Source organism: Ceratotherium simum, chromosome Y (assembly GCF_057802395.1).
Source record: "Ceratotherium simum simum isolate JZ-2026a chromosome Y, ASM5780239v1, whole genome shotgun sequence".
Taxonomy (NCBI): domain Eukaryota; kingdom Metazoa; phylum Chordata; class Mammalia; order Perissodactyla; family Rhinocerotidae; genus Ceratotherium; species Ceratotherium simum.
This window is the reverse complement of record NC_141941.1, coordinates 943,482-1,008,438: the sequence shown is the minus strand read 5'-3', so window position 1 is coordinate 1,008,438 and position 64,957 is coordinate 943,482. Positions and strand designations below refer to the sequence as shown.

The 64,957-nt window shown below is 50.2% G+C and overlaps 1 protein-coding gene across 1 annotated transcript; it reads right to left on the bottom strand.

Moving 5' to 3' along the window:
* Positions 1-10,789: 10,789 nt before the first annotated feature.
* Positions 10,790-37,524, bottom strand: LOC147911594 (granulocyte-macrophage colony-stimulating factor receptor subunit alpha-like). Its single transcript, XM_087427918.1, has 12 exons — positions 37,442-37,524; positions 29,279-29,380; positions 27,122-27,264; positions 25,697-25,820; positions 22,704-22,833; positions 22,440-22,612; positions 19,040-19,173; positions 16,385-16,414; positions 15,381-15,516; positions 13,628-13,724; positions 11,621-11,702; positions 10,790-10,987 (listed from the first exon to the last, which is right to left on the bottom strand). The coding sequence occupies exons 2-12, from the start codon at positions 29,352-29,354 to the stop codon at positions 10,892-10,894; spliced, it is 1,221 nt and encodes a 406-aa protein (XP_087284044.1). The 5' UTR covers positions 29,355-29,380; positions 37,442-37,524; the 3' UTR covers positions 10,790-10,891.
* Positions 37,525-64,957: the final 27,433 nt, after the last annotated feature.

Here is a 64,957-nt window from a genome sequence, read left to right as displayed (position 1 = left end):
GAGATTCCAGTTGTATGTTATTATTTGACAGTAACCATATAAATGTGCCCTTCACCCCTTGTGCCCACCCCAACCCCCTTCCCCTCTGGTAACTACTAATCTGTTCTCCTTATCTGTGTGTTAGTTTATCACATATCACATATGAGTGAAAGCATGTGGTGTTTCTCTTTCTCTGTCTGACTTATTTCACTTAACGTAATACCCTCCAGGTCCATCCATGTTGTTGCAAATGGGACGATTTTGTCTTTTTTATAGCTGAGTAGTATTCCACTATATATTTATATATCACATCTTCTTTATCCAATCATCAGTCGAAGGGCACGTGTGTTGCTTCCACGTCTCGGCTATAGCAAATAATGCTGCAGTGAACACAGGGGTGCGTAAATCTCGTTGAATTGTTGATTTCAGGTTCTTTGGATAAATATCTAGTAGTGGGATAGCTGGATCGTATGGTATTTCTATTTTTAATTTTTTGAGGCATCTCCACACTGTTTTCCATTGAGGCTGCACCAGTTTGCATTCCCACCAGCAGTGAATGAGGGTTCCCTTTTCTCCACATCCTCTCCAGCATTTGTTATTTTTTGTCTTGGTGATTGCAGCCATTCTAATGGGTGTAAGGTGATATCTTAGTGTGGTTTTGATTTGCATTTCCCTGATGTTCAGCATCTTTTCGTGTGTCTGTTGACCATCTGTATATCTTCCTTGGAAAAACGTCTGTTCATCTCCTCTGCCCTTTGTTTGATCGGGTTGTTTGCTTTTTGTTGCTCAGTTGTGTGGCCTCACTATTTTCCAGGTGGAGAATTTTTGGTACCTAAGTGCGTTCTACCAAATCTCACAGATGTACTGAAACGCGCTGGGGGAGGTTATGAAGAAAGTAATAGTAAGTGTTGGCGAGGATGGGGAGACACCAGAACTCCCAGGCGCTGTTTGTGGATCTAGAACAGGACAGCCACACTGTTTCGAAGGACATCCATCTGTTCAGGCTGCCTTAACAAAATACCATAGACTGGGCAGCTTAAACAAGAGATATTTATTTCTCACGGTTCTGGAGGCTGGACGTCCAAGCTCGAGGTGCCAGCAGGATGGGGTTCTTCCTGGCTGTGGACGGCCCCCTTCTCATTAGGTCCCCACATGGTGGAGACAGAGAGAGAAAGCCTATAAGGACCCTCATCCCATCATGGGGGGGTCCACCCTCGTGGTCTCATCCACCCCTAATCACCTCCAAAGGCCCCATCTCCAAACACTGTCCTATCGAGCGTCAGGGCTTCAACACACGGATTTTGAGGAAGACAGAGCAGAAAGCAGGCGGTTTCTTACAAAGTCAGATCTGCGTTTCTTCTAGGGCCCAGGAATTTCATCTTAGAAAGGATCTCCATCCACAGAAGGACTTGAACCTGAATGTTATATAGCAACTTTCTGCATCGTAGTCGAAGACTGGAAATGTCCGAAATGCCCGCCCACGGGAAGATGGACATGCAGATCGATACATCCGTGCGCCAGCATACTCCTTACCCATGAAAAGCAGCAAGCTACCCGCATACACCAGGGTGGGGACGAATCTCAAAGACACACCAGGCTAAAAAAATAAAGCGAGACTCAGAACAACTCACACCGTGTGATTCCATTTATGTGAAACTCGGAGATGGTATGTTTGATGTCCGAGCACACCCAGCCCGCGGGGATCTCCTGGATGAGGGAGGGACGGGGGTCCACGGGGAACTTTTTCCAGCAATGGAAGCATTCCATACTGTACTGTTTATGCGGGTTTGTAGATTCGCTACAACTCTCTGTGACTCGGAGTGGGTGCATTTCATTGCATGCAAAGCACATGTCAATCATAAGGCAGCTGTCACTAACTGGGGGGCTCTCCCCCATGTCAGGAGGCTCGGAGGATTTTCCAAAAGAGCTTCGAGTTGTCGACCCCAGGAGACATGGGCCTAGGAGGGATGTTGATGTCGAGGTGTGTCTCTGTTCCTGGCACTTGGCTGAAGGCTCTGTGACCCCCAGGACTGGGGACAAGGGCCTGGTCCTTGTGGTACATTTTGCAGCATCATCTGGGCCGCTCCCCACCTTTAGGGCTGCCTCGGGGGTGCACAGAGTGAGGCCCCACATGCTGTGTTACCAGCTTAGTGCACACCCCAGGGCTGGCTGGGTGTCCCGGGACCCGAGGGCTCCGTCCGTCGGTCCGCCCCGGCTGTGCCGATTCTCAGAGGTAGGAAGAGCCGAGGGTGTCCTGGATGGCGGTCCCGATGCAGGGGGCGGGGTGACACATTAGAGGAAGGAGTGGAACAAGGGCGGTTGAGACACGGGGGTGGTGAGTCACAGCGGCCACATCCTGTTTCCCTCTTTGAACCTGAGCTGACAGCCACAGAGAGACCACGGTCCCCAGCCTGGCCCCCCAAGGCTGCAGGTTCACTAGCTGTGGGGACTCCGCTCCCCGCGTTGGGGGCTCGGTGAGGGAGGGGCCCCGAGAGCCTCAGGTCAGGTCCGACAGGTCAGCCGGTGGGAGCACTTCGGGGTGGCAAACAGCAGGCCAGACTCTAGAATCCTTCTCCACATCAGGTTTATGCAAAAACCCCGGCCCCTCCCATCCCAATTGAGACACAATCAAGATAAAGTAGCAGGAATTTCTCAGTGCTCTCTGCACAACCTCTTCCCCTCCCTCAGCCCCAGGCTCCCTTCAAGGACCGTGTGGGCTCCCAGACCCTGGAATTCCCACAGCCCCCCAGAACAAGAGCTGTTTCAATCTCTTTCTATACATGAGAGGCACAGAGAGGGCGAGCACGTTACCCAAGCTCACACAGCCGTGACCGGCCGACCCCAGATCTGCAGCCGGGGACCATCCCTCCGAGTCAGAGCATTGTCAACCCAGAAAACCTCCCCGCAATGATGGGAGAGAAAGAACTCAGTTTTATTACTGGAGAAGCTTGAAACCGGAATTCGATGCGCATCACGGGCAGCCGGATAACAGATTGCAGAGACAGAAGGAAGATCAGCCTTTTCTGCAGGGAAGCAGAGACAGCCTGCTCCGTCCGTGCACGTTCTCAGGACGAACAAGGATGACCCCACAAGCCACGTTTGTCGTGCACGGTTCGCCCCAAATCCACCTGCTCCTTGGGGCCCCTCTGTGTTAGCAGGTTGCCTCAATTCAGAGAAAAAATAAACTTCTCCACTTTCATGTTACGAGTTTGCAACTGACAGTGAGGTTCCCGCAGACGCCTGTTCTAATGTTGCACCGGGGAGAATTAAACGTTATTTTTCTTCATTTTAATGTATATCTGCCCCGACACACGTCACTTGCTTGGCCTTCTTCCCAAAGGTGGGCGTACACCGGGTCCCCGGCCAAATTCCTCTTTGGTGTTTCTGGAGGGTCTGCGAGATGACAATGAGATTTCACATTTTTTAAAAAATGATTTTATTGAGGTCCTATTGGTTTATAACATTGTGTAATGTCAGGTGTGCATTACTCTATATTGGTTTCTGTATAGACTGCATCGTGCTCACCACCAATAGTCCAGTTATGAAGTTTTACATTTTTCAAGGTTGTGGAAAAAACGACAGAGGAGCAGAGGGGACCGAGATCTGAGATCACGTGGGGACTTTGGAGCTGAAAACGTCTGTAAGCCGGTTTTTCCAGAAAAGAAGGTTTGCAGGGGGCAGGGCTGGGGGCTGGGGCTCTCGCAGCGGGGCAGGGACTGCTCCTTAGGGGGATGTTGGGGGTGGAATGGTGTCCCCCCAAGGGTTACGTCCACGTCCTGACCCCCCAGAACCTCAGAACGGGACCTTACTTGGAAATCGGGTCTTTGCAGATGTATTAAGTGAAGGATGGAGATGAGGGCGTCCTGGAGGAGGGTGGCCCTAAATCCAATGACAGTGTCCTCATCAGAGACAGAAGAGGAGACACAGACACGCAGCAGGAGCCTGGATCTCCATTGGTTAATTTGCATTTGAAAGATGCGCCCTCTGCTCCCTCTAGGAATCGCCTGGCCCTGGGGGATCCACCTGTCCCCCCAAGGCGCTGAGAGGGACACGGCTAGAAGAAGCAGCAGACGGGGGCTGCTCTGTGTGTGCCCCGGGGGTCCTAGTGCTAACCCAGTGTGGACAAACACCTCCCCAGACCTTTCAGTCCCCAGCCCCCCAAGACCCTGGACAAGGGGTGTCCACCCCGTTTTGCAGCTAAAAGCAGAGGATGCCCCTCTATCCGTCTGAGCACCAGGCTGCAGCTAGCCCTCCCACCTCACTGCCCCCTCCCAGGATGCAGACATGAAGATCTTCATCCTGGACCCACCTGGGGACAGAACGTCCACCCAGGTGGCCCGCTGACCCCGGAGCTCCTGGGCCCCCTTCTGGGGGGGGGCCCAGGACTAGGATGAGGCCCCTCAGAGTCATTTGCGGGACCCTGTGTGCAGTGGGGTCCTGGGGTCTCTCCGTTCCTCTGACCGATGACTCGTTGTCCTGGAGCCCCATCTCGCCCGTCCACACTTCCGGTCTCCGGGGCCGCGGCCCTCTCTCGACGCTGGCCACAGCTTCCTGCGGTTTCCTCCGTCTGCCGGCTTCCCCTGGGGGTTTGGTCAGTCTGTGTCCACTTCCCCATTGAGCCAGGGGTCATCCCTGATGACGGGCAGGACGGACGGCTGGTATGCCTGTGCGGACAGGTAACTTGTAACCCAGGAGGTCATGACACACCTGCTCATATGGCTCAAGCATCCTTGGCTTGAACAAGCTTGTGCGGTTTTGGTTAAAATGATTTCTGTGTGGACCCCCCGGAGGAGGGCAGATCTGGGCCACGCTTGCCCTAGGACCCCTTGATAATCGGGGGGCCTCAGTTTAGTGACCTGGGGACGGGGCTCCGCAGAAATCCAACCAGCATTCGGAGAGAGAATAGGAGGTGTCCGTCCCTGATCTTCCAGACGAGAACTTCAGCCGTCCGTCTTTCCTATGGGGTTACATCAGGGCCACTGAAAAATGTCCACTCAACCAAAAAACCATCTCCAGCACCTCCTCCCACTCAGTTTAAATTCCTTTAACTGGAAACAAAACCGTCAGCACTTACGCCTAAGAAGAAAACTCAACCGGGTCTGGGAGGGTGGTTGCAGATTCACACCAAAGTGTTTATAACCGATATCAGATCCGCGCGTGAGTACGGGAAGTTGATATTTAATCGAGGTTAAGGGTTGGGGGGGAGGGAGAGGCACGGGGGTAGAACAGAGAAGAAAAGGGGAACAGAAAGCGAGACCCTAAAAATAAAATGTTCCTATTTCGCAATGTCGTTTCGATGGCCCTGAACCCGCTGTTTGTCGTTGGAGAGCTATTTCCAGATCTTTTTCTTTTTTGTTTTTCCTGCTCATAAGATGTGTTTCCTCATCGGGGCCACGACAGGGCGAAGTTTCCAAGTAGAAGGAACATGCGTTGGGTACCGTCTGGTTCCTTTTTCCTTGTCACCCGGGCTAGTGTCTCCAATGCTGCCAGCCACACCCCCGCCGCATGGAGATCCTCGCCTCCCCTCTCGGCCTCCATGGGCTGACAGCTGGTCCTCAGGGCGTCATTTGGGACGAGCACAGGGGATCCACAGAGGCTGCACGACGGCCCTGCTTGAGGACAAGTCCCTGTGCCTGCCCACTCCAGACGTGTCTGGGGTTGTCAGTTCATGTGTCCACTTGGCCAGGCGAAAGCCCCCAGTTATCCAGTCCACACTCACCGGGGAGTGGCTGTGAAGGTGTTTTCTCCATGCGACTCAAGTCCACACACAGCGGACTTGAAGCAAAGAGAAGACGTGCCCTGCTGTGGGTGGGCCTCGTCCAAGCAAGTGAAGAGCTTAAGAGAAGACACTGAAGATTCCCAGAGAAGAAGGAATTCTGCCTCAAGAATGCAGCGTCGGCTCCTGCCTGAGATTCCAGCCTGCCCGCCTGCTCCGCAGATTTCAGACTCACCAGCGCACCGTCAGATGAGCCCACGGCTTGAAATCTGTCAATCTACCTACTTACCTGCATACCTACCTCCATATATGTACTCCATATATATGTATTTCTCAAAATATGTATTTCTTCATATATATCCCTCCATATGTGTATATGTATTTATATATATATAAATACTTCTCTCTCTACATATATATCTCCTTATCTCTTTTTCTAAATCTCTATATATCTCTATATATCTATGAATCTCCATTTATTTATATATCCATATCCATATCTATATTTATCTACCTATGTCTATCTTTCTCTATCTACCTGTATCGATCTATATCTATCTACCTATCGTCTATCAACCTATTATCATTATCTATCTCTACGTCATCCATCCATCCACCCATCCATCCATCCATCCATCCATTCATTTATCAATCGCTATCATCTATCTCTCTCGCATCAATCCATCTATGTATCTAAGTATCTATCTATCCATCTATCTATCCATGTATCTATGTATCTATGTATCTATCTATCTATCTGTCTATCTATCATCTATCTATGTATCTATGTATCTATCTATCTGTCTATCTATCTATCTGTCTATCCATCTGTCTATCCATCTATCTATCTATCTATCTATCTATCTATCTATCTATCTATCTATCTACCTATCTATCTATCTATGTATCTATATCTATCTATCTATCTATCTATGTATCTATATCTATCTATCTATCTATCTATCTATCTATCTATCTATATCTATCTATCTATCTATCTATCTATCTATCTATCTATCTATCTATGTATCTATCTGTCATCTATCTATGTATCTATCTATCTATGTATCTATCTCTCTATCTCTCTCTCTCTCTATCTATCTATGTATCTATGTATCTATGTATCATCTATCTATGTATCTATGTATCTATGTATCTATCTATCTATCTATCTATGTACCCATCTTTCTATCATCTATCATCTATACATCCATGCATCCATTGTCTATCTATCCATCATTTCTTTCTCTCTCTCTGTATCATCTCTCTATCTAGGTCTCTATCTATCTATTATCTATCTATCATCTATCTAGATGTTAAGCAGACAGAGATGGCATCTGTCCTGCCCTTCCTACAGAGGCTGCATTTCACAGTAGAAGCAGAGTGAAGTGATGGGGAATTTGGAGCCTGCAGCTCACCCTGCAGAGAAAAGCTAGAAGGAAAACCTCCACCTTGCACTTCCCCTCTGACCTTTTGGCCCCGGGCCACGCTCACCCATGGCAGCCAATGGAAACTCTGGGATGAAGAGCTTCGTAAAGGAGGGTTCACTGGGCAGACGCCTCCCGAGCCTGCAGAGTTATCCCGATGCTCCCAAGGGTGGAGCTTCTGGACATCCCGTGCCTCTGGGTGCTGCCAAGAAGGAAGGTTCAGCATCACTTATGACGCGCTGTTGCAGAGAAGAGACGGAGCTGAATGTGCAAGCTCGGACACGGGAAACGCAGACAGAGCACGCTGAACGCCACTGCCGTGACACAAGCACATGCCAGCCGCCAAATCCTGGACCCGTGACCCGGCGTCTTCATCAAACCGATGCATAAGAATAAAGATGGGCAGGCGGGCAGCGAGTGGAAACTGTTACAGGTCAAAGAGATTTGAGATGCACAAACCAAATGCAGCGTGTGGACCCTTTGGACGCTGATGCAAACAGACCCATTGTAAAAAGATGCACTGGGGACACACGGATAACCAAGGAGCCAGACTGAGCCCTGAGGAGTTTGCAGGAAGGCGTCACGGAGTTAGTCACACATGACGGCTGTTCCGTGAGTGACGGAGAAAGGCGTGTGGTGACGCCGACTTCTTCTTGTAGAGCCGCACGGAAAGTCTTCACGCCGAGATGAGATCATTTGCGGGACTCGCCCTAAAGTTCTCCGACAGCGCACGGCTGGCTCCTTCCCTCCCCACAGCTCTCCTTGGGGCATCCTTCTGTGTCATCCCCGTCCAAAATCACACACTCCCGTCCCGCCGTGGACTGCATCCCGCACGTCTTCGTCATCATCGTCTGATTGTCAGCTTTCTCACCAGTAGGAAGCTCCTTTGGGGCAGCGATTTTTCTCTGCCTCCCCATCTGATGCTCCGTTGGTTCCTCAAGAGGCGAGAACAGAGCCGGCTGCATAAATCGGTGCTGAGTGCATGAACCATCTATCGAGGAACCGAGTTCGGAGCAGCCGGGAGTTATGCCAGCTGCAAAGTGGCTCTGAGAAAGGGCCACGGGGACGCCAGTGCTGGGTCTCAGCCTGTCCGCGGGGAGCCAGTTGGTCTCCGCTGCTCCTCGATGAGGCCAACGGAGCACCCCAGCTGTGCCTGTCATCCTGCTGGGCAACGCTGTGCCGCGGTCACCAACGTCCTGGGACTCTGCCTCTGCAGCCGTCTCCCCGTGTGAGCACAAGGGCACCACCCTGCAAGCCAGAAAGTCACGCCAGGACGGTCCACGCCAGGGAGTGGACGACCGAGCGTGCACCTGCCCGGTCCAGCTGGTGCTGGAAAACAATGGGGCCAGAAGGGGCACTTCTGCTGGGGAGAAGGACACAGGATGCTCATTGGGGCCACAGAGGGATACGGGGGCGTTCGGTCCTGAGTGCTGGGGGCAACCGGTTAAATTCCTCATTTTTTATCGAGGTGCCGCCGACATGCAGAAAATGCTGTGTGCACGGCTTGATGCATTATTCCCATTCATGTGTGCTGTATTTGGGGCTGGTTTCCAACACCAACGTCCGATTCTCCACGTCTCCAGACCCTACTTCAGATGTCAGCGGTAAATTCCCAGCCGCCTACACTTCTGACCCACTGGCTTGTCAATCAGGGCTTCCACGACCCCCTCCTCAAGGTTGATTGTTTGTTGAGCGACTCACAGAACTCAGGAAAAGACTTTAGTTAGATTCGATGGTTTATCACAAAGGATGCACTCAGGAACGGCCAGACGCAAGAGATGCCCATGGCGAGGCCTATGGGAAGGGACGCAGAGCTTCCGTATCCGGCAAAGTCTCAGGTCCGAGGACGGCTCAGAGCTCGCTCATCACGGTGGTTAAATGAATCTCCTCAGTAGCTTTCTCCTTGTCAACAGACCCAACGCTTATGGGACCCGTGTTTTTGTAGGACCATCTCACTTGTTCCCAAGGTGTTCCATACGCACCCACCAAGTGCTGGACCCTGCTGCCTTTCCATGGGGGCATTCATTCCCTGTGACGTGCTTCTCGTCTCAATAAGAGCCACACCGAAGTCGTCCCTACTACTTCTCTTAATCTGTGAGTCAGAGGATGGCCTGAAGGTTTCCATTATTCCTTTCTCTCCAAGGTCACGGTCCAGAGTCGATTTGAGCATCTCCGTGGGAAATCCCTCCCACCCCTGCTCAGGCCCGCTGACCCAGACAAAGACTCGTGGGGGTGTGAGGAGGAGGCTGAGGTCAGCTCAAGACAGAGGACCTCCAATTAGGGACGCGCGCTCCACGGAGACGGGGGTGCGAGGGGCAGAGTCTCCCTTTCCCTCCCTTTGCTGTAATGCAGTAGGAGGGAGGTCCGTCCCACCCATTACTGAGGCCCAGTGTCCCCACCGTCCAGCGTGGAGACTCCTTGTGCACCAGGGACGTGAGGAACGGGGCTGTCATCCATAGCCTTCATGGGGACACAGGCATCCTCGGACCCAGGTCCCTACGCTCGTCCAGCCCCAGGACCTTGGCTTCTGAGCCACGCGTGGGCGTGGGGTCTCTGCTGGCTGGGAGGGCTCTGTCCAGGGGTTTGATGCCCAGGTCACGGCCGTCCCACCAGGAGGGGGACCTGCTTCCTGGGGCACTTCTTGGACAACTTCGACCCCCGTCACTTGCTGGCCTGGGCACTCTCCATCCCTCCTCTCCCTTGATGTGTCTCAGATGCTCCCCGTCCAGGAGGCTGGATGCATCTTCTCCCGAGGATTTGGGCCCCGGACATGAAGGTCCGAGGAAAAGGATCCAGAAGGCTGCTCTCTGCCCTGACCCTAAACGCCCCCAAGCCTGGAAGCACGGGACTGGCAAGTGTTTGTAGGACGGAGATGGGGAAGACCAAAGGAAACGTCTTGAACTCAGATCCCAAGATCAGACCCAACCCATCGCCTTGTCCCGGTGAGCCTTCCTTTCCCTGGAGTCCCTTAGGGCTCCTCAGCCCTATCTCTTCATGTCTTATTGCCCATCACTGTATTTGACATTTAAGCATCTGCAGAGATGGGGTATTACTGGGCGTGGGAGACAGAAAAATATCCCCCAAGACGTCCACGTCCTAATCCCCGTGTGGTAGACAAAATAATGTCCCCAAAGACGTCCACGTCCTGATCCCCGTGTGGTAGACAAAATAATGTCCCCAAAGACGTCCATGTCCTGATCCCCGTGTGGTAGACAAAATAATGTCCCCAAAGACGTCCATGTCCTGATCCCCGTGTGGTAGAATAATGCCCCCAAGGACGTCCACGTCCTAATCCCCGTGTAGTAGACAGAATAATGCCCCCAAAGACATCCACGTCCTGATCCCTGTGTGGTAGACAGAATAATGTCCCCAAAGATGTCCACGTCCTGATGTCCTAGTCCTAATCCCCACGTGGTTAATGGAATAGTGACCCCCCAGAGATGCCCACATCTTATTCCTTGGAACCAGTGACTGTGCCACCTTACATGGCCAGGGGACTCTGCTGATGTGATTAAGTCAAGGGTCTTGAGATGACAGTTGATCCCCTGTGATCCCAGTGAACCCAATGTCACCACCAGGGTCCTTGTAAGAGGAGGCACATCACGTGGTCAGGTCTGAAGGGCATGGAACAACCCCTCTGAAACAAACCTCTTTGGCAAAATCACACTTTTTTCAAAGTAAAAAAAAAATAGCTTTATGAATGCTGAAAACAATTTAAAAATGCAGAACAGCTTCCAGAACATCCCGGGGGTGGAGGCACCTGCGACCTTCACCCGCTCGCTGGGGCTTCTGCGACTTCTTCTACCATTAGGATCTCCTCGTTGTCAGCTTTTCCTGCACCCGAAGCTAATTTCTCCCACATGATCTGAGGGAACAAGGACGGGCTGTCAGGTTTTGGGGAGCCCCGTGAGCCGTGGACGGCTGGCGGTGGGGGTGATAGATACAGATCTGAGACAGATCTATGTGTGCGAGTCTGCAGCTGAAGGATGAGCAGGACCGCCTGTGGGGAGGGCTTGTGGTGCCTATCGAGCACAGGGTATGGCAGATGCAAAGGTCCTGGGGCAGGATGGAGCCTGGAAGCCAATGGAGCGGGAGACGGCTCGTCCTTTTCCCAGGGAGGGTCGGACGTGATGGATGCAGCCAAGGGGGCCTCGGAAGCAGAGGTCACCCCGTCCCTTGTCCTTCACCCTGTGTGAGTCCTTACCCCACGAGACCAGGTCTGACCCCCTTCTGTCTGCCTGTCTGTCTCTTTCCCCATCTTTCCTCTCCTCCTCCTCCTTCTATCCGTCCTCCCCCGAATTTCCCCACACATCGGTCACAGAGAGGACCCTAACCCCCGACCCCAGGAGAAGGCCACCGAGTGGGAAGCGAGATTCCAGCCACACCCCGTGATGATGCTGTGGTCCCCCTCAGGGGGACACGGGGGAGTTTAGGGGACACTCCGAGGGTCGCTGTCCCCCCCTCCATCCCAGCTCAGCCCTCCACCCCCCGTACGTACCTGGGGGTCGGTTTGATGGTTGTCATTCAATTTATCTTTGATCCCTGGAACGGGCTGGAGGAAACTGTGCCTCCAGAGGAACCTGGGGAGACGAGAAAAGCGTGAAGAAGACGCCTCGATGCCAAATTTCCTTCTTGCTCCAACGTGCACGCTGTGTCACGTCACATGAGGGGCATCTGGGCTCGTAGCTTCCAAACACCTTCCTTTAAGGGTCACAGAGGGACCAACTCAAATCTCGGATGACTGAGAAGATAGGAAACACTCTAGGAATACAGAGTGATGCCCATGAGGATCCTTCTAGAACCTTCTCTCAGTCCCTTGAGTAGACGGATGGGAGTGGAGGATGTGCTCACTCACGAGCAGCTTGGGGGAGCCCAGGGTCCCTGGTGTTAAAGAGCCGGGGGGCTCCTAAAGCGGATGTCCCTCCTACTCCCATCCAACCTTGAAGAGCGTGGTTTCCGATTTGGCGGATTTCTGTCTATGTGACTTATTTTTAGGACAATTACTTAACCAGCACATTTTGCTTCTGCAGAGCATCTGGATGCATTTTCACAGGGATGTGTATTTTCTTTCTGACCACGAGGAAAGCACCTCCAATTCTGTGACATCACCAGGAGGTGTTCATGCTGAGCTGAACGGTGACCCCAAAAGACATGTTCAAGAGCTGACGCCCGGAACATGGGAACAGGACCTTATTAGGAAATGGGGTCTTTGCAGATGTGATTGAGTGAAGGATGGAGATGAGGGCGTCCTGGAGGAGGGTGGCCCTAAATCCAATGACAGTGTCCTCATCAGAGACAGAAGAGGAGACACAGACACAGAGGAGAAGCCACGTGGAGACGGAGGCAGAGACGGGAGGGAGGCGCCCAACAGCCCAGGGATGCCTGGAGCCCCAGAAGCTGGAAGAGGCGGGAAGGACCCTCCCCTGGAGCCTCCGGAGGGAGCACGGCCCTGCGACCCCTTCGTCTCAGACTCCTGGCCTCCAGAACCGTGAGAGCATGAATTTCTGTTGTTTTTCGCCATCCGGTTTGTGGTCATTGTTCCGGCCGCCACAGGAAACTAACAGAAACGTTCTTTAAGATAACTTTCCTCCGTAAGACACACACTCTGTCCCCATTCCTGTGCCTGCTGGCGAGGCCGCCCCTGTTCCTCTTTTCTCCCAGGTCCAGGGTCCCCAGGGAACGATGGCACACACCACCATATTCAACCACAGGGAAGCATTCTCCCCTTGTCTGGACGCCGCATCCCTGCGCAATTAGCCACGAGTGTCATTCCGGAAGAAAATGAACACAGGACGCCCACCCGCCCAGGGGCATCGGGGCGGGGACCACAGGGTCCCCATGTCCTGCAGGATGGACCCCAGCTGCAAAATCTCCCCGTGCCTTGCAATGCATTTCATGCGCTATGCGTGCAACTGAGATTTAATGATTCTACGTTTGCACTCTTCATTCCAAAGCATGTGTGCTGGGCCCCGAGACCCTGCTCGTGCTGAGCTCGCAGAAGCGAAAAGACGCGGGAGGTGCCTGCAGAGGGGCCCGTGGAGAGATCGATTGTAGCAAGTAGGGGGAATGCTGGGCCGCAGGCTGGGACCCGAGTTGGGCTCCTGGGAACGGGGTGGGCTTGGTTGGACCCCAAAGGCTCAGTAAGATGTACCAGGGCAAAGTGCGGGCTGAGAGCGGGGCATTTGGGAACAGGAAGGTCTGAGAGGCCAAAGGCGTGTCCTCTGTGAGCACGGCTGAGCTCTGAGCCGTCCGGCGCCCAGACAGACGCGTGGGGTCCGGGCAGGTGCGGCCAGCACGGCCGGGAGAATGGGAAGCATCTCAGAACGTGTGTCTGAGGCTGCCCATCGGGGGCCAGGATAAGACCCCCGTGGGTCGGCGAGCTCGACCGCCTCTGGCCGATGACACATCAATGGGTCCTCTGCCGTTCCCCTCACTGCGGGTTTCCCAATCTCTCTGTCCATCCTGCCCGTCTGCAAAGCTGGGGACAACCCATTCCCGGGGTTACCTTTTAAACAGGTAGACAAGGATCAGGGCGCAGACCAGGGTCCCCAGGACCACCAGCACGTACACGTGCGCAACGCTGGCTTCCAGTTCCTCAGAGCCTGGGGAGAGAGACGGACACACCAGGGACCCTGGGTGAGTCGTCCACACCCGGCCGGCTCATCACCTCGCTAGTCCACCGCTTAGGAGAAATGTCCAGAGCGGGAGGGACGTCTAGAGCAAGGGACCCCTCCCGAAAGCTTCGAGGAAACGTGTTCCTGAGACCCAACCGCCGAAATATATCAAGTCCTCTTAGAACCTGACAAGCCAACTTAAAAATGGACCAAAAAAAAAGGATGCACATTTCCAGGCATACAAAGTCAGCTCCCACCTATTACATAGATTTCCTTTTTACTTACTATCTGGAATCGGGACTTTTTACAATTAACGTATTATTTTTATAACGGGGGACATTTTATCTGTTCCTACCAAAAAATCCAATGAAAAAACCCGAATCTATCAGGATTATCATAACCAAATTGGGTGCCCGCCGTTTCGAGGTTTTTTTCGATACGAACAGATAAAACGGGCGCTGTTACAAAAAATAATACGTTCACTGGAAAAAACGCTTATTCCAGATGATGAGGCAACCTAAATAGAGCCACACGGATGCTTAGAAGTGTATACCTGGAAATATCTGTTCCTTTTTTTTTTTAATCCACTCTTAAATCAAGGGGGCGGGCCGGTGGTGCAAGAGGTTCGATACAAGCGGTTCGAACCTGGGGTTCGCAGGTTTGGATCCCGGGCCTGCACCGACGCACCGCTTGTCAGGCCATGCTGCGGTGGCCTCTCATATAAAGTGGAGGAAGATGGGCACAGATGTTAGTCCAGGGCCAGTCTTCCTCAGCAAAAAGGAGGATTCCCATGGATGTTAGCTCAGAGGTGATCTTCCTCACCAAAAAAAAAAAAAAAAAAAAAAAGAAATCGAGTTGTCGGTGTTCTTGTTGTTGATTTCTCAGAGGACTTTATGTATTTCGGATACTTGGCCCTTATCAGATGTACAATCTGCAAATATTTCCTCCCGTTGTGTGGGTTGTCTTTTTAACTGTCTTGAGAGGGTCTGTGGGTACACAAAAGTTTTTAATTTTGATAAAGTCCAGTCTACCTGTTTTTTCTCTAGTTATTGCCACCAAATCCAAGATTGCAAATTGATTACCCATTTCATCTTATGAAATATTGCTCAATACACATTTCATATAAACCCTACACTGTTATGAAAATCATTGATCTCAGATCAGGAAAACAACGATGCATAACGATGTTTGCTAAAACCCTTTAAATGTTCGAGGGCTGGGAACCAGGAATGTCGACCTCTTAACTACGAGACCGCCTTTAGGTCCAAACCATTAAATTCTTGCTGACTCATAAAAGTTGCAGGGAGGAATCTGTGTGTAATTTAGTTCCTGGCATACCTCTCTCTCTCGATTAGGAGGAAACAGCCCCAGTTTTGATGTCAGCTGTATCCTGACCAGCGACCAAGAGTGCGACCCTCTGCTGTGACTTGAGTGACTGATGGTTTCCTGGGGGGGGGTGGGGACTTGGGACGTCGGTAGTGTCTGTCCCCTCCTTTGGGTATTGAAAAAGTGTAGCTCGTGAGCTTGGCTGAGCACCAGGGGAACAAGGTTTCAGGACCCCCTCAGTTTCCGGGCCTCCTGGAGCGGCTCAGAGATAGATCCTGGGAGACGCCCCATCCCGGGCGACGCTCTTGGGGAACGTACCGAACTCGACGGGCTGGCTCCAGGCGCTCCACTGGGGGTCCCTCGCATCCGCGGTTCGTATCTTCACGGTATGCCTGGCTCTGGGCTCCGGACTCGGAAAGTTGTATTTATTTTCTGAATCGCCCGGCACCTCGATCTTTGGAGAAAACAGAAAGTTAGCTAGCCGTCGCCTGTGTGGAGAAAAGAGGGAGTGGGGGCGTCTTTTAAATTTCACGACTGAAATGGATGAAAGATTCAAAGACACGGCACTCCCCCCATCGACCTGTGAAAGTTGTGGAATGCAAAGGGGGGTTCTGCTACCCAAGCCAAACCATTTCCTCGTGGGGCAGAATATGAACGCTGTCTAGAAATCCGTGCTCTATGAAATTAACATATGTGTTTACATCCTGAAGACTTCGGAGGGATGCTTAAGTGAAAAACTACGACAACTCATCGATCCACTCACCAAATAACCACTCCCGGGTCTCCCAGGATCGTAAATATAGACACAAAAATTATTCACCAGCTACAACTGATATGAGCAGACCCATAGATGGGTTTGCAAGGGACCTAAAGACCACTGAGGGCAAGTTCCTCATTGGACAGAAGAGGATACCGAGGTCAGAGCGGTGGTGAGACTTGGAAAATACCATCAGAAAGTAGGTTGATGATCTACCTCTAGACGTGTTTTGAAGGAAGGAATCATCTTAATACTCAAAGGAATATTTTCTTGGTCAACATGGATGGAGGAGGAATAGGGTGTGAGAGTCAATCGGATGTAATGAATGTAACTAATTCAACAAATGGGATGTGACAAGGGCTCAAGACTAGACCCCAGCAGATTGGACCACTGGGAGAGCCCCTGCCTCACTGACTGGATGCTACCCTAGGGAGCCTCCATCCTCTGATTTAAGCCCATCGCCATCCTGGCCACCACCGGGCCAAGTTTCCACTCTGGGTGTGTCCCTTTGACTAACGCATGGTTCCCCTACGGGGTGATATCTGGGGGCAGAGTTTTAACTCACCGGTTGATATTCGCTGTGTCGGGTACCGCTCTAGAAAGAAAAGAATAGAAGGTTTACTTTTCTCCATTTAGAAGGTTTTTCACAAGTTTTACCCATTCTGCCCTGGAGTGCAGTCAGGGGTGAGCACACCGTCACGGAGAGGTGAGGGCTGGGGTTCATCGGTCCACCCTGATCCGGGAGTCGACCTAATAGAGAGGGAGAGGGCTCTCTGATCGTGCCCCCTCAGGAACCGCAGCTGGTGACAGATCCTCCTGTCTACACTGGATCCAGGTGGACGTGGAGCAGAGGGTCCTTCTGTCTACACTGGGTCCTGGTGGACACGTAGCAGAGTTTCCTCCTGTCTACACTGAGTCCAGGTGGACGTGGGGCAGAGGGTCCTTCTGTCTATACTGGGTCCAGGGGGACGTGGGGCAGAGGGTCCTCCTGTCTACACTGGGTCCTGGTGGGCATGGAGCAGAGGGTCCTCCTGTCTACACTGGGTCCAGGTGGACGTGGGGCAGAGGGTCCTCCTGTCTACACTGGATCCAGGTGGACGTGGAGCAGAGTTTCCTCCTGTATACACTGGATCCATGTGGACACGGAGCAGAGGGTCCTTCTATCTACACTGGATCCATGTGGACATGAGCAGAGGGTCCTCTGTCTACACTGGATCCATGTGGACACGGAGCAGAGGGTCCTCTGTCTACACTGGATCCATGTGGACACAGAGCAGAGTTTCCTCCTGTCTACACTGGATCCATGTGGACACGGAGCAGAGTTTCCTCCTGTCTACACTGGATCCATGTGGACACGGAGCAGAGTTTCCTCCTGTCTACACTAGATCCATGTGGACACGGAGCAGAGGGTCCTTCTGTCTACACTGGGTCCTGGTGGACGTGGAGCAGAGGGTCCTCTGTCTACACTGGATCCATGTGGACACAGAGCAGAGGGTCCTTCTGTCTACACTGGGTCCATGTGGACACGGAGCAGAGTTTCCTCCTGTCTACACTGGATCCATGTAGACACGGAACAGTTTCCTCCTGTCTACACTGGATCCATGTGGACACAGAGCAGTTTCCTCCTGTCTACACTGGGTTCATGTAGACACGGAGCAGTTTCCTCCTGTCTACACTGGGTCCAGGTGGACGTGGAGCAGAGTTTCCTCCTGTCTACACTGGGTCCAGGTGGACGTGGAGGAGAGTTTCCTCCTGTCTACACTGGATCCAGGTGGACGTGGAGCAGAGTTTCCTTCTGTCTACACTGGGTCCTGGTGGGCATGGAGCAGAGGGTCCTCCTGTCTACACTGGGTCCAGGTGGACGTGGAGCAGAGTTTCCTCCTGTCTACACTGGATCCATGTGGACACGGAGCAGAGTTTCCTCCTGTCTACACTGGATCCATGTGGACACGGAGCAGAGTTTCCTCCTGTCTACACTGGGTCCAGGTGGACGTGGAGCAGAGTTTCCTTCTGTCTACACTGGGTCCTGGTGGGCATGGAGCAGAGGGTCCTCCTGTCTACACTGGGTCCATGTGGACATGGAGCAGAATTTCCTCCTGTCTACACTGAATCCAGGTGGACGTGGAGCAGAGTTTCCTCCTGTCTACACTGGATCCAGGTGGACACGGAGCAGAGTTTCCTTCTGTCTACACTGGGTCCTGGTGGGCATGGAGCAGAGTTTCCTTCTGTCTACACTGGGTCCTGGTGGGCATGGAGCAGAGGGTCCTCCTGTCTACACTGGGTCCAGGTGGACGTGGAGCAGAGTTTCCTCCTGTCTACACTGGATCCATGTGGACACAGAGCAGAGTTTCCTCCTGTCTACACTGGATCCATGTGGACACAGAGCAGAGTTTCCTCCTGTCTACACTGGGTCCATGTGGACACAGAGCAGTTTCCTCCTGTCTACACTGGGTCCAGGTGGACACGGAGCAGAGGGTCCTCCTGTCTACACTGGGTCCAGGTGGGCATGGAGCAGAGTTTCCTTCTGTCTACACTGGGTCCTGGTGGACACAGAGCAGAGTTTCCTTCTGTCTACACTGGGTCCATGTGGACATGGAGCAGAGTTTCCTCCTGTCTACACTGGGTCCTGGTGGGCATGGAGCAGAGTTTCCTCCTGTCTACACTGGATCCATGTGGACACAGAGCAGAGTTTCCTCCTGTCTACACTGGATCCATGTGGACACAGAGCAGAGTTTCCTCCTGTCTACACTGGGTCCATGTGGACACAGAGCAGAGTTTCCTCCTGTCTACACTGGATCCATGTGGACACAGAGCAGAGTTTCCTCCTGTCTACACTGGGTCCAGGTGGACGTGGAGCAGAGTTTCCTCCTGTCTACACTGGATCCATGTGGACACAGAGCAGAGTTTCCTGCTGTCTACACTGGGTCCCTCTGCACACATAACAGAGGGTGCTGTACTGTCTGCCGCTGCTTCTAAGCCTCCCTCTCCTCCCTAAGGCTTTCAAGGATCCGGGTGGGTCTGAGGCCCCCTCAGTTGGATTGGCTGTCATGCTGACCCTCAGGTCAAGCGCATCTCTCTCCACCAGCGTCCACCCTGCTTTTGGCCCACTGTGTCACCCATCCTGAGCCCGCCTCGTGGGACCTGGGCCACCCCCGTGAGCCCGGGACTTCCCACCGCCCTCCTGAGGCCTGATGCCCAGTTTGGAGCGGCGTGCGCTCACCGGCCTCTGGATGTCCAGCTGATACTGGAAATCCCTGTCGCTCGCGGGCCGTCGGCTCCTGGGTTTTCCCCAGCGGATGAGGCAGTGGGATCCGTTGCAGTGCACGGTGATGTTGCTGGGCGGGCTGTATCTCTCTGCAATGAGAAGCCGGCACCCACCCTTGATCCAGCCTGCTTCCCCCGGCCCACGGAGGCGCCACCCACCCTGCCGACCTGTCCTTGGCGGGAGCTTCCGAGGTCACCAGGAGGCATGGGTGGGTCTGAGCGTTGACGCTCGGGGAAGATGACCGACAGGCTGCTGTGCGCAGAGGAGGAGGTTTAGGGTCAGGGAGACCCAGGCAGGGAGGCAGTGATGGGTTTGAAGGGCAGAGATGGGCTCATCTGAGACATTTTAGCCTGAAGAAGCCTGGGGCGTCCTATGGGACCAGCGAGCCTGCACGGAGGAAGAGGTTGCCGGCTCAGCAGGAGACGGCGCTGTTCGGCATCTGGGACCATCCCGGAGCGGCCAGCCCCCCGGCAGAGAGCTGGAAAGAAGACAGACAGCTGGCAAAACAAGAAAAAGTGAGTTCCCACGTCCCAAGATGGGTGGAGGGGTTTGGACTCTCATGGACGACTCTGGATCCTAAGGCGAGGTGGAGGAGGAGGGGTGTGTGTAAATTCACATGTTGTGTGCACACATGACCATCTGGCAGGATGTGGGGAGAGGCCGGGGTACCCAAAATGGGGGAAGGAGGGAAAGAGGGGTCTTGGGGACGGGGTTCATAACAGGTCAGCCAAAGACATATTTGCTGATGGGGTTATTGACGCCTGTCTGAAAAGACCAAGGATGTCCAGTGTCCTTCAAAGATAACTGGGTGTCCACAGGTGACGCCCCTACTGTGGGTTCCAGCAACAAACAGGACGGGAGTTCTGCATCTGCTTCCATTTTAGCTGGCATACTTCCATTCTAAAGACTGAGACTCGATTCCGTGACTGGAACCTTCTAAGGTACGTTTGGACGACTTGGTCCTGCGCAATTTCTCTTGCGACTGTAGACACGGAATCAACACCCCCACTGGGTCTATCTGATCACGTTTAACTTGCAAGTTGAGAGGCGCCGTTCCCGGGAAGCGCACGCTGGATTCCCAAGCTCAGAACAGAGGGAAGGACAACCTGTCCTGATCATTGTTGTGATCTGGATTTAGGATGCTGTGCCGGGTTCTGAGGCGTGGGCTTTTTTTCTCCCCGCACCACCAAGCAATTACCTGACACCAGCTGGGCGTCCTGCAAGTCAGCTCACTTCTGACGCTGTCTACCTGGAGACGGCGTCAGACCCCACAGGTGAAGGGCTCAGTCCCGCAAGACTGTCCCCCACTTCAGACGCCCATCGCAAGTCCAGCGTGTCACCTGTGCTCTGGCCGATGGCCTGTAGATCGGAGGTTCCCAGGGCCTGTTTTTGGGTTCGGTTAATTTACTAGGGCAGCTCCCAGAAGTCAGGGAAACATCTTCCTTACCAGATAACTGGTTTATTTTAAAAGGACATAAGTAAGTAACAGCCGGATGGATGAGACGAAGGAGGCAAGTTGAGGGAAAAAGACACGGAGCCTCCATGCTCTCTCCAGGCCCCGCTCTCCCCGAGCTCCACATGTACACCCGCCCGGAACCTCTCTGAACCCCGCCCTTTTGGGTTTTTCTGGAGGCTCCATTACATGGGCATAATTGATGAAATCGTTGGCCACCGGCGGTGGAACTCAATCTGCATCCCTCTCCCCTCCCGGAGGTCAGCGGCCAGCCTGAAAGTTCCAACCCTCTAATCACGTGGCTGGTTCCCCTGGCGACCAGACCCCATCCTCGGGGAGTTCCAAAGTCTCCTCATTAACGTAACAAAGACAGCTTTATGGCTTCCAGCACAAGAAATTTCAAAGCTTTTAGGAGCTCTGTGCCAGGAACAGAGACTAAGACCAAACATATTTCTCCTTATAAATCACGATACCACAAGATTCTGAAGTAATATTTGGATTTCTTGGATTAAAAGAAAATGTTAGAAACATGGGGGTAAAAAGGCAAGGCTTCCTTGAGAAGGAAGGGGCGGCCAGATTAGGGTCCAGAGACAGGTTTGTCCTGCAGTGAGGAGCTTGCAGGAAACTCAGACGGGAGGAGACAGGCTCCGCCAGCACACCTGCCACCTTGCTAGGGACACACAGCAGGACCACCCCCAACAGGTGAGCCTGGAGGTGAAGGACCCATTCCCTTTGAAGGTTGACCAAAGGGTTGGCATTTACTGAATTTTCCTAGGAAACCTCCCACCCCATCTTCCCTATGAAATCTTCAACACACTAGGAAGAGCCTCTCCCCGTCTGGGAGGGGGTGGGACGGACCACGGGACTCATGAATTCTTAAAGGAACCTATGACAGGGTCACTGTGCCTATTCTGAATGCAAGTTTGCTCCTGCACCCAGAAAGGAGAAGCAAGCAACCTGGGAACCCCTGCACCCTCCTTGCAGGATCTGATCTAGAATCTGCTTGCTTGCTCTTCTGGGGTGGCTGTCTCTTTAATTTGGGGAGACATTTTACTACATCCCCCAATTAAGGCAATGGAAGGCTGTGTCTGCTACCATATGGGGGAGGCCCATGAAGGGGCGAGCCTCTCCCACCTCTTGGTCAGAAGGTCCAAACTTTTGTCCCGTGGGGGCTTCGCTGTCAGCTCTCGGCAAAACCTCTCATGTCCAGCCTGTGCTGTAGAGGGGTTGGAAGGGCCCTCACTTCCTCGGGGGGCACCAATGCAGTCATATGTCCCTACCTTCAATTCAGAATGAAAGGAGACTCTTTAGTTGGCCTTTGCCCTGGGTGTATGACCGTATCCTTTGTATGATCAGAAGACACACACAGAAAGGAAGCATCCCTAATCTCGACAAACTCTAAAATACGTAGGTTCTATTATTATGCTTGTATCGGGTTGGATGGTGTCCCCCCAAATTCACGTCCACCTAGAACCTCAAAATGAAGAACTTATTTAGAAACAGGGTCTATGCAGATGCTATTAAGTGAAGGATGGAGATGAGGTCATCCTGGAGGAGGGTGGCCCTAAATCCAATGACAATGTCCTCATCAGAGACAGAAGAGGACACACAGACACAGAGGAGAAGCCACGTGGAGACGGAGGCAGAGATGGAGGGAGGCGGCCACCAGCCCAGGGACGCCTGGAGCCCCAGAAGCTGGAAGAGGCAGGAAGGACCCTCCCCTGGAGCCTGTGGAGGGAGCGTGGCCCTGCGACCCCTTCATCTCAGACGTCTGGTCTGCACATTGTGAGAGAGTAGGTTTGTGACCATTTGTGACAGCACCCTCAGGAACCTGACGCAGATCTCATGCAAATTCCATTAGAAATATTACACAGTGGTTAAATCTCAGGTCATTGTCCTCACCTATTTTCTTTAATGACAAAATCGAATCGAAGAACTGGATTCCCGTTCCTTGACTGGTCCCGTTAACCAGGAAGTAAGTGTAGGTGCTTAATCCAGAGAGGTCTTTGAGGTGACATCCTACGTGAGTTCCTGAGTCTTTTACGTAATGCGGACATTCTCTTTCCCCTCTTCTCCTGTAAGATTCCAAAGTGTTCAGAGGACAATCAGGGCATGGTATTTTCCTCACTGTGTTTGTCATAGTTGTCTACTGAGGTCCACACTTACTTTGAATCTTGTATATACAAAAAGTATTGGACGTCATCAGGGGCCGCTTGGCCCTTTGCCCAAGTGCAATTCATGAAATTCACATTGTAGATAAAACAGGAGAAGTTCTGGGCAGCTGTGCCCTCTCCACCTGGGAAGAGGCAGAAACAAAATCATTTGCACATGAAGGTTAAAAGGGGATGGACCAGTGGCTTCCTGGTGTGAGTGTTTACCAAACCTTCAAAGAATTGACACCAATCCTTCTTAAACTCTTCCAAAACACAGAAGAAGAAGGAACGCTTCTAAACTCATTTTATGAGGCCAGTGTCATCCTGATACCAAAGCCAGACAAAGACACAAGAAAAGAACATTAGAGGCCAATATCCCTAATAAACGTAGATGCAAAAATCCTCAACAAAATACTAGCAAACCAAATCCAACAGTGCATTTAAAGGATTCCGTGCCATACCCAAGTGGAATTTATCCCTGGGATGCAAGGATGATTCCACATCTGCAAATCAATCCATGGGGTACACCGCATTAACAGAATGAAAGAGAAAAACAGTAGGATCATCTCAATAGACACAGAAAAATCATTTCACAAAATTCGACATCCATTCATGACAAAAATACTCAACAAAATAGCTATAGAAGGAAGATACCTCAACACAATAAAGGTGAAATTTGAAAAACCCACAGCTAACATCATGGAGAAAACACCATGGAGAAAAACTGAAAGCTTTTCCTCTAAAAACCTGTGCAAGGGAAAGGTGCCCACTCTCGACACTTCTATTCAACACAGTATTGGAAGTGCTAGCCACAGCAATTACACAAGAAAAAGAAAGAAAGGCATCCAAATTGGAAAGGAAGAATTAAAATTATCTCTGTTTGCAGGTGATGTGATTGCATCCATAGAAAACCCTAAAGACGAAACAAACAAACCAAAAACATCATTAGAACTAATCAACAAATTCAGTAAAGTTGCAGGATACAAAAATCAGTGACATTTCTATACACTAATAACGACCTATCCAAAAAGGAAATGGAGAAAATCCCATTCACAGTAGCAGCAAAAAGAATAAAATACACAGGAATAAACTTAACCAAAGATGTGAAAGAACTTGTAGACTGAATATTATAAAACATGGATGAATGAAATTAAAGAACACACAGATAAATGGAAAGACATCCTGTGTTCAAGGACTGCAAGAATTAATATTGTTAAGATGTCCATTTTACCCAAAGAAATCTATAGATCAATGCAATCCCCGTCAAAATCGCAATGGCATTTTTTACAGAGATAGAAAAAACAATCCTAAAATTCATACGGAACCACAAAAGATTCTAAATAGCCAAAGCAGTCTTGAGCAAAAACAACAAAAGTAAAAGCATCACAATTCCTGATCTCAAAATATATGATAAAGCTACAATAACGAAAACCGTGTGGTACTGGCATAAAAATAGACGCAGAGATAAATGAAACAGATTAGAGAGCCCAGAAATAAATCCACATATTTATGGTCAACCGACCTTCGACAAAGGTGCCAAGAACACAGGATGGATAAAGGGCTGTCTTTTCAGTAAGTGATGTTGGGAAAACTGGATCTCCACACGCAGAAGAAATTGGATCCTTATCTCACACCATATACACCAGTCAAGTCAAAACGGATTAAAGAGTTAAACATAAGCCCTGAAACTCTAAAGCTGCTAGAAGAAAACATAGGGAAAAAGCTTGACTTTGGTCTTGGCAAACATTTTTTCGGATGTGACACCGAAAGCACAGGCAACAAAAGCAAAAACAGGCAAGTGGGATGGCACCAGACTGAACAGCTTCTGCACAGCAAAAGGCACAGTCAGCAGAGTGCAAAGGCAACCTACAGAGTGGAAGAAAAGATTTGCAAACCGTGTATATCTAGTGATAGGTTACCATCCAAAATATAAACAAACAAAACACTTCCCAAAGAATGTGAAGAAAAAATGGGCAAAGGACCCAAACAGACATACAGATGGCCAACACGTACGTAAAAAGTGCTCAGCATCACTAATCATCAGGGAAATGCAGATCAAAAGCGCAATGAGCTGTCACCTCACACCCGTTAGAATGGCTCTTGCTATAAATACAAGAGATAAGTGTCAGTGGGGATGTGGAGAAAAGGAAACACTTCAGCACTGTTGGTGGGAATGTAAGATGTGCAGACAACGTGGAAAACCATACGGAGGTTCCTCAAAATAGAACTACCACATGAGCTAGCAATTCCGCTTCTGTGTATTTATCCGCAGGAAATGGAATCAGGATCTCGAAGAAATATTTGCAGTCCCATGTCTATTGCAGAGTTATTCACAGCAGCCAAGATATGGAAACAACTTGAGTGTCCATCAGTGGACAAATGGATAAAGAAGACACGGTATATATATACACAATGGAATATTATTCAGCCGTAAAAAAGAAGGAAATCCTGTCTTTGGGGACAACAGGGATGAACCCGGAGGGCATTATGCTAACGAAACAAGTCAGACAGAGAAAGACAAATACTGTATGACTTCACGTTTCCGTGGAATCTAAAATAGTCAAACTCACAGACAGGGGGTAGAATGGTGGTTGGCGGAGGCTGAGGGAGGAGGGAAATGGGGAGGAGCTGGTGAAACCACACACGTGTTCCGTTTCGCAAGATCTAATGTGGTCTTGGAGACCTACTCTCCAGCACAGTAACTATAGTTAATCGTAATGCATCTTTCACTTGAAACTCACTAACAGAGTAGGTCTCAAGGTGGGATCTGCGGGCGGGACCACAAAAAATAAAAGGAAGAAAATGGTAGCTCTGTGAGACGACGGGTGCGTCCGTAGCTTGATTGTGGTAATCTTCTCACCGTGTGTATGTGTTTCAGTACATAAGCCATGCACCTTAAACACACACAATTCCCAGGTCTCAATGATATCTCAATAACGTTGAAAAAAAGGGGCATCTACTTGGATGCTAGTGGGGCGCCAAAGCATCACCGTGATGTTTCCCTACCTGGGTTAGTGTAGACCAGTTTCTCTGAAATCTGTTTCTGGCTGGTATTTATTTTCACCGTGAGTGTGACTCCCTCGTGGAGAGGATAGTTCTGGAACGTGCAGTGACATTCTTTATTCTTGAGCTGAAAAGAGATAACCAGCAGCACATTAGGAAACAGTCTTCTTCCTTCTCATCTCCACGTCGTTTGCACCTACATCAACCCCGTGACACCATCCACCTCTTTTCGTGAAATCTCCCCCGTGTACCTTCTCTGGGGTATGCGCGCATGCGACTTGCAGGTGGAACCTCAACTCGACAGCCTATAGCAGCATGTAGAGGGTCAGAATAGAGCTCACATTTTTTTTTTTTTTTGGTGAGGAAGATTGGCCCTGAGCTAACATCTGTGCCAGTCTTCCTCTATTTTGTATGTGGGATGCCGCCACAGCATGGCTTGATGAGTGACGTGTAGGTCCGCGCCCGGGATCTGAACCCACACACCTCGGGCCACCGAAGCGGAGCGTGCGAACTTAACCACCATGCCACCGGGCCAGCCCCCAAGAGCTCACATTTTAATGTGCCTTCAGTCCTCAGGGATCTTGTTAAAATGTGGATTCTGGGGCCCGAGATTCTGCATTTCTCAGAAGCTCCCAAGTTTGAGTAGTGAGGCCCTTCATCAGTTTAAACTTTGTGGAGCTCATCACACGCTGTTCCGTGTTACTGAGTTTTCTCGTCCTATCTCATACTCACGCTCTCTCACAAACTTCACGACAACGTTGTATCCCAGTCAGTCTGTTTACTTTGTTTCCATTGCACACTCAGGGCTGACGCTATTCCTTCTCAGGATTAAGTCTACCACCTAGACAATTTTTGAAGGATCAACCTAGCAAAAGGCTGCCGTCCACGCAACCGGGTGGACGGTTCCCCTAGGCAACATCCCCCGAACGGGATCGGAGGTTTGAAAGTGACGGAACAAACCACCTGTCTTCCCCGTGATCACGGTGGCTGGACATTTCATCCCTCTGAAATTCTTCCCTGGAAATCCTGGGAGCATTCGGGTACCCGCTTGGGATATCCCCCTGCCCTGCTGGGTCCCACATCGCCAGCCAGCTCCATTTCCCCTTCCTCGGGCGGCTCAGTGTCCCCAAGGGTCCCACCTCCTCTCAGCTCCCTGCGGCCTCTCCTTGGTCCGACCTCACAGAAGCTTTGGGGCGTCTGCTATGCTTCCTTTCCTTTTAGGATAATTTTAGATATTTTCCAGAGAGCTCCTCGGTCCCCCGGGGAATCAGGACACTGGACACACCTTGGACACGAATCCCCGGTGCACCGAGAACCATGGCTCCTAGACACGTCCCAAAGTCACCCATGCGTTTTTCACGTGTCACTGTTGTCTCGTTGCTAAGTTGGTGGGAGTTGGTAAAGGATAGCAACAGCATACCATCCTACCTTTAAGCAAATCGGTCCTTCATCCTTGTGAATCAGCACACATTCGACGTAAGTAGCATTTTCTTTGCAGTCCCAACTCAATTCCATTCTCCTGGGGTCGAACTTCACATGGAGACTGGGGACCGGTTCCTCGGTCGGAAGATCTGAAACATGGCAGCCACAGGATTCAGAAATTACCCGTCTCTGCTCTCCCCAACCAGCACATCCCACGTCTTGTAAGTGAAGATCAGGGCTGGGGCTCGCTGTCCCACTTCCCCTCTCACCCAGGCAGCCCCAGGGCATTGGCACATCCTCAGAATCTACCCCATTTTCCCTCTCTCCTTCCCGCCTGGGCCTCCTTGCCCTTTCTCCGTGCGGAGATGTCTGCTGGGCAAACAAAGATCAATCAAATGAGAACAAGCGGAGGCTGGTTGTTTAGAGCACACTGTAGTCCGGAAGTCGGCCCCCGTCCCTTGCATCGGGCAGAGACGCAAGGGCGGGCAGAGGACTGGGAAAGTCAGAGTGGACGAAAAGGAAGGCTCGGCTGTGCCCTGACCGTAGCTGCAGGTCGCTGCAGTCGCGGGTCAGAGTCCTACTTTTACAGACGGTCCGACCATTGTGCATTTGCGTATTCAGTCTCTCTCCCCACGCGGCCTCTGTGCTCGGCACCTCGTGCTCACATTCTCCCTTAATCCCGAGGCCATGCCCCCTCCCAGGGACCCGCTCTCTCCAGGTCTCCAGGACCCACAAGTAGATCAGGAACCTCCGGAATTTCTTGACCCTCCCCTCTCCCCGGCCCCCGCCCTGGCCTCCTGTGGGTTTCTCTTCCTTTCAGGTCTCGCTTCTCAGATGAGCAACCATCCCGTCTCCAAGGAGTCTATGGATCTTGGTCCTTCCCTTTCAGCCTGTGGGTTCTGTAAAAGCCACTTATGCCCTCGAGTTCATACCCAACCGAGAAAGTCTTGAATGCTCAACAGAAATCTGATGACACGGATCCACCCAAACATCTCCTCGCCAGCAGGAGCCGACTCCAGCACGTCCCTGGACCCGGGACTCCAGGGTGGGGGGCAAAGACGAGGGTGTTTATTCAGTCCACGTTTTCAAAGCACAGCCACTTTCAGAAAGACGGATGTGGGCTGGAGCCCCACCTCTGCCACTCACCAGCTGTGACTTCCAGCAGGTTGCCTCACCTCTCTGTTCACCGGTCTCCAGTTTTGCCCAATAAAGCAACAACGCATCCACCCTCAAAATGTTAGTTAAATGCCACAAAAGCAAATTTTTTTTCGGCAGGTCTCGAGTGGTCTTTTTGGGACCACTACCCCCGGGGAGCGTTCCCCGAGAACGTTCCTTGGGGAAGGTTGGGGGTCAGTGGTATCCTCGTCCAGCCCCATGAGCTGGTCGCTAAAGGGCTTTCTTTACCTGCAAGTCCTGATGCCACATCAGTCCAACCTGGAGGAAGGATCCTTGCCCTAAGATCCGACCCTACACCACTGTCCTTATATCCCGCCCCACTGGACTGCCCCGATTTTTTACGATGGCCCGGAAATACCTAGCTTCCGAGTCACCCCATATCTCGGCACCCTTACCACATTCGCGCAAGAACTAAGCGTGTTTATTCAGCTTTATCCTTCCTCAAATGGCGGTGGCCCGAGAATCAATACCCAGGGGCAGGCGGTGGCATTTCTTCCCCACCAGCCAGGATTGTGGGATCAGGGTCCTGTGGCCCCGCCTCGCTTATTGTCTCCACCTGATTACTCAGGGAGTCCACTCAGTCCCTGCTGCATAGTCCCTGCTGGGCGAGACCCTCGCCACCCCGTCACCTGAAGTTAGGGCCGATGAACCACATTTTGCTTCTATGGTGGACGACCATGCCCTACGGTTAAAATAGGAAAGTGCTGTCAGAGAGGGGCCGAGAAATTCTCTTGCGTTGGGCTGACCCGGATCCTGATCCTGGGCCCACCCCTTGCTGATGGTCATTAGGTTAAATCATGGAGGTCTCTGAGCCTCAGTTGTCCCGCCTGGAGAATGGGTGGAAGGACGTTAGCATCACAAGAAGGGGTGAGCGGAATGTGATGTGCGATGCTGCCGGCCGGCTGACTGTCATGCACGAGGATACAATCAAATTGGACCCAGGTGTTGGGAACGGCAGAAAGGGGTCAAGCATGTTCGCACACTTACCTTGGCGCTCCTGGGTCAGGAGAAAAGCCTGGTCCAGCAGCATGGAGAGCAGAACAACCGTCTTCAGGGGACCCATGAGGCTGCCCGCGGGATGGGGGAGCCCTAGAGGGAGAAGAAATTGGCTTTCGTGGGGGTTCTTGGAGTGGAGACCAGAGATGTTTCCCCAGGGAGATAGTCTGGGGAAAAAACACAAGACCGTCCCCGGGGTGATGGTCAGCACAGTGACCTGGGCAGCCCGGGGTCACTGTTGGCCACAGAGGGTCTACAAGTTCCAGTCGGCCTCATAGGAGGCCCCAGAACCAAGGTCCTGTCCTGCAGCAGGGACCTGGGGTCCAGGCTTCCCTGTCACTCTCTGTATCACTTGAGTGGGTTGTCTACACAGCCTGGCTTCATTCCTGTCTATAACCAGAGGGGTTAACTCCCAGGTCAAATGCACTGAACCACCATGCACTTCAACTGAAGATGGAGTCCGTGTATGCAGTGTGTTGAGGAGACCCTAGACCATGACTCTCCAGCATGGTAGATCAGAGCCCACGAATGGGGTCCCTCCATGCAGTGTGTTGAGGAGACCCTAGACCATGACTCTCCAACATGGAAGATCTGAGCCCATGGATGGGGTCCCTCCATGCAGTGTGTTGAGGAGACCCTAGACCATGACTCTCCAGCATGGTAGATCAGAGCCCACGAATGGGGTCCCTCCATGCAGTGTGTTGAGGAGACCCTAGACCATGACTCTCCAACATGGAAGATCTGAGCCCATGGATGGGGTCCCTCCATGCAGTGTGTTGAGGAGACCCTAAACCATGGCTCTCAGACATGGTGGATCAGAGCCCACGAATGGGGTCCCTCCATGCAGTGTGTTGAGGAGACCCTAAACCATGGCTCTCAGAAATGGTGGATCAGAGCCCACGAATGGGGTCCCTCCATGCAGTGTGTAGAAGAGACCCTAGACCATGACTCTCCAACATGGTAGATCTGAGCCCATGAATGGGGTCCCTCCATGCAGTGTGTTGAGGAGACCCTAAACCATGGCTCTCAGACATGGTGGATCAGAGCCCACGGATGGGCGTCCCTCTGTGCACTATATTTAGAGAGACGCTCAATCTAACTCCACCATATCATGCACCACAGCCCATGGGGGGGAGACCCTCCATGCGGAGTTTTTTGGGGGCCACTCTTGACCCTAATTCTCAACACCTGTGCCCGTGGATTGGGGTCTCCTCATGCAGTGTGTCTGGGGAAACCCACGACTGACTCCCCACCACCCAACACCAGAACTCATGGACGTGAGGGTCTCTGTATGCAGTGTATTTGGAGAGACCCTCAACCTAACTCTCCAACACCTCAGGTACACCCCTCGCCTGTCTGGACGGGCTTACGTGAGGGGCCGCACTCGGTGACAAGGTCCGTCTTTTGCAGCCAGTTTTGTTGAGGAAGGCCTGCCTCGTGCCTGGGACGCCCTTCTCTCCTCAGTCACGGCCTCTGTGAGGAGGGGGTCTCCATCTGTCTCCCATTCCAATGGGCTTCCCACCTCTCTACCCCAAGAGACTGTGAGCCCCCCGCCACAGCCGTCCCTCCACCCCCAGCAAACGCATCCCCGACATGTGGGCGCGCAGGGCTCTGGGTACACGGTTTACGGATTGATGGACAGCCTCTGCAGGGCAGCCTGTGCTAAAAGCGGGTCCGGGCCCTGGGACAGCTGCTGGTGGGGGGATAGTTTGGGATGTAATATGTGAAGAAAATAGAAGCCATGTATATACATGCATACAAGTTATTTTGTAATTTATATATTAATTTATATTATTATTAATTATATAAATTGTAAATATATATAATTTATATTGTAGTATAAATATATAATTTATATTGTAAATTGTGAATTATAATTTGTAAATTATAATTATTGATTCTATATATTAATATATACAAATATGTATTATTATATATAAATTAATACACACAAATTATGTATTATTATATAATACGTATATAAGAATTTACATAATTAATAATTTATAATTATATAATATATCATAATATATAATGATATATATTTATTATAGATTACATTATTTATTTATTATATAATTATATATTATATATAATTGTGTAATTATAATTTATATAATTAATTATAAAATACATGTATACACAAATTGTTATATAGTTTCCTTATGTGTTATTTATAAAATATAACTCAATTTATAATATATATTTTTATATAAAATTTAAATATAATATTATCTAGAAACCATTTCTATTTATGGAAATATGAACTATTTAATAAATAGTTTATAACAACATTATCTTGATGCCGGGAGATTGCTTTTCTCTGACGCTCTTACTCAACACCCTGATCACTCGATTGCTCTCACCCAGTGAGGGGGTGTCGGTAAATGGGGAGAAAGACAGACAGAAAGTCAGACGGGTGGGGTGAGAGTGTGGGGTCTGGGCTTCCAGTGCCTGCACAGCCAGAACCGGGAAGTCTTTCCTCCTCCTGCCCCCAAAGAAAGTGTTAGTGTCCTCGCGCTGCTGTAAGGAATTCCTATAAACTTTGCGGCTTAACAAACCACGGATTTACTCTGTAATAGTCCTGGAGGGCAGAAGGCCGACCAGCGTCTCGTTGGGCTAAAATCAAGGTGTCGCAGGACTGGTTCCTGTCGGGGCTCCAGGGGAGCATCTGTTTCCTGGTCTCTTCCAGCTCCTGGAGGCGCCTCCTTCCTGGGCTCACGGCCCCTTCCTGCATCTGCAAAGTGCATCCCTCCAATCTCTGCTTCTGCCATTGTGTCGTTGTCTCTGACTCTGCTGCTTCTCCCTGACGAGGGCTCTAGTGATGAGCTCAACCAGATCATCCAGGAGCATCCGTCATCTCGATTTCCTCAACTTAATCACTTCTGCAAAGTCCCTTTGCCATATAAGGTGACATATTCACTGCAGGTTCTGGGGATTAGGATGTGGACATGTTGGGGGGCATATTATTGTGTCTAGCACACGGGGATTAGGACGTGGACAACTTTGGAGACATTATTCTGTCTACCACACGGGGATTAGGACGTGGACATCTTTGGAGACATTATTCAGCCCACCACAGGTACCAAGATCCACTCCTCGGGGCTTAGAGAGGAGTCTAGGGGTGGTACCCACTTGAGAGGGATGAACTGCACCCAAGAACAGAGGAGACAGACAGACGGGGTTGAGCCCAGGCTGCTGGGCTGTGAATCATTGTCTGGCCCACAAACGTGGCCTCAAGGACACGTCCTTCCCTCTTGGCCCGAGTTCTGGGACGGAGCACCGACTCACCACGCCCTTCCCCAGGCTAAGATTCCATTTCTCAGTGAATCTGATTCCCAATTCCTCTTCCAGAGAATGGTTTTGGCTCGCCACCTGCACCAGAGCCCATGCGACCGAGAGACCAGGAACCCACCCGCTGGCTTCTCTTTTCTCCAGAATCAAGTTCCCGAGAGAGAAACTGAAAAGGGGTCTCTCTCACATGGCGTGGCTGGGGAATTACCAGCATCCCGTGGTTTGGTCCTATAAATCAACTCGTCTGTCTCGTATCTAGCCTGACAGGCTCGTCACTCAGGTGCACCCTGAAGCCACGGCTGATGCCTCACAGTGACTTTAAGAGGCTTTGAGGACAATTGCAGCCACTTTTAAAAATTTCTTACTGCTCTGACTGTCTCTTAACAATCAGAGTGGATTTGGGGGGAATACAACAAGAAATGACGCATCAGGTTTCCATTATGGTATGAACAATTTTTTGACTTTTTTTAAACTTGAGTTTTGCAACAATTAAAAAGGGTAAGTACAAAAAAAAAAAAAAAGAAAAGACGAGAGAGAGGAAAATAAAAGGCGTTAGTACACAGAGAGACGTGGAGGAAACTTAAGTGCATGTTACAAAGTGGAAGAAGCCAATCTGAAAAGGCTACGTAATATATGATTCCAACTCTATGACATTGTGGAAAAGGCAAAACTATGGAGACAGTGAAAAGATGGGTGGTTTCCAGGGGTTGGGGGAGGGAGGGATGAACAGACAGAGCACAGAGGACTTTAGGGGAGTGAAACTACTCTGTGTGATCTCATAAGGGTGGATTCACGTCGTCATACATTTGTCCAAACCCATAGAACGCAGAACACCAAGAATGAACCCTAAATCACACTGTGGACTTTACCGAATAATAATGCATCACTGTTGGCTCGTCCATGATAGTAGACATTCCATGCCAAAGCAAGATGTTAATAATAGGGGAAACCGTGCAAAAGGAAGTAGGCATACAGAAATCCCCTGTACTTTCCATTCAGTGTTTCTGTAAACCTAAAACTGCTCTAAAAATAAAGTCAATTAAAATTTTTTTAAAAAAGCTAAGAACAAGAGCAAAGAGTTCAATTCAGATAGAGACACGCTCAACAGAGAACACCTCATCCTTAGTTTGGTTTTGGGGTGGCATCTTGGGGTCTGCCTCTCATTTTCCTTGTGTTATCTTTGGTTGTGTTGATTCTTTTGTTGTGACTTGTCGTCCTTCCTTCCTTCCTCCATCCCTCCCTCCCTCCCATCCTTCTTTCTTTCCATCCCTTTTGCCATCCCTCGCCCTCTCCTTCCTCCCTCATAGGCATCTCCCTCATCAGCTCCTTCCCCACTTAATCCTGTCTTGTATCTCCTCTTGGGAATTCTCAGCCATCACACCCACCAGGCCTGCCCCTCAGACCTCCATCTCCTCGTCCTCACAGCTCCCGCCTGTCTTCACGGACCCTCATTCTCCCTCTGCCAGACTCGGCTGAAGCTCGGCTCCAGCCTGAGGACAGAGCTTATCCCTCTCACGCGTGTGCAGTTCAGCACATTCAGGCTCCATCGCGAGCCCCCCGAAGGGGTTCCTCCACCCTCTGTCAAGGCCCCCTGCCCACCTCCAGCACCCTCCACCCTCTGATGACTCACAGACCTCTGAGCCTTGGCTCTCACTCTCCGAGAGATTCCACTCCAGGCTGAAAGCCCTTTGCCTGGGTCACCTTGGCTGACATTGGTGTCTATGGGGCACCTCCCAACTCCTCATGAGCCATCTCCGTTGGCAAAGACCCTCCCCTTCACCCCACGTCCACCTGACATGCCCAATCCCCTTAGACTGCCCCCTCTCGGAGGCCTGTTCACGATGGACCCACCAGGTCCCAGTCTGCTGAGCCTCCTCTAGCAGGAGGCTAGCCTCCGGCCCCGCCTCACCTCACACCCCAGCCATCTCTTCTCGGACCTCCCCTGCACCTTTTTTGTGAATTCTCCCCTCTCTCCCCACCCACCTGCCTCCTTTCCCTTCCACCCTGTGTAGTGGAGGGTCCACTGGCTTTTGTCTAAATTCCAAAGCCCCTTCTCCCCCTGGACCTTCAGCCCAACGGTGGAGAGTCTAACCACCTCCCACTTCAGGTGTGTGTACCTGGCCTGGAGTGCACTTGGGGAGCACTGTCCAGCCTAAGATTCCCACCTTCCGACCTCCCTGAGCCCACCCTCCACAGAGAACTTCACTTGCTATCGGAGAGAGAATAAAAACCACCCCGGACCAGAGACATCCCAGCTTCCCCGCCTCCCACCCGTCTCACATCCCCCGCGATGAGGAACCGCCTGCTTCCTCCACCTGCGAGCTGCACCCTGCCCCGCCCAGCCTCCCTCCAGGCCTTGTTGGGGCTTCTCTGCACTGGGGGGGCCCCCATGCTGCATTAGGTCTGGGGGACCCTGAGCTCTGGTTGCAGATGGAGCTCCCCAGACCATCCTAATAAGGGGAGAACCCCAGTTCTGCATGGCTGATCCCCTCTTCTGGCCATTAGGGTTTTGGGACCATCATTTTTTCTCTCGGTGCACTTCTCCCCATGCCCGTGTGTACGAATCTCCTGGGGCTGCCCTCGCAAAGCACCCCGCACTGGGGGGCTTCAAACAACAGGAATTCATCCTCTCCCAGCTCTGGAGAACAGAAGTCTGAGATCAAGGTGTCCCAGGGCCACGGTCCCCGCAGAGGCTCCAGGGGAGGGTCCTTCCTGGCTCTTGCCGGATGCACAGTTCCCCTTTGCTATTCTCCCCCCTCCTCTGTCCTGCTCTTCACACCTGCAATTTGTCAAAGAGTCTTTGCTCTTCGAGCTGAGCTGCCCTGGATGAGGAGGGGGACGGCAGGAAGGGGCCCCATTCTGAGACAGCTTAGCTGTCTGCGGCTGCTGCACCTGCCTCCCCCATCTTTCCATTTGCCCCGTAAGCTTCTTGGGTCCACTGCTCTCTTTCTTCTTAGAGCCTCCCATCGCACCTGCTTCGCAGACAGACCTGCAGGTGCCCATGGGTGCAGACCCCCTTACAGGGATCATGACACCCACAAATACTGTACAGAAATTTGCCCTCGGCCAGACAGTTCCCCATTCGGCTTCCTCTGCACTGAACTCCCACTTGCTTCTTCCTGCTCATCGTGATGGAGCAACACCATCAACTTCTGCAAACTTTACTTAAAAAAAAAAACAAAAAAAAAAAACCCAAGTTATCCAGTGCCCCAGAGTGGCTTGACATGACTGTGACATGCACTGCCATCAACACCAGGGTTGCTGTTTTAAATAAACGGTTAGTCATATCAGAGTGCTCTTGCCAAAGATTGCAAAAAACCCTCCTGGGGAGTATTGGGGAGCAGCATGAAATAATCTGGGCTGTGATATATCCAGCGCCCGGGGCTGCCAAGCCAGGCACGTTCCACACCTCAGTCATGTAGCTCTCACACACCTCCTATGGGGCAGCTCCCGGTATCCTCATGGAAGTGGCTGGAAAACTGAAGTCCAAGGAGATCTCATTATTGTATCTTATTTATTTTTGTCTCGATATTTTTTTAAATTAAGGCAAAATTCCCATGGCACAAAATTATACCCTTTTTTTTTTTTTTTGGTGAGAAAGATTAGCCCTGAGCTAACACCTGTTGCCAATCCTCCTCTTTTTTGCTGAGGAAGATTGGCCCTGGGCTAACATCCGTGCCCATCTTCCTCTACTTTATATGGGATGCCGCCAAAGCCTGGCTTGATGAGCGGTGTGCAGGTCTGTGCCTGGGATCCAAACCTGTGAACCCCAAGCCACCGAAGCAGAGCATGTGAAGGTAACCACTATGCAACCAGGCCAGCCCCCAAATTCACCCTTTTAAAGTGCAGAATTCAGCGACATTTAGCACAGTCACAATGTTGTGCAATCATCACGTCTATCTGGTTCCAGAACATTTCCATCCTCCCAAAAGGAGACCCCGAACCCATTCAGCGATGGCTCTCCTTGTGCCTCCCAGTCCCCAGAAACCCCTAATCTGCCTTCCGTCTCTGTGGAATCGTCTGTTCTGGCTGCTTCATATAAATGGAAACTCATATCACACTTTGGTCTTTTGGATGCACTGCCTACCCACTTTCTCTTCTTCTTTTGGTGTTTACCACACCGACTTTTCCTTCTCTTTTCATAGATTCAAGCTTTATATAGCTGTGGCTGGAATGAAGATGCTCGGCTCTGTCGGAACAGAATGGCTCCAATTCAACGCACACGAGAACCACCTGGGAGGCTGCTCGAATGCAGACCCCGACTCTGCGGGTCTGAGTGGGATCTGAGACCCAGCTGCTGCCGGTCTGCGGGCAACCCTTGGATGAGTCTGGGTTTCGACCTCGCTGCCGACTGGGGGTTGCAATCACTGTGCTCAGGGCGACACACAGCACGAAATGCTGTGGTCACCAATGAGAACTCTAAGCCACGCTGGCTGCCAGCTCTGCACTTGTTTGCAAGCAGCTTTGAGACAGAGCAACTGTCGGCAGAATATCTATCCGGGATCAGGGGACCACCGTTCCCCCGCCATGGACGACTATGTGCACGGGCCAATTCCTAATGCATCCAAGGCTTTGGAGTGACTCCAACCTGGCTTCCATTTCTCACACGCTCAGGCTTGCGTGGGGAACTCAGCCAGCTCGAAACGCAAGCCGGCTAATTGCTGGGGCTAATTCAGACCTTAAGCTCTGCACCCAATGGCCTCCCTCAGTTGGGCATCCTTACTTCAGTGACTCCCATCTCCCACCTGCAGGTCCTCACTGACATGGAGCATGGACCCCCTGCATCAGCCCCAGAAGCAGAAAAATACACATGGGTGACTCGACATTTCGAGGACCAGAGAATAAAGGGGACTGGCTTACCCCACCACACCGGGCTCGCCTCCGTCAGCCTGTTCTCCTTCGCTCTGTTTCCTGACGCTCTGACATCTGGCCAGTCTCTCTGACACCTTTCTCTCTTGTCAGAGTGAGCACACTGATTGCACTGCAGGGACATTTCAACCCGGAACCTTCCCTTTTCTCCTTAATTCCCTCCCCCTTCCTGTTTCCTCACTGCATAGAATTGGGAAACCCATAAGTGTTCAGTGAGTTCATTGGTTTCCAGCCTCAGCTCCCAAGAGAGTCCCACTGGATAGCTCGAGTGTGGAACACACACATCCATACACACACACACACATACACACCCACTGCGTGCTGTCCAGAAAGTCCTGGGAAAAGCAAAGCACGGAAGACGTGTGTTGAGACACAAGCCATTGGTGCCCGAGCAGAGCACAGGGCGAGATGCCCACGGAAGGGAACTTGCACTTGGAACTGTAATGGCAGTAAAGGTGGCAGGCAGGTGAGCAGGATAGGCCTCCATGGTTGCCTGTTTCTGAAGGAGCTGCTCCTCTTCAGCATCTCTGTGGAGAAGGTTGTCTTCTCTGAGAGGTCAACCAGGTGTCTCCCCAGGTCTGCTCAGAATGGGCACCAAGGTGGGTCTCATTGTCCCTCTGCTCACTTTCAGCATGGAAGTAGAGAAGGTTCTCTTCTCTGAGAGGTCACCAGGTGTCTCCCCACATCTGCTCAGAATGGGCACCAAGGTGGGTCCCACTGTCTTCTCTGCTCACTTTCAGCATGGATGTAGAGAAGTTGTCTTCTCTGAGAGGTCACCAGGTGTCTCCCCAGGTCTGCTTAGAATGGGCACCAAGGTGGTTCTCGTTGCCTCTCTGCTCACTTTCAGCATGGATGTAGAGAAGGTTCTTTTCTCTGAGAGATCAACCAGGTGTCCCCACATCTGCTCAGAATGGCCACCAACGTGGGTCTCATTGTCCCTCTTCTCACTTTCAGCATGGATGTAGAGAAGTTGTCTTCTCGGAGAGGTCACCAGGTGTCTCCCCAGGTCTGCTCAGAATGGGCACCAAGGTGGCTCTCATTGTCTCTCTGCTCACTTTCAGCATGGAAGTAGAGAAGTTTCTCTTATCTGAGAGATCAACCAGGTGTCTCCCCACATCTGCTCAGAATGGGCACCAAGGTGGGTCTCATTGTCCCTCTGATCACTTTCAGCATGGAAGTAGAGAAGGTTCTCTTCTCTGAGAGGTCACCATGTGTCTCCCCAGGTCTGCTCAGAATGGGCACCAAGGTGGCTCTCATTGTCCCTCTGATCACTTTCAGCATGGATGTAGAGAAGTTGTCTTCTCTGAGAGGTCAACCAGGTGTCTCCCCAGGCCTGCTCAGAACGGGCACCAATGTGAGTCTGATTGTCCCTCTGCTCACTTTCAGCATGGAAGTAGAGAAGGTTGTCTTCTCTGAGAGGTCACCATGTGTCTCCCCAGGTCTGCTCAGAATGGGCACCAAGGTGGCTCTCATTGTCCCTCTGCTCACTTTCAGCATGGATGTAGAGAAGGTTCTCTTCTCTGAGAGGTCACCAGGTGTCTCCCCAGGCCTGCTCAGAACGGGCACCAAGGTGGGTCTCATTGTCCCTCTGCTCACTTTCAGCATGGATGTAGAGAAGTTGTCTTCTCTGAGAGGTCAACCAGGTGTCTCCCCAGGCCTGCTCAGAATGGGCACCAAGGTGGGTCTCATTGTCCCTCTGCTCACTTTCAGCATGGAAGTAGAGAAGGTTCTCTTCTCTGAGAGGTCACCAGGTGTCTCCCCAGGCCTGCTCAGAATGGGCACCAAGGTGGGTCTCATTGTCCCTCTGCTCACTTTCAGCATGGAAGTAGAGAAGGTTCTCTTCTCTGAGAGGTCACCAGGTGTCTCCCCAGGCCTGCTCAGAATGGGCACCAAGGTGGGTCTCATTGTCCCTCTGCTCACTTTCAGCATGGATGTAGAGAAGGTTCTCTTCTCTGAGAGGTCACCAGGTGTCTCCCCAGGTCTACTAAGAATGGGCACCAAGGTGATATTCTTGTCCTCAATGGTGCACACCTCCCCGCTTACTTTCAGCATTGAGCCAGTTCTGTTCAGCTAAATTCATCAGACCGTTTACTGAGCCCCTCAGGGATTTAAAATCTACCAGAGTGGGTAGGAACTAGGTTAGCAGCTCACAGTAGGACAAGGCCGAGCTTAAGGGCCCTGGGGGCTGGGGACCCAAACTCAGCACTGGATGTCCCCAGGGAGGGGCCTTCGCATGAGGAGATGGGCAAGAGTGGGCTAGGGAGGGGGCAGGGTTCATCTGGACCGTGGAGGTTGTGCTCACTCCTGGTGGGATGAGGGGAGGGTCTGGTGTTCATGGGCGACTGAGCAACACAAGCAGTGGTGGGCGTCTTCCTGTGAGAAGAGAGTCACAAATCAGGGCTGGGTTTGAAGGTCACCTGACAGCAGCTGTGCGTTGGGATGGGCCAGCTCTGGTCAGGCACGTGATTCCTGATGTCAGTGTTAATGTTGCGGCTGGAAAACCCTCCCTCACTGGCACTCTCAGACAGCTGAGGAGCAGAAGAATGGGCAGACAGGAGGAGACTGCTGCGGGCAGCGAGGTGCAGGCAGAATGGCCAGGACAGAACTGTGACCAGATGCTGGGCATGGAGGGAGATGGAGATACCCATGCTGAGGCTCCAAGGTTGAGAAAATGCAGGAACATTGGTGCCTCATCAGAGTTGGAAAAATGGGAGGAGCTGGCTAAGGGCATAGAGTGTAGGGGAGGTTGGATGTTCAGCCTTGCCATGTTGGAGTGGCGTCCTGGAGGGACCAGGATGTGGCGGCATCCTCTAAGGAGTTGGATGTAGGGTGAGAATCAAGGGAGAGATTTGAAGGACTGAGTGATGGATGTTCCCCTGAGTTTCTTCCCTGGTGGGAGGGATGTTCCTGAGTCTTACACCATTTGAGTCTCTGCAGCATAAAAAAACCCACAACAAAACTGTGTGGCCAAGAGTTAACTCAGCAGGCCTGGGTTGTCCACACTCTGGCCATTCCAAAGAAAGGATCTTGTCCTTGACCAGCCCCTGGGAGGTCACCTTGGAGCTCTTGGAATTTCCTACCTGATAAGAGTGTCTTTGTTTGCCTGGAGCTTTGGCCACGCCAGACAGTCTACGCTACAATGTGATTGATGATGAGTCATGCCATAACCAGACCTCTGGAGGGGCTGGCGACTGAATAACTCAGGTCAGCCAGGTGGGCCCTCCATGCTACGTGACTGACCCCCATAAAAAGCCTGGACACCAAGGCTTGGTGAACCTCTCTGGTTGGCAATACCCCATGCATGTTGTCACACATTGCTGCTGGGAGAAGTAAGCGCTGTCCACAGCTCCAGGAGGAGATGACACCTGGAAGCTCATGTCTTGTGTCTTCTGGACCCTGCCCCACACATCTCCTCCATCTGCTGATTTTAATCTGTATCCTTTCACTGTATTAAACCAGAACTATGAGTATAACAGCTTTGCTCAGTTCTGTGAGTCCATCTGATGAATCATTGAACCCGAGGGTGGTCTCAGGGACCCCGACACAGTATCCATTGACCACCACACAGGCCACCATGTCTGGCAGGACACACACGCAGGAAGCTTAATACTAATGGTCTGAACAAACGACAGCCCGATGTTTCTTGGGACATTTTGGTTTCCAACTTTTCTTCAGCTAATTTTGCCTTGGCCTCTTCAGATCTGCTCAGAGTTCCCACCAGGGAGTGGCCAAGGGGAAGGAGAGTAAGGGGGACCTTGGGGGGCTTGCCAGGGTCCTGCTGGGACTGCCTGGGGAGACCAGGGAGTGTTGGGTATGGGGAATGGAGACCGGGGTCAACCACAGTGACCACCAACACACTAGGCTCCTGGCGACTGGACTTTCTGTAATTTTAACAAAATTCACTGTGTATTCCCTTTTCTACTTTCTCTCTTTGGAACTTGGATTTTTCACTGACACAATAAGCTTTAACCTTTATTAAAGGTTAAGTTCAACCTTTGTTGTGTGTCACATTCTGAGAATTTATTGTGGAAGTAGATGGCCACACCATGGTCTTCCAGGAACACACAATAAGGGAAAGGTTAAACTGTTCCCTACAGCTCCTACTCTCCTCCCCACCGTTGCTCCAGCCAGGTGGATGTGGTGGGGTGGATGTCCCTCAGGACCTGGTGGCAAGTCAACATGGCTGGACAAGCGGGATACCAGTGCCCATCACTCACTCTGAGGAGCTTGTAAGTGGCTAAACGTGCCAGCAGAGGCTCAGAGGCTGGCTTGTTCTCCACTGTGTGCCAATGCCTCATTTCTAGACCATCAACTCCACTTCACAGCCTCCTCTTCCACCTACAGGATAAAGTGTGTGGGGAGAGAAGCTTTGGAGGAAGACCCAGACATCCTAAATAGTCTCCTTCCCTTGAAAAGAAAAATAAAGACAGTCTCCCTAGCAGACTTGATAAACAATCCATCCGCCTTTCAGTGATGATGGTGATAATGATGGCGATGGTGATGGCAATGGTGATGGGTGATGATGCTGATGATGATGGTGGTGATGGTGGGGGTGATGGTGATGGTGACGGTGATGATGTTGATGACAATGATGGTGGTGATGGTGATGATGATGATAATGATGGTGATGGTGGTGATGATGATGATGGTGATGATGATGGTGACGACGATGATGATGATGATGATGGTGATGGTGATGATGGTGATGGTGGTGGTGACGATGATGATGGTGATGGTAATGATGGTGGCGATGACAATGATGATGAGGATGGTGACTGTGATGGTGATGGTGAAGACAATGATGGTGATGATGGTGATGACGGTAGCGATGCTGATGATGATGGTGGTGATGATGATGATGATGATGGTGATGGTGATGATAGTAGCGATGCTGATGATAATGGTGGTGATGATGATGGTCATGGTGATGGTGGTGGTGATGATGATGGTTATGGTGATGGTAGTGATGTTGATGATGATGGTGATGGTGATGATGGTGATGACAATGATGGTGATGATGGTGATTACGGTAGCGATGCTGATGATGATGGTGGTGACGATGATGATGATGATGGTGATGGTGATGACAATGATGATGATGATGGTAATGATGCTGATGATGATGGTGGTGACAATGATGATGATGATGACGGTGATTATGATGATGGTGATGATAATGCTGATGACAATGATGAAAATGATGGTGATGGTGATGATGGTGGTGATGATGCTGATACAGCATCATTCTAAACAAACAAAGCTCTTACCTGATGACTCCCATGTCCCACACTCTGGGCCAAATTCTAGGACCACAAGATTGGTCCAAAATCTGCATTAGTCAGGGCTCTCCAGAGAAACAGAACCAATAGGAAGTGCGTGTGTGTAGAGAGACCTTATTTTAAGGAATTGGTTCAAGTGATTGTGGAGACTGGAAAGTCCAAATTTTGCAGGCTGGAGACCCAGGGAAGTGTTGGTGTGGCAGCTCAAGTCTGAAGGCCATCCGGAGTCAGAATTCTGAGATCTGATTAGGAATGTCCAATGGTCATATCTTGCGTACGTCTATTGCCACAGCACACCGGGGCCTACTGGTGCTCTCTTTACTTCAAGAAATACAGTCATTAGTGCCCTTAAACCTCGCCAGAGTAGAGAGCCACATCCAGAAACCCCAGAACCGCTTCAGAAAGCTCATCTTTTTTTTTTTTTTTAAAGATTTTATTTATTTATTTTTTCCCCCCAAAGCCCCAGTAGATAGTTGTATGTCATAGGTGCACATCCTTCTAGTTGCTGTATGTGGGACTCGGCCTCAGGATGGATGGAGAAGTGGTGCCTCGGTGCGCACCAGGGATCCGAACCCGGGCCACCAACATCGGAGCGCACTCGCTTAACCACCAAGCCACGGGGCCGGCCCAGAAAGCTCATCTTTAAGATGCTGTTCCTCGAGAACCACTCTCCACCCCTCGGGAGCTCACAGCCCAGAGAAGAATAGACACACGCGTGTGTTCATGTAGAAACGCCTTGAGTTGCCGGGGAGTCTCTCAGCTGTATCACAGTATTGGGGTGTGGTGGGGGGTCAGCAGACGGAAGCTGAAGGGGGAAGGGTGCTCCAGGAATCCAGAACAGCGTGAGCAGGAGAGAGCGCATGGTTCCAGATGCTGTGGTTCACATACCACACAAGTGACCCATTTAAAGTGTGTGATCCAATGGTTTTAGTATATTCACAGATGTGTGAAACCATCAGCACCATCAATTATAGATTATTTTTAGCATGTCAAAAAAGAACCCCTGTACCCCTTAGGTATCACATCTCTATCTCCATCGTAACCCACTCCCCCAGACCCTGGCAACCACTAGTCTGCTTTCTGACTCTATGGATTTGCCTGTTCTGGACATTTCATATACATGGAATCACACATTGTGTGGCCTTTTGTGTCTGGCTTCTCTCACTCAACATCATGTTTTCAAGCTCCATCCAGGTTGTAGCTGTCTCAGTGCTTTGCTCCTGTTTATGGCTGAGTAATATTCCACTGTGTGGATGGACCCCATTCTGTTTATCCATTCATCTATTGACAGACATTTGGAGTGTGTCCATCTTTCGGCTATTGCAAATAGTGCTACTGTGACCATGAGTGTACAAGTTTTTGTGTTGATGTATGTTTTCCTTTTTCTTGGGTATATGCCTAAGAGTGGGATTGAGGAGTCATATGGAAACTGAAGAACAGAACAGGGGCTGAGTCAAGGAGGGCTTTAGAGTGCCATCTTGGATTGGGGAGGCTCAAATGGCATTAAACAATCTGGCAGCCAAGGCGGGTGGATTGCAGGCATGGCTTGATCAAAGTGTTGGCTCCTCGTTGGTCTGGGACTCCCCAGCTACACCGTTCTCCAGGTGTCCCCAGACTGCCTTCTGTGGGGCAGTGAGACAGTTTCCAGCCACTCTTGAGGCACACAAATTATCTATATTGTATGTGTATATACACACATATATATACATATACATATATATACACACACATACATAAAATATCTGTATTTTCTTGGAATGGAAAAAACTACTTCAAAGATTGATAAAGCTAGGACCATGATCCTGGGCACAAAGTATTATTGCATTGTCAGATACACTGCAAAAGGGCACAAATTCTCCAGGGGTGAATTTGGTAACGCCTCTTACCACTTAAATCTATCACGAGATGCACCCGAGTGTGTCCACAAGGTTCTGTGTTTAGAGATGCTCTCTGCTACTTTGCTCATCACAGTAAAGGAACCGCAACAATTTAAAAGTCCGATAGTAAAGGGAAGGCTAACAGTTTCATTGCATTCATGCAATGCACCCGATGCAACTGTTACAAAGAACGGGTTACCTCTACAGGAGTGTGCAAACATCCCTCCATGATATATATTTAAGGGGGAAAAAAGGAAGCCAGGATTAGGACAGAAAGAAGCGTGTGATCCCACGTGCATACAAAGAAATAATAGACCTGTGCTTGTATTTGCAAGTCCACAAATATTTTATAAAATCTCGTCAAAACCGATAATAGAGTAAGAAGTGATCGTTGATCGTTATGAGCAGAAAACACTTAATAAACCATTGCCGAGAAATTACTCAGAAAAATATCAGAGAAACACTGTGAATTCATCCAGTGGGAGAATCCTAAACATCCCTTTGAGTTCTCCGTTTTCTGCAAATCTCCTCCTCCCAGTGGTCCTATGGGACATCCTGTGGGTTGATCTGAGAGATTCTGTCCAGAAATGACATAATAATGAGAGAGGCTGCTGCTTCGAGCCCTCAGAATTCCCAGGAACCAGAGCCACAAGCCCGGAGAGACGTTGGTTTCCGTGTCCCTGGGGCTGAATTTCCCCCGCAGCTGTGAACCCTGGACATTCGCATCTCGCTAGTGTGGCAAACTGTCCTAAAGCTTAGTGGTGAGGACAACACTTCCTCATGAAAAAGAGAGACCGCTTTCCAAGAAAGTCAGAACTCGCCGCCCTGCTATGCTGCTTCTCCCGGCCGTGGAATTCCTGAGTGTCTCCAAGGAGAACTCCACCTCCCGTTTTTCTCCAAATCTGATGTGGCTCTCCTACCCCGATGCCCATGAGAGGGACGGCTTCTCAGCCACAAAGTCGGCCAGGATGAGGTTTCCCAGATGTGACATACAATATAAACGATTGCTCAACAGAGCCGGTCAAAATACGTGACGCCAGTTCATCTGAATTCAGACTAACAGTGAATCATTTTTTCTGGCTTAGGAAGCCCTCTGGCAACATGTGGGAATATTGACGCTAGAAATGATGCGTCGCTTCCCTGAATTTCAAGTTTAACGGAGGAGCCTATATTTCATCCTGGAGCTGCTCCCAGGACGCACCCCAGCTATACCCACAGGTGCAATGGTTCTTCTGTGAAAGCCCACAAGGGAAGATCGTACATGCGTTGTCCTCACGCTCATTAATACACAGGGGGTGAGGGCCGTAGGATCTCGGATTCCACAGAGCAGAAACAGGAGAGGACGGGCCGGGAGGCTCGTCCAGGAGCACTGCTGAACACTGAGTCCAGGCAACAGCATTTGAGGGTGAAACAGCAGGGCAAAGGCCAGGTGTGAAATGTCCTGAAGAAGCAGGATGTGGGAAGCGTGTGTGGGGAGTCTTCTGGAGAACTTGTTCCCCCTCTCTTTAAATGCCCACTTGCTCCCATCTGCCAATAGTATTAGCACAATACTGGGTGTTGAAATCCCAGCCCAGGAATCCCAAGATTTCTCTTTCTGTCTGTCTCCATTAACCCCAGGGAGATGGTGGCCTAACCCAGAAGGCACGGGGGCGGGAGGGTGGGGACATGAGAGACCAGGAGTGTAGGTGGGGGGTTTATGGATGTGGCCCCACCTGGGCCCGTCTGGTTAAGTCTTCACCCCACCATGAGGGACTCTGCGATCTCAGCAAATGAGGGGTCCACTCTGATCCTTAGTTTCTTCATTGGCAAATGGGAGGATATTTCTTCTTACTGCAAGATGTGGTGGGGGTCCATTCAAGGGAAACGGAAAAACTCCTCAGAAGTGTCTGTTTTGCTGTGTGGCAGGTTTTATGATATGTAGTGACATCAATTAACTGCACATATTAAAAGCGGCTAAGTTGGGAAATATGTGTTTACTTGTGACAGCAACTCCATCTTCTGGAAAGTCAGCATTTCTTGCACCAATAGAAGTTTCCTTGGCGTCTTTCCCATCCCCTCCTCTCCTGGACCCTTGCCCAGCCTTCATCGGGGCATCCACAGGGCTGCCTGGCTGGCTTTCCACCTCTTAGGGCCGCGGTCCTGTCTTGTATGAACTGCAATGGCTTTTTGAAATCATTGTTTTGTGTTGCACGGGGTTGAATGGTGTCCTCCCCAAATTTGCATCCAACTGGAACCTCAGCATGGAACCTTACTTGGAAACAGGGTCTTTGCAGGTGTGATTAAGTGAAGGATGGAGATGAGGGCGTCCTGGAGGAGGGTGGCCCTAAATCCAATGACAGTGTCCTCATCAGAGACAGAAGAGGAGACACAGACACAGAGGAGAAGCCACGTGGAGACGGAGGCAGAGATGGAGGGAGGCGGCCACCAGCCCAGGGACGCCTGGAGCCCCAGAAGCTGGAAGAGGCAGGAAGGACCCTCCCCTGGAGCCTGTGGAGGGAGCACGACCCTGTGACCCCTTCATCTCAGACGTCTGGTCTCCAGGACTGGGGGAGGGTGGATTCCTGTGGTTGAAACCCCCCAGTTGGAGCACTTCATTACTACAGTCCCAAGAAACTAACACGTGTATTTTTCCAGTCCTTGGTTGTTTCACACAGCGGGGGTAAAGTGGCTCCCATGACACCATCTTGGCAGGAAGTGGGGGTCTCTGGTCATATGTTCACCACCATCCTCTATAAGCAGCTCCCGCGGCCCCACAACTGAGTTGCCCCCCCTCCATCACGTCTTCCCATCACTTGCCCATCACCCTTGGATGTTGAGTATTTATTTAATCACGTCCTTCACTGCCTCTCCAGAAACAATGCCCCGTGTTTCCTGCAGTGCTAAGCCCAGAAAGGGACGCAGAGAGATTTGTTCAGAGGACTGAGCTGTAAACACGAACCCCAGCACCTGCGGGCTGCTTTTTACTTCTGGAGGTGCCCGCCCGGCCTGTGGACGTGGCCAAGGTGATATCTCTTCTTGATTTGACACATGGACCAATGAGGGTGATGGCTTGAATGGTGTGAGCTTCCCTGCCCTCCTCTGCTGGCGCTGGCCGGGAATCCCAGCTTCCTCCTTTCCCAGGAGGTGCATGGGCTAGGCAGGGGCTTCCCGCTCCCGTGACTTGAAGTTCCCTCTCAGCTGATGGCAACCGTGGTCCCCGAGGCCCCGTCTGTTCTTTTTCTTAGGGGCAGGAACAGGTGTCAGCAGGTGGACGGGAAGGGACCAGAAGGAGTAGGGCACCCTCAAGCTCGCAGTTTCCCCAAATTCTCCCATCTTGCGGGGAAGTCCATTGGGTAACATAGGTGACCATGAGATTGGGGTGAGTGAGACCACCGACAGAGAGGGTCACCGGGTGAGCCAACGGGCCACTTAAAAAGGGGATGAGGTGATAAATTAACCGCTAACTTAAGACAAGTGTCTAGAAATTAATCCTATCACTGTTTTGTAGCAAAGTGGATGTCTTATCAATGTTGGCTCAAGGGGAGTGACAATTGAAAGGGAGAATCCTTCTTAAAACAAGAGGTCTTCCTCTTCACTTGTGCAACCAGATGTTGATACTTTGGATCAACTACACATGAGGAGCATCTGGGTGGGAAACCACGGGGATGGGGGGACCCACCGTAACCCACAGGACAAGAGGGTTCTGCATGATAAGCTCTTTCCATAACTTGTAGGTGGTGCAAGGTAAGCGCATTTTATCAGTGTTCCCTGATAATTATCATTGAAGTTTCTTCTTCTGCCAAGTTCTAGGATTGATGAGGAAGGCTTTAAGACAGGCGGGGGTCATTGGCCAGCTCTCTGTACTGAAGATGAGGGCATTAGGGCTTTGTCCCCCGAGTTTCTTTCTCCTTGTTGACCTAAACTGTGAGTGGCTCTGCTCCTTGTTTTCACCTTCAAAAGCTCATGATCTACCACCCAGAGATGAAACACCCCCTTATCTTCTCCAAGGAGCAGACACCATGTTCTCCACCCAGCAGACACCAGGGTCTCCAGCCTTTCGTCCAGCTTCTTCAAGAATCAAGACCACCCTACGATAATCCAGGGTCTTTGCTCCAGCTGGGTCTCCCGTGACCAGAATCTGGCTTTAGGAATTTTGTTCTGTGCTGTTTTCTTGCATTTTCAGGTGGGAATAAGCAAAGTGGAGTTGTGGAATTTGATATTCATCAATCAATTTACGAGCCAACCGTAGGATCACTCATTGGAGATGATCCAACCAGCCACCATTTGACCTAGTAACAGATCTTGTTACTACAATTCCATTGGTGGGGTGCAGTCAGCAATCCCGTTGACTATCGGGAACCTCCTTCCTCCCACAGCTGAGGGCTCCCCGTTCATGGTAACAGACACCACTGGGGCATCCGTCGGATGGTTTTTTGGAGCCTGGGGGGTGAAGACCTGCTTCTGAGGAGATGGTGCCTGGGTTGTGTTTATCCCCAGAGAAGCAGATGAGTCCCCCATCCGCCCATCCCGTTTCTCTGGAGAACCTTGAGTAATATCCCATTCTTCTAATTTTTCTAACTCTTCAAACAATGCTTCCTTCCTACAGGGTCTGATCAGCCCACCTCTCCCGGGATAAAGGGGTGACTTTGCTTTCATTCCAGGTAGTGGATCTGCTTTTCTTAATCGATGGAGACAACACATGTTTTCTGAATGGCTAGGATGTGCCAAGTGGGATGTGATGGTGGACAGGTAGGCACAGCCCCACCCACCATTTTCCCGGTTCTGGCCAAGGGCTTGGGGTGTGGGATAGCTGGCTAAGTCAATAATTGTTGAGACGATTATGGCAGCATGTTCCAGCCAGCTCAGCAAACAACCCACGTCCACGTGGGCAAAAAACCCTCATTGACATCCTTCTCCTGAATCCCCTTTCTATATTTACAGAATGATGAAATTCTAATTCTTTAGGAGGTCGACAGCTTCAATTGTTTAAATAATCTTAATACAGGGGATTTTTTCAGAGTTCCATGGGAAACTTTTTTTTTCCTTAGAAAGCCAACAGATTAAAAGGTGAAATAAAGAAGAACAGAGACTTTTGAGAGAAAGCAATATTTTAAACAAAATCTGTTGAAAATCCATTGCAACATAAATTGTGACATTTCACAATGTCATATTGTGACATTCATATAATAGTGAAACACTGGTCACGAAGAAGCCAGGGGCACCTGTTGTCACCAATTCTATTCCTCCTTGTGCCTGAGGTCTGGGCCAGCACAAAAGAGAGAATAAATGGCAAAAGAAAGGGAGAAAATTATTGTGATTTGCAGGCAGTATGATTGTTTATGTGGAAAAATCCCAAATAATAAAATAAATCAGGCAACCTTAATTATTTATACAAGATCAGTATACAATAATTAACAGTGGCTCTCTGCCGCAGCTGTAACCGACCTGACAACATAGGAAGAATTAAAAGAGAAAAGCATCGTATTCATAATTGCGCCAAAAGGTATAGTGATGTAGGAATGCATTGAAAAAAAATACACATGGATTCCATAGTGAAAATTATAAAAATATATTGAAGAACATAAAAGAAGATGCAAATCACTGGAACGTTATACCGAGTCAGTGCATAGGAAGACGTAATATGTAAGGCTGATGGTTTCTGCGCAGTCAGTCCACGTAGTCAATATAATTTCAAAATACCAATAGGATTTTTCTCAAATCTCAACAAATTGATTATAAAAATCTCATGGAAGGGTAAAGGGCCGAGAAAAAAATTGCAGGACAATATCTTTATTGTGTAGACAATTATTTGTTTATCAAGATGCAAAAACATACAAGCCACAAAGAAAAAGACTGATACATTATTTGACCGCATTTTGATATAAGGTATTTGTTTAAACAAAGATACTATCAACCAACGAAAAATGTATCCAACAGGCACATTTTAGCAGAGTCACCCAAATGGACAATAAACACAAGAGGTGTTTATCTCAAAGGAGAAATAGAAATGTAAATAACAATGAAATGCCTTTAACCAGCTATCAGATTAAATGCTCTGGTGTATAATGATGTACACCTGAAATTTATACAATGTTATAAACCAATGTTACCGCGATAAACAAAAAATAAAAGGTAAAATGCTCTGGTATAGACACATGGTGGTGCATTATGGGGCAGTTAAAATGAATGAACCATTCATCTGGCCCACTAAAAACAAAATACACTATTTTGTATATTTTGTGTATACTATTTTGTATAAATACACTACTTAGTTAAAAAAATTGCAGAAGGATACATATGTTTTGATATAATGTATGTAAAAATTTAAAATATGCGACCAAACTATATGTTATGACAGATAAAACATTTTTACCCACATTTGTACTGAAGTACAGTTTACATACAGAAAAGTACACAAATAACAAGTTGTCACTAACTGAACACAACTGTGTGGTCAGCGCCCAGATCAAGAAGCAGGACATTGACGGCACCCCAGAATTCCTGTTCTGGCCTCCTCTCCCCTTGTCTATTGACCATTTTTTAATAACAGCCTATTGAGATATAATTCACATGTCACAGCATTCACTCTGTTAAAGCACACAATTTAGTGCATTTTACTCTAGTCAAAGAGTTGTGCAACTAACAACCACTCTCTAATTATAGAACATTCCGTCACCCCCACAAGAAATACCATTTGTAGTCATTTCCCACTCCCTCCTGCCCCCAGCCCCGAGCTATCTCAATCTATTTTCTGTCTCTATGGACTTGCCTCTTCTGGACATTTCATACACATGGGATCATACAATATTTGTCCTTTAGTGTCTGGCTTGTCTCACTGAGCATCATGTCCTCAAGCTGCCTCCAAAGATTAGATCTTTGATCCATTTTGAGTTAATTTTTGTATATGATGTGAAGTAAGGGTCCAAATTCTTTTGAATGTGGATTTCCAGCTGTCCCATTTGTTGACCAGACTATTCTTTCCCCGTTGAATTGCCTTGGACCGTTGTTGAAAACCAATTGGCCATAAGTTCTCGGGTTTATGTCTGGACTCTCACGTTCTCCTGCATCCATCTCTGCCCCTCCTCATTTCAGAACGATAAGGCAATGATCAGAAACAGTCTCTCCATTACGGCAGCTTTGCGCTAAGTTTTAAAATCGGGAAGTGTGAGTCCTCCAACTTTTTTTTTCTTTTTCAAGATTCTTTTGGCTATTCTGCATCCCTTGCATTTCTGTAGGAATTTTAGGATCTGCTTGTCAATTTCTGCAAAAAAAGGCAGCCCGGTATTTGAATCTGAAGACCAACCCCAACATCTGGGTGATGCTGCTATTTTAAGATTAAAGCTTCCAATCGAACGCAAGATGTCTTTCTGTTTATTTAAATCTTATTTAATCTCTCTCTGCAATGTTTTCAGTGTACCATCTTGCACTCCTTTTGTTAAACTTATCCCTATATATTTTATGCTTTTTGATGCTATTGCAAATAGACGTGTTTTCCTAATTTTTTGGATTGCCCGCTGCAACTGTGTTGATCTTGTGTCCTGTAACCAGGCTGAATGTGTGATTAGTTCCCATAGTTTCTGAGTGGAATCCTTAAGATTTTCTCTATATAAGTCATCTGCAAACAGACATAGTTTTACTTCTCTTTTTGGATCTGTACTTTTTTTTAATTTGAAATTTTTTCGCTATTGCGTAAAAACCTCCAGCAGGGTCTTGAACGTCAGTGGCCAGAGCAGACATCCTGGTCTCGTTCCCCATCTCAGGGGCACAGCTCGAAGTCCGTCACTACTGAGTGGGATGTGAGCCGTGGGTGTTCCATACACGCCCTTCACGGGGTTGACGACGTTCCCTCCTATTCCTGGCTTGCTGACTGCTTTTACCCTGCAGAGCCACCGTATTTGCACCTGCTGTTCCCTCTGCCTGCAAGGTCCTTGCTCAGTATCTTTCCATCTTTAGAACGAGACGAACATTCACGACCCGGGTTAATGTAGACCCCACCCCTGTCTGGAGGCCCCGCACCTGCCCATTCTCCCCCAGCACTAAAAGCCTTTATTTTCTATATAATCTGTTTTTTCAAATCTTAGTTTCATGACTGACTGTTTGGTCGCCCACGCCAGGATGGGGAATTCCAGCTGCAGACAGAACGAGAATGTGGGTGGCACACGACACCCAGCACCTCTTTGCTGAATGAATAAAGAGAGAGGGAGAGTGAATGAAGGGAATTGAGCAACTGGGTCACTTTTGCGAAATCCCAGCCGCGGCTGGTGCAAGACTGTCGTATCATTTTCCATCTTCGAAACATTGTAAGCGCAGGTTCAAGACAAGGAAACATTAACTTCCTATCTTTTTTTTTTCCTGCTGAGACAAAAGTTTGTCTTCCTGGGCGTGTCATGATGAAGGAAGACAGGATACACACTCCTTTGCAAGGACGTCCTGATCGGGGGGCAGGGCGGTCCATACATAAACAAAATACACGGATATTCAAGAAAGTCAGCAGCAGACTTCACGAAATGCCAATCACCCTCATGCTGGACCAACGTGGATACGCCTCATCATGCACTGAATTCTTTTCAAAAAGTGGCTACTTCTGGTCTAGGTTGGGTGCAGCAAACTCGAAAGTGATATTAATTAAAATATTAAAGAGCGTCATGTCCATGCGTGACGGTGTTTGCAAAATAATTCACGGCAGCAGCTGCCTGGACGCCAACTGTTAAATAGGGATGTGGGGATGATTCCTGGGTTTGCAGCCAGCTCCACCCTGCAGCCTGGCTGTGAGGACGCCCTCCCAGCTCACTTTCCCCCCTATAGGAACACCGCTGACACCGAGGGGCCAGGCGCTGCAGTGGGACCTCGTGTGGGTCACATCTCTTCACATCCCCACTTCATGGAAAGTCTCTGCACGGGAGCTGCGTGTGACGCTTTCTCAGTGAGCGGACGCTGCTCGTGGTGCATGCACGTCGAGCGTGCACACCCGCCCTTCCATTACGTGCACGGCCTGAGCTCCGTGGGGACAGAGCCAGCAAAGAACGTCTGCTTCTCCGTGACGAAAACTCACCCAGTTACACACGGAGCTGGAGATGCTCGTCCGAACAGCAGAGCCACGAGGATGCAACTTCCTGGTTCCTTTGTCCCTTTAAACCCACCTTCCTGCGGGATTCAAGTCGACTGTGCTGTTTCACCCCTGACTCCACACAGGGATCCCGGGTGTCCCCCCACAGAAGGCTCCGATTACACTGTTTGGGTGACAGGACCCAGACCACTGGTTCCCAACTAGGGGATTTTGCTCTCCTTCTCCCACCCAGGGGACGCTTGGTGATGTCTGGGGACAGTTTTAGTTGTCACACTAGACGGGGGGGTGCGACCTGAAACTGGAGGGTGGGGACCAGGGATGCTGCTCCACACCCCACGGGGCACAGGACGGGCGACCACAGAGAAGGGTCCAGCCCCACATGAAGTATGTGAGGCTGAGAAACCCTGACCTAGCCTGAGAGATTAATATCCATCTATCATATCTATCTATCTATCATCTATCTATCTATCTATCTATCTATCTATCTATCTATCTATCATCTATCTATCTATCTATCTATCTATCTATCTATTATCTATCTACCTATCTATCTATCATCTATCTATCATGTATCTGTGTATCTAATCTCTCTCTCTGTCCACCTAACTTCTCTCTATGTATCTACCTATCTGTCATCTATCTATCTATTCATCTATCTATGTATTATCTATCTATCTATCTATCTAGCAATCATCTATCTATCTATCTAGCAATCATCTATCATCTATCTATCTATCTATCTATCTATCTATCTATCTATCTATCTATCTATCTAACGTCCGTCTATGACAGTGCTTCAAAAGCAGGGGTAATTCTGCCCCCAGAGGACACTTGGCAATGAGTGGAGACATTCTGATCCTCAGGACTAGAGGTGGTAGGTGGGGGGTGTGCTCCTGGCCTCTGGCAGGTGGAGACCAGAGATGCTGCTCCCCACCCTGCAGTGCACAGGACGGCCCACCACAGAGAACGGTCCAGCCCCGAATGTCCACGGTGCTGAACTGGAGAAGCCCCCGCCCTGGCTGTTGCTGACGAGACTTGCTTGTCCTTTCTGCGGAAGCCCACCCCGTCCCCAGAGGTCACACGTTTCCTTCCTCCCAGACTCTCCCCCTGCCAGAGCAGAAAGGCAGGGCTGGCCCAGTCGCTCTTCCCGAGAGAGGCAGAGGTGGGGCCAGCGGCTCCTCAGGAGCAGGACCTCAGCAGGCTTTCTGGGGATGGTGTAGCCCTGCCAAGTCTTTTTCCAGAAATAGAAGCAGACTTCGAGACACGTTTCCAAATAGTCTAATGTCCCAAGTTCCTGACTGCAGAGGGGACCTCGGGTCTTCCTGGGGAGATGCATGGCCACCCCATCTCCTCGGGGGGGGGTTGTTCTCCGTCTCGGGAGGGACCAAGCTAAGGGGCGTCTTCAGGGGACCGTGAAGGCTGGGCTGTATTTCTATCGCTCACGTGCCCGATAAATGCCTCGTCTTCTTCAGGTTTATATTTCCCAGGGAAGCCAGAGGTGGGGACAGAGTTTCAGTCTCAGGGAATTTACAAAGCAAAGCGTGATGCCTAATTCACCCGTTGCCCACAGAGGAAGATATACCCATTTGGTTCATGATTTCCAAGGTGCACAATTAGTGTTATGGACTCAGTGCCTGTGTCTCCCCCAAATTCATGTGTGGAAGCCTGACCCCCACTGGGAAGGTATTGGGAGGTGGGGCCTTTGGGAGGTGATTGGGGTTAGATGAGGTCATGAGGGTGGGGCCCCCATGATGGGATCACTGTCATTATAACAAAAGGAAGAGACCAGAGCTCTCTCTCTCTGCACCAGGTGAGGAGCCAGCGAGGAGATGGCCGTCTGCAAACCAGGAATCAGTCCTTCACCAGGACCCGCCCGTGCTGGCTCCTTGATCTTGGGCGACCAGCCTCCAGAATGAGGAGAAATAAATGTCTGATGTGTAAGCCCCCCATCTATGGGATTTTATTATGGCAGCCTGAATGCACCAAGACAATCTGTAACCCGTGCGTTTCTTCCCTGGACTCCTCGGCCTGCAAGCGTCTGTGTTGGGTCTGTTCCCGCCCGGGGTTCAGAAGGGTTTCCGCGGCTGGTCCTGAGGGATGCGTGGACACGTTTCCAGTCACCGACCTGCCCTCCTCTTGTCACGGGCAGCCCAGCACTTGTCATAGTCGGGAGGGTGTAGGAAGCGACTAGAAGCTCTTTGCGTGGACCGTCTACCGAGAGTCACTTGGGGGTGGGATGGGGTGGCGACTCTTTCTTGCCCGCCTGTGCTCAGTGTCTCCCGTCTGCCCCTCCGGGCACCAGGGACACCGGGGACGTGACCGATCGCAGTCTCGGCCGGAAGCTCTCCCACCACTTGGACTTCTGGACATCGGAGGCCTTCTCACTGTCGTGTCTTTGGACAAGAGCCTTCTGCAAATTCTACGAAAACTCCTGACAGGTGAAAATGACATTTTGGTGTCGACATAACAAAAAAGAGCAGATATAGGTCTGAGATGGTGAAAAGTACACAAAAGATTCAACTGGGGCCAAAATAGAAATAATGCCAATGGTGACTGGCCAAGCGTTTCCCTATTTTTCTGGTGAGCGGGGATTGGAAATAAATAGCAGAGACAATCTGTAGTGATTTGAGTACATACGCACTCACTTTTATTTATAATGTTACATTTTATTATAATATTTATATTACATATTATACTTAAACTTATAATATATATTTTATTTATAATATTGTATATAAAATTATTTTTTATATTATTTATAATATTATATTAATTTATAGTTATTTGAGTACATACACTGCCAAGCACATTTTTATTTGTAATATATATTTTATTATATTATTTATAATATATTTATTTATAATATTATAATATATAGTTTTGTATAATATTTTATTTATAATATTATAGTATTTTATTTATAACATGTATAATATTATATGTGTATTATATATTATGTACATTACATATATATTATGCAATATATATAATGTATACATTAATGCAGTGTATATTGTATATTTTACATATTAGATATATTTATGCAATATGTATAACCTATGCTTTTATGTAACACAAATATTACATTGTATATATTACATAAATATATATTCATATACAGTTGTCCCAAATCCTATAGATACTACAGTTTTTTCCGATACATACATCCCTATGATAAAGTTTAATTTATAAATCAGGCGTGGTAAGAGATTAATAACAATAACTAATAATAAAACAGAACAATTACAACAATATACTCTCATGAGAGTTGCTGTAGATCTTAGCAACCTCAGCGTATGATTTTTCTTTCTTTCGTTATTAAGTCGAGAACTGTCACCCTTTCAGTTAAAGGAAGCACTTGATGCTTCTCTTTGGCATATCCGAGTTGTCAGCATCCCTGGTCTTGCACTGTGGGGCATTATTAAGTACAATAGGGGTGACTTGAACACAAGCTCTGCGGCACCCCAACAGTCGATCTGATAACCCAGGCGTCCACTAAGTGACCAATGCGAGGGTAGCGTCTACAGCGTGGATCCGTTGGAAAAAGGGATGAGTCACGTCCTGGGTGGGACGGAGTGGGATGGCACAAGATTTCATCAGGCTGCTCAGAATGCACACAATTTAAAACCTCAGAATTCTTTATTTCCAGGGGCCGGCCCAGTGGCATAGCGGTTAAGTTCGCTGGTTTGGATCCTGTGCATGGACCTACACACTGCTCATCGAGCCATGCTGAGGCGGTGTCCCACATAGAGTAATTAGAAGGATGTACAACTATGACAGCCAACTATCTGCTGGGGCTTTGGGGAAAAAAAAGGAAAAAAAAAAAAGAGGACGATTGGCAACAGATGTTATCTCAGGGCCAATCTTCCTAAAAACAAGCAAACAAAAATAAAAGAATTGTTTATTTCTGGAATTTTCCATTTAATATTTTCTGACCACTATTGACCACGAGTAACTGAAACCTCAGAAAGTGAAACTGTGGTTAAGGGCAGACAATTGTATCTCTTTGAATGAGGATGGATATAAATATATATTCTAAGGTCCCTGGAGCCTGGTCCCAGAAAGGAAAACAGGTGACACCAAGAGACGTGCAGCTCCAGGGGGGTGTCTGCTGATGTAGGGGAGGAAGAAAAATCCTCTACCCTCTCTAGGTCCTTCTGGCTGCCCTAAGAATTTGATTGGCATGAGACAGAAAAACAGGAGAAAATCAAACAAAGTTTAATAACATGTATACATGAGAGAAACGCAGGAAAATTGAGTAACTCACCGAAATGGAGGAAGCCACCACCTTAAGTATCATCTTCAGTTCAGACAGAGGAGGATGTAGGGGGTGGTGGTTTGGGATTTCAAAGAGGAGGAGGGCAATTCCCACCGAGATGGAAAAGCATGTATTTTGTTGATAAGAATGAGCTTAGCAAAGACTCTGCCCAGAGTTATCTATGGTGATGGCCTGGCCTGGGGAGAGGACTTCTATCTTAAATCTTTTCAGGCAGTTAGGGGGAACGTCAAAGTTTCCTTCAGAGGCTTTTGTTCTTAAAAATAGTCAAGTGAAAGAGACACAACAGGCAGAAGAGAGAGCATCTCTTTTGGAGCATTCCGGAGCAGAGAATTTGGGAGATGCTCTCCCTCTGTGTCTGTGATTAAGTGAAGGATGGAGATAAGGGCGACCTGGAGGGGGGTGGCCCTAAATCCAATGACAGTGTCCTCATCAGAGACAGAAGAGGAGACACAGACACAGAGAAGAAGCCACGTGGAGATGGAGGCAGAGATGGAGGGAGGCGGCCACCAGCCCAGGGACGCCTGGAGCCCCAGAAGCTGGAAGAGGCAGGAAGGACCCTCCTCTGGAGCCTGTGGAGGGAGCGCGGCCCTGCGACCCCTTCATCTCAGACGTCTGGTCTCCAGGACGGGGGAGGGTGAATTCCTGGGGTTTAAGCCCCCCAGGGTGTGGTACAGTGTCGGCAGCTGGCAGAATCCTCCTTTACATTTTGTGGTCCAGGACGGGTGGAATTGTCCAGAACACCAGAATTGTGGTCACCTTGATTATCCATCATCTATGGAGCCAAGTCCATTGGGGGGGCCCTGCTTGTGTCTTTAGTGGAGATTTTTCCTCAGGGACAAATCCTATGACTTTATTTCTGCTCCTATAAAGTTTCACCGTTCAGGTAGGAGTGAGGCTGCCTGGGGAGAGATGTCAAGTTTTCTGCATGTTTCTAAAGCCAGGTTAGTGGTGAGCAGATAGCAGGAAAACAGGTGGGACCCTCCTTCTCTACGCCCTGGGGATTCCCAATTTATTGCATGATTCCTATAACGAAAAAAAGAATTCAAGATGTTTCAGGTCTGGGGCCATAAATTAAGATCTCTTGGGAAACAGGTAAGATTCTTCCTTCTCATCTTCTGCCATCGTTTAGACAGAGAACTGAAAAGTCTTAGCAAAAATTAAAAGAACGAGAAAATAAATCAACTTTGATGGGAGGATAGAGTTAAAATAATGTAGAATGTAGCTGGGAAAAAGGAGGGATGAGAAGCAAAGGATGACATTCCCTGCCCAGCCCATGGGTGACAACACACTGACCACACAGGCAGAAATCCAGGAAAAAAACAAATTCTACCAGCCACTGCCCACGACGCCTAATGGGAACTGGAATCTCATTATGTTCCTTGAGCTAGAGGTTAAAATCCTGACCCAGGAACACTGAACCCATTAAAGGGCTTTCTCCAAATTCCCACATCCTGAGAGCTGCGGAGGCACATGTCAGTCCTATTCTATCCCCAGTCTGCCCTCAGTGCTATTCTGTCCCCTAGACCTCCATGTGACCCTCCAGGAAGGACGGCCCTGGGGACACATCTCAGTCCTGTCCTGTCCTGTCACACCAGGTCCCTAGTCCTCCATGTGACCATCCAGGAAGGACGGTCCTGGGGTCACATCTCAGTCCTCTCCTGTCACACCAAGTCCCTAGACCTCCATGTGTCCCTCCAGGAAGGACGGTCCTGGGGACACATCTCAGTCCTGTACTATCACACCAGGTCCCTAGACCTCCATGGGACCCTCCAGGAAGGACGGTACTGGGGACACATCTCAGTCCTGTTCTGTCGTGTCACACCAGGTCCCTAGACCTCCGTGTAATCTTGCTGAGGACATGGCTGGGACACTGGACAGGTCTCTGCATCCACCTCTGTGTCGTCCCTGTATTCTCCTCCATCCTTGCCTTTGTCCTCTCCCCGCATCTGGTCAGCCCCTTGGTTAATCCTCACCTTCTTCTGAACCCTTCTTGGTCTCCTAATTTCCCTCCTTGGTGTCTCCAGGTGTAGGAATGTGCCTCCCAGCCTCACTTTCCCCTCTTCTCTCTTCCCCGGATGCTCCCCAATTCAAGTGTCCATTTCTCTCTCCTGCTGAGTGCACCTGGACAGATTTTCAGAGATTGCTACCGCCCCCTAGTGACCAAAACTTCTAATCAAGGTGAGGCCCTGAGAATGGAACGCAAGGTCCAGCTCCCGGGCCCGCAATTTGCTGAGCTCCCTGCACAGACAGACCCTCTGGGTCCTGCCCAGCTGCACCTGATGGCAAAGTGCCCTTCTGCCCCTGGCTCAGAGGGTGGAGGACGCACCAGATGCTTAAGCGGCCGGGCTCAGTGTCACAGCTGCTCTGGCCACTGTCCCCTGTTGTGGCTTTAATAATGTGTCCCCAAAAGACATATTAAAATCCTAACTCCTGTTACCTGTGACTATGACCTTATGGAAATAGGATTGTTGAGAGCAATTAGTTATGAGAAGGTCATTACAGTGGTCCCTTCCCCCAGCCTGAAGAAATTTAGGCAGACAATGTGTCTGTCAGCCTCAGCCTTCCGGGGAGTTCCCTCCACCCCTGCATCTGGACCCGCAAGGAACGTCGGGGGTCCCTCTGCCCCCCTCCACTCAAGGGTGGACTGGTCAGATCCCAGGGTGACCTGGGTGATTCTTTCTCTCCCAACTTCCTCTTTGTTGACCCCCAAAATTGAGAAGAGCCCCCTAGTTTGGGGGGCAGTGAAAATATGGCTTTAGTTGTTCACACCCTTTGAAATTTCTCCATCTCACTTCTCGACTCTTCAAGGAGAGGCTGAGGATTGGGATTTTATTGGCTGGTTAGTGTCTAATGACACTCTCCACCTGTGGGGCCATTTGTGGTGTCCATGCATGAAGGGTGAGGGGTTAGGGGTGAAGTTTGGGGGCAGACCCCCTGGTGAACACCATATGTGACTGTGTCTCCCCACTGGAGGGACATCGCCCACCCAATTCCAGAACCTTCCAACCAAGGGCCCCTGACACTCACTGTTGGCAGCTTCCCTTTCCACATTGAGGGTGCCCTTGACCCCAAGAGGCAACAAGTATTGGAAAGAAAAAAAATTCAAGGAGGTCTAGATGGGCAAATGCCAGGTTCCTAAAGTTTGGCGCAGAAATTGGAGGCACCCCTGCCCTCTCAAAAACTTTTTTGGGTTCAGGTTGTGGGGGATACAAGCCCTCCCTGGAGTCTTTCACTGTAGTTGGAGAATCTTTGTTTGAAGTGCCTGTGGGTGCAAGATAAGCTGGTCTTTGCCCCTTTTCTTATTTACCTAAATAGATGGATCTCAACACAAAACTGAATCAGGACCAGCAGTTTCTCGCTGGGGACTCTACTCCCACCTGCTGGCCTGTGTTTGCTGGAGAGTGGTATTGGGAAGTGAAGTTGATTTCTTAGTTTGGTGATTTTATTAGTTTCTGGGGACTTTCAGGAGAAATGACCACAAACCCCCAATGGCTTAAAACCACAGGAATTCCCCCTCCCCCAGTCCTGGAGACGAGGAATCTGAGGTCAAGGGGTCGCAGGGCTGTGCTCCCTCCCGAGGCTCCAGGGGAGGGTCCTTCCTGCCTCTTCCAGCTTCTGGGGCTCCAGGCGTCCCTGGGCTGGTGGCCGCCTCCCTCCCTCTCTGCCTCCGTCTCCACGTGGCTTCTCCTCTGTGTCTGTGTCTCCTCTTCTGTCTCTGATGAGGACACTGTCATTGCATTTAGGGCCACCCTGACCCCAGATGATCTCCTCTCCATCCTTCACTTAATCACATCTGCAAAAACTCTATTTCCACATAAGGCCCTGTTCCCATGTAGCCAGTGTTGAAATTGCAACAAATATTTTTTGGGAACACAATTCCACCCACACGAGGACATTGGCCAGAGCAGCTGTGACACTGTGCCCGGCCACCGACGCATCCTAGTGCGTCCTCCACCTTCTGATCCAGGAGCACAAGGGCCCTTTGCCATCAGGTGCTGTTTGGTAGGACCAAGAGGGTCCGTCTGTGCAGGGAACTTGTGAACTACAGGCTGAGGAGATGGACCCTGCATCCCGTCCTCAGGGCCCTGCCCTGTTTAGAACTTTTGGTCACTAGGGGTCAGTAGCAATCTCTGAAAACCCAGTGCAGGACAACTGGGCTCTGAGTTGTGAGAGGGGCCTCCTGCCTCCTTAGATCAGTTGCAACATCCCAGGACTCAGGAACCCATTCAGGCAAAGAAGTCCTCCTGCCAGGCTGTCACTCAAACCTGGACTTGGTTACCAAGTTGATGCACTGTCACATCATGGATGCAGTGAGCCGTGCATGCCGACTGGGATTTGAAGGCTTTCTCCTTGTTAGGACAGTGACCCCCAGGGCACGAGGTGTCAGGTTGGACCGGAAGCTTCTCAGGACGCACAGGATGCTCCCTGGAATGCACAAACTCTGCGTCCCGAGGATGCTGTGTGATGAAAACACAGGCGACAAATCGGCCATTCTGCCTTCGGATACCAGGCTTCACCCAGAGCCCACCGGTAGGCGGCTGGCATATTTGTGACCATCTGAAGATACACGGAGGGAAGCTTCAGCCCCAATTTGGAGCCCAGGAGAGGCGGCCAGTTTCCACCACGGACGATTCCTTCCCTCTTTGCATCTCTCCTTCCACAGGGGACACCAGCCCCCCTTCCAAGCTGGAGTGTGTCTGAGCCAGCAGCACAAACACATGTAGATTTTTTTTTTTTTTTGATGGTTGCAGAACCGGCTCAGTAAGGTTTTGTTTTCTTTCTATTTAAATAGGAGATTAGCGTCCTTATCTCCCGGGGTTATCTCCCTTGTTGGTGCAGCTTCGGAAACTCCCTCCACACCCCAACGGCCGGCCGTGCTCTCCTGCTCCTGGAACGATCTTCACACGTAGACAGAAGGGGGATGGAAGGAGGAGGCCGGGGGGACCCGCTCACTGTTCAGAAAGGACAGGGCGTCTGAAGGCACGGTGATCGGAGACAAGAGCCCCTCAGCCCGCGAACTGAAAGTACCCACATCGTGTTTGCGGGACTCTCGCCCCCAGCTTGCTCCGGCCGCTCCCCCAGGCCACGTCGCCCCCAGCGCACGCTGTGCCCCGCCCCTGCATCGTGGATCACCCAGCTTGTGGCTGGGTTTTTCTCCCCTTTTTTTCTGTTTTTGAATCTTGTCACCAAAGAAGGAGAAGTAAAGGTAAATTTTGTTGAGCTGGAATTTTGTACAGAGAAAATGTGGTTTTTGGGGATTCTTGCACTTTGCTGCCAACTCCACGCTTGGTCTCTCACAAGGCTGCTAATAAGTGACCCCATTTCTGAGGATTCCAAGACTCACCCCAGAGACCTCACTTACCCCAAATCTCCATCACTCACCACAGAGAACCCCCACTCACCCCAAATCTCCATCACTCACCACAGAGACCTCAGTCACCCCAAATCTCCATCACTCACCTCAGAGACCCCACTCACCCCAAATCTCCATCACTCACCACAGAGACCACACTCACCCCAAATCTCCATCACTCACCACAGAGACCACACTCACCCCAAATCTCCATCACTCACCTCAGAGACCCCACTCACCCCAAATCACCATCACTCACTCCAGAGATGCCCACTCACTCCAAATTGCCATCACTCACCCCAGAAACCTCACTCACACCAAATCTCCATCACTCACCCAGAGAGCCCTACTCACCCCAAATCTCCATCACTCATCACAGAGACCCCCACTCACCCCAAATCTCCTCACTCATGACAGACCTCACTCACCCCAAATCAACATCACCCAGAGACCCCACACTCACCCAAAATCTCCCTCACTCACCCCAGAGGCCCCCACACACCCCAAATCTCCATCACTCACCACAGAGACCCCCACTCACCCCAAATCTCCTCACTCATCACAGACCTCACTCACCCCAAATCACCATCGCCCAGAGACCCCACAATCACCCAAAATCTCCCTCACTCACCCCAGAGACCCCACACACCCCAAATCTCTATCACTCACCCCAGAGACCCCAAGCACCCCAAATCTCCATCATTCACCAGAGACCCCCACTCACCCCAAATTTCCATTACTCACCCCAAATCTCCATCACACACTCCAGAGAGGCCCACTTGCTCCAAATTGCCATCACTCACCCCAGAGACCTCACTCACCCTAAATTTACATCAGTCACTCCAGAGACCCCACTCTCCCCAAATCTCCATCACTCACCACAGACCTCATTCACCCCAAATCACCATCACCCAGAGACCCCACACTCACGCCAAATCTCCATCACTCACCCCAGAGACCCCCATGCACCCCAAATCTCCGTCACTCACCCACAGTCCGGGATGCTCCCTGACACTCCCGGGATGACCAGGAGGGAGTCCTCTGGGACAGGCTGTGGGTCAGGTAGCTCTGAGGTCAGCAGCTCAGGGCCGAGTCACAGAGCCTTTCACTCCCTGTGGTGTCTCTCGCTCAAGTATAAGGGTCTCTGCTTGAACAAGACTCTCCTCCACCCAACATTCTCTTCCAAAGTCCTTATAAAGCCCCGGGATCTGGGGCAGGGGGTGCTGCGGATGAGCACTATGGGGGGCAATAAAGCCACACTTTCCAAAGGTGCTGTGGTGTAAACTGAACTTGGAGACCGCCAGTGAAGACATCTGACATCCCAGAAGAAGGGAACCTGCCCTCCTCCATCCTGTGAACTATGTCCTCATTTTTGAAAGCCCTTGGACCATCAGCATCACAGAGGCAGCTTAGAGATGCAGAGGCTCGGCCCCACGGGGATCCACCACGGGGCACCTGCCTTTCCCGCAGACCCTCTCCTCCGCGTGGTCCATGTGCACGTCGCAGTTTCAGAAGCTCTGCTTCATTCGTCTTTATCCCAAATTAGTTTCCCCCACTCCTAAATTCTCTTTCTTCCGTCTCCTGCCCCAACTTCTTTTTAAAGCATCTTTGATTTCTATTTCTTTGCAACCAGAGTGGAGCGTAGATTCCCGTGCCGTGGACGTGGCTGTTGA

Bases quoted from the DNA above. Each gene is read 5' to 3' on its own strand.
- LOC147911594 (XM_087427918.1), bottom strand. From the start codon at position 29,354: ATGGGTCCCCTGAAGACGGTTGTTCTGCTCTCCATGCTGCTGGACCAG. The intron at 25,821-27,121 runs GTAGGATGGTAT...ATCTCTTTTCAG, and splicing joins AAGGACCGATTTGCTTAAAG to CTCAAGAATAAAGAATGTCA. The intron at 22,613-22,703 runs GTAAGTGTGGAC...GGAATCTTACAG, and splicing joins TTGTATATACAAGATTCAAA to GAGAAGAGGGGAAAGAGAAT.